Raw genomic sequence first — 72,089 nt, 5'->3', positions numbered from 1 at the left:
TGAAAATATTTGTAAAACAAATAAATATTTTATTTAAAAATCCACTTGTTTATTTTCCTTTTTTTTAATAAAAAATTAAAAATCGACTTGTTTATTTGCCTTTTTTTAATAAAAAATTAAAAATCCACTTGTTTGTTTTCCTTTTTTAAATAAAAAATAAAAAATTAATCATAATCCACTTGTTTCTTTTCTTTTTTTAAATAAAAAATTAAAAATTAATCATAATCCACTTGTTTTAAAATCTGATGGGAACAAAAAGAAATAAAAAGTAGAAGAAAATTAAAATAAAATAAAAAAAAAACCACAAACGATCATACATCTGGATATTAAGGGAAATTGTCTCCATATGCATGTTTAATTTAAAATTTCAACTTTATCCGGATGTGTGACATCCGGAATTCTTCTCCCCCAACATTCCACCCGGGTATCTCACATCCGGAATTCTTCTCCGTTGACATTCCACCCGGGCATCTCACATCCGGAATTCTTCTCCGCCGACATTCCACCCGGATATCTCACATTCAAATCATACTTAATAATAAATAACCTAAAATCATAATCATTGACATTAATTTTCATATGAAAATATAAAATTTTAAATTAATATAAACAATTTCTTTAGTTATTTTAAACTTTAAAAATAATATGAATAAATAATTTTCTTTAGTTCATATGTGAAAATATTTGTAAAACAAATAAATATTTTATTTAAAAATCCACTTGTTTATTTTCCTTATTTCTAATAAAAAATTAAAAATCCACTTGTTTGTTTTCCTTTTTTAAATAAAAAATAAAAAATTAATTAAAAATCCACTTGCTTATTTTCCTTTTTTAAATAAAAAATTAAAAATCCACTTGTTTGTTTTCCTTTTTTAAATAAAAAATAAAAAATTAATCATAATCCACTTGTTCATTTTCCTTTTTTAATAAAAAATAAAAAATTAATCATAATCCACTTGTTTTAAAATCTAGTGGGAACAAAAAGAAATAAAAAATAGAAGAAAATTAAAATAAATAAATAAAAACACAAAGGATTATACATCCGGATGTTAAGGGAAATTGTCTCCATATGCATGTTGAATTTGAAATTACAACCTTATCCGGATGTCTCACATCCGGAATTCTTCTCCGCCGACATTCCACCCGGATATCTCACATTCAAATCATACTTAATAATAAATAACCTAAAATCATAATCATTGGCATTAATTTTCATATGAAAATATAAAATTTTAAAATAATATAAACAATTTCTTTAGTTATTTTAAATTTTAAAAATAATATGAATAAATAATTTTCTTTAGTTCATATGTGAAAATATTTGTAAAACAAATAAATATTTTATTTAAAAATCCACTTGTTTATTTTCCTTTTTTTTAATAAAAAATTAAAAATCGACTTGTTTATTTGCCTTTTTTTAATAAAAAATTAAAAATCCACTTGTTTGTTTTCCTTTTTTAAATAAAAAATAAAAAATTAATTAAAAATCCACTTGTTTATTTTCCTTTTTTTAATAAAAAAATTAAAAATCCACTTGTTTGTTTTCCTTTTTTAAATAAAAAATAAAAAATTAATCATAATCCACTTGTTTATTTTCCTTTTTTTAATAAAAAATTAAAAATTAATCATAATCCACTTGTTTTAAAATCTAGTGGGAACAAAAAGAAGTAAAAAATAGAAGAAAATTAAAATAAATAAAAAAAACCACAAAGGATCATACATCCGGATGTTAAGGGAAATTGTCTCCATATGCATGTTGAATTTAAAATTTCAACCTTATCCGGATGTCTCATATCCGGAATTCTTATCCGTCGACATTCCATCCGGGTATTTGACATCCGGAATTCTTCTCCGCCGACCTTCCACCCGGGCATCTCACATCTGGAATGCTTCTTCGCCGACATTTCACCCGGATATCTCACATTCAAATCATACTTAATAATAAATAACCTAAAATCATAATCATTGGCATTAATTTTCATATGAAAATATAATATTTTAAATTAATATAAACAATTTCTTTAGTTATTTTAAAATTTAAAAATAATATGAATAAATAATTTTCTTTAGTTCATATGTGAAAATATTTGTAAAAATTTCGACAGAGTCTCCCCTATAAATAGGGTATTCTCCAAAATACAAACAACCCGATTCATCAAAATATTCATATTGCAATTTTGAAATTAACAGCAAAGTCTCTCTTATAACATAAATATTGTCCAAAATACAAATAACATAATATTAACACCCAAAGCCTAGCACCCATCATGAAGGTCCAGCACCCATGTTCATATTTGGACAAGAACGACGATTGTGACCACTTTGTTTGCACAAACCACATGTAATTGAGGTTTTACCTTCTCTAACATCCATTTCATTATGCGAACGAGTAGATTTAGGTCGTCCACCTGACACACGTTTCATTGAATCTGCAGGCACAATAACTGGACCAACATATGGTGGCCACTCGTACTCATTGTGTATGGGGTTAAACAGTGGTGCCCAAGTGCTAAAGTACGATTGTATAGTGTAATAATGTTGAACAAATGATCTAAAATCAATTGAACGAAAATGACATGCCGCTAGAATATGACTACATGAGAATCCATATATAAGTGTTTTGCCACATGTGCATCCATGCTCACGTACTTCCACTAGATGATGTCTTTTTACTACCCCTATTGGCCTTCACATGAAACAATCCTTGGAAGTGATCATACAAAACAACCTCATGAGAACCTGCCTTAACAACATTTGCATTAATCTTAGCATCAACATAAGGAGTGTATTGTTCACCTGAAGCAAGTCGACTAGCACCATGTTCTCTTCTTACAGCAAAGTAACTATTAACTCGATAGAATGTCAATTGAACAAATGCGGTGATAGGGAAACTTCGTGCCCCTTTAAGCATACTATTGAACACTTCTGACATGTTCGTAGTCATTATGCCATATCGTCGACCTCCATCATGTGATAGTGCCCATTTCTCAAAGGGAATAGCCTCCAACCAGCTAAGTGCGTCTTGATTGATTCTCCCAATTGTCTCCATATGCATGTTGAATTTTTCTACCTTAGTTTCTAAGGCAGCTCTACATAAAAGTTGTTTCAAGCATTTGTCCTTAAAGTGAGTCATAAAGTTGCTAGCAAGATGGCGCATACAAATTCGATGATATGCATTTGGCTCAGACCAACCAAGATAAACATCAGCAAACGCAGCCATAATGCCCGGATGACGATCAGAGATAACACAAAGACCCCTCCTTTGAGTTACTCGATTTCTAATACATGCCAAAAACCATCCCCAACTATCAACATTTTCACCCTCAGTTAATGCAAAAGCAAGAGGAAACAATTGATTATTTCCATCACAGCCCATGACAATCATTACAATGCCCTTATACTTCCCATACAAGTGTGTACCATCAATAGTTAACACAGGACGACAATGCTTGAAGCCCTCTATGGAAGGATGAAATGCCCAAAAGACTCGCTGAAATGCCTCTTCATTTTGCATATTTCCTGGGAATGTTTTAGAAATTACAACACATCCTGGATTGGCTTGCTCTAAGGCACCAAAAAAATGTGGCAGTTTAGCGTATGATTTATAGAAATCACCAAACAAATTAGTTAATGCTTTACGCTTGCCTTTCGAAGCCTTAGTGTATGAGATATGGTACCCGAATCTTTCTACAACACTTGCTTGAATGGCAGCCACTGAAAGTGTGAATTGTGTCTTAATCATTCCCTCTATATGGGCGGCTATCAGGTTTGAGTCTAACTGATGATGATCTTGGTTCATGCAAGGATTGACACATGTGTGTGGGCCACTATATTTGTTGATCTCAAATAAAGATGTCCCTTTAACAACTGTAGCATGTAATCTCCAAGGACATTGAGACTGTTCAGCTTTATTGCATCTTAGGACCAACAATTTCTTTGTGGATGACAAAACGATATACTCTTGGTGCGAATTAATAGAGTACATCTTTACAGCATGTTGCAAATCTCCTTTGGAATTAAATATTTGTCCAACTATGAACTCTCCAGTTGGATGTCCCATAAGAGTGTTTCCCCATAGGGTCCATTCACTTGACACAACATGACCAATGGTTTCAACATTTTCAAACTGTGGTGATGGTGCCAAATGATATTGCATTGGAGATAATTCAATTGGGTCATCTAAATCCTCTGTATCTGGATTGTTTGACAAGTTACATCCTTCCCCATCCACAGCCACATATCTCATTTGTTCTCTTTCAATTGTCTCACGAATAGCTAAAAAAGGCGAGCTACCTTCCCTATCTTGGTTATCATCATTATGAACATCCTCGGCTCCTACACTGTCATCATCACATTGTCTTCCTTCTTCGTCTTCCTCATCCTCTTCTGATCTATGCTCAAAAGTAAATGGATTTTGAACATTACTAGTACCATCATTTTCACCAAGTAACAAAGGCATGCAATTACCAATTGGTGAATTCATTTGTAAGTCAATAGGTACTTGTTAACAAATAACTCAACTTCATCCATCCCAAATCTGTTATGCATTTCTAACATTCGAGCTACACCACTATCATTCTTTACTGGGCAAGGTTGGAATTTATTCCCTTTTTTCATAGGATACTTACAACTAAGTATTAATCGAAAATGTTCTTTATTGATGTCAGTGATCGAGTATATCATTTCCAACAGTTGTTCATATGTTGTCCCAAGAGGCACATCAATAGGTTCAACCACAACTCTATCCCCAACATAATCAACATCGGTTTGTGTTCTCACCATTTTCCCATTACAAAAACAAACTATTGCCACGGATAAATTAGACATAGTTTACTTATTGAAGAATCCAAAAAAATCAAATCAATTTCATTTTTAACCACAAAATTATACAATATAAAACATTACTAATAACATCAATTTGTAATGAAATAACAAATAACAATAATAGGGTATGTTATTAACAACAATCAAGAAAAGGAAAAGGATCGCGTTGTATAAGGCTTATGGCATTGAGGGAAAGATGAAGGCCTCCTTGAGAGGTGGGTTTCGTTGGGTTAAGAACAGAGCTAGAAGATTTTATTTTATTTATTAAACTGGGCAAAATCAAAGATTTTGCATTTGGGTAAAAAAATTGTTATTTTTGCATGACCTACACTTCTTCTTCCTTTTCGAACCCTAACCCACCATTGCCCAAATTCGAAATCTACCTAAACCCCCCAATGTACAGAAAACAATTTCATTTAATTTTTCGTTTTCCTTTGTTTGGTTAGTAAGAAAGCTAAGGAAAATGAGGGAAAAAAAAACTTACCTAGTAGATGTTGCTGGTGGAAGCCGTTGATGGTGGGAACCGTAGATGGTGGGAGCTGCAGACAGTGAGGAGAGATGGTGGGAGCCGCAGAGAAGAGAAAATAATAGTTAGGGTTTTTGTTGAATGATTTCGAATGAAAAAATTGGGTCTTCAGAGTAGTGGATTGCTGCTGTGGATTCAAAAGACTACTTTGACAAATAGTTTGAAAATTGTATTAGTTTGATATTTATTTTTTCAGTAAACATTACTTTGGCTGCAAACTCCCAAAATGACTCTCATCCTATTTTGATTAAAAAAAATATTTAAAACCTCTATTTATATATATATAATGCTTTTACTCACATTCTAATTAAGGAATGAGAATTTATTCAAGAATCATTTTTTTGGGCAATTTTATTTAAAATTAACCTTTTGGACCATTTTTATTTAAAAATCAATTTTCTGGATAATTTTTATTAAACAAATAAATTTTTGAACATTTTTTTTAATGTTGTTAAAAACAATTTTGATGGATTTTCCTAAAAAAAAAATTTTTTAAAAATTTATTAAGAATTTTTTTTATTAAAAATAATATTTTCTGAGCTATTGTTTTTATTAAAACATGATTGTTCTACTGTTTATTTTATTAAAAAAAATTTCCAAGTTATTTTTGTATACACCTAATAAATTTATACAAAAAAAATATTTACAAGAACCAATAAGAATGAAATCAAATAGAAGTGAGAAAATAAAATATGTACCCAAACAAGTTTATAATAAGCTCAATGCCCCATTTACAATTTTCCTAAACCTCATTCTTTTTTTATGAAATTTGGTTCTCCACGTGTCTAGAATTTATACTCTGCCAATAGAATGTCAATAAAGTATTGAAATGAATCCATACAAAAACAAAAATAGTCCAAAGTAAATATCTAGAAATATGCAGAGTCCAATATAATTTAAGCCCAAATTCAATAAACCCAAAAATAATCTGAAGAATTAGTTTAATAAATTTCACTAATAAAAATGGGTCCAAATTAATAAATATAACTCAATAGAAATATCTCAAGTGCTATAACTCCTAATCCAAAATTCCAAACTTATGGTCTAAATTTAAAATAATCAAGCTCAAAATATGATAAAACAAAATAAATTTAATTATGCTTAAATTTAATTTCTCATAATCCAGCTTAATTTAATATAGAAACCCAAATCCACAATCCAAAATAAAACCCAATTTAATATGTAAAACCCAAAATAACATTTAAAATATACTTAATTATCCCATACCCAAATTAAATAATTCAAATGAGCAAAACTCATATCAAGACAAGCAAATTTTACCAACAACAAATGAATCTAAATTCCATATTAATTTACCAACCCAAATCTCATAAAAAATTACTATTAAAATAAAAGCAAGAAAAAATAAAATAAAATAAAGCAAAATAAACTTACACAATTTTTTTTTTGAAACCATGGAAGGAAGATTGGGTGGCAGTAGAGGTGCTTGGAGATGGAAGAAGGGAAGAAAGAAAATAAAATTTTAAAAAATGGGTTGTGAGAAAGAGAGAGTGAGGGGAATGGAAGAATGAGAGAGAGGAGGAGGGTTCATTGGAAATGGTGTCAGCATCATGTTGTCGATAGTGGTGACGATGATTGCCGACGTTGGGAGGTGGTGTGGTAAGGGGGAAAGGAAGGAAAGAAAAGGGGGGAGGGGGGTGGGGCCGACCGCGACAGTAGGGGTTGGGGGAGTGGGTGGAGTCAGTTGGAAGAAAAAAGAAAAAAAAAAGTAAAATAAATTAATAAAAATTAAATAAAATACAAAATAAAAGTAAAACAAAATGATAAAAATTAAGATTTAAAAGTTATAATTAGCCAAAAAAAAAATCAAAAGCTTAAAATAAAATTGAACTCAAAATTAATATAAAATAAATTTGGGATAAATTTTAGGATCTACACCTTCTTTCTCAAACTTGACTGTGTTTTCTATTCATATTCATTTTACCCATTACCTTTTTTAAAAAAAAAAAAGAAAAAAGAAAAAAAAAAGGAAATAACTTGAATACATCTTGTATACAAGATTTTCTCAAATCATCAAAGATTATTTGAAACTGATATTGATGGAAATTTACAAGTTGAATAATCTATTATTATTTCATTAAGTATTTAGGTTTAGTAGTATAATTAATATCTATTGTCTTCATCTATTATCTTTCCTTGAAATATCTCTTATTTTAATTCTTAATTTACATTTTTAAGAAATATTTGGATATTAATTTATTATATTTTAATCTTTTTATACAATTATATTTTTTCATGTATCACATTTTCAATTTTTTTATAATATAGTATTCTTTCCTCATAAATACTTAGTAGGGTTTGTTAAAACTTAATACTTATTACTTAAAAATTTAAGTTAACTTAAATTAAATTATTTTTAAGTTGTTATTTTAAAATTTATTACTTAATTTTTACTTTAAGTATTAAGGTTGTTTAGTAAAATTAACTTAAAATTTATTTTAAGTTATCAAATTGACATATTTATCCTCATTAGTTGTAATCAATATTATAATCATTAATTTCAATTGACATTTATTTTTATTAATCTTAAGTTAAAGTATTGTAAATATATAAGATAATCTTAAAATATATCTAGTATAAAAAAAAAAGAGTTAGTCATGGTAGTTAAATATACTTTTATTATATGTGGGTAAATAAGACAAAAAAATAAAATAAAAATAAGTTAACTATTTTGACTTAATACTTAAAATTGTTTCTAACTTTAAGTTATAATATTAAGTTATTAAGTCATTTTAAATTATTAAGTTAATTTGTCAAATACCCTCTTAATATCCAAAATGTTTATATCTTAATACTATATTTGGTTTCAAGAAATTAAAGTACTAAGGAAATAAGAAAAATAATTTTTTTATATTTGATTTTATTATAGAAAATACTAAAAAAAATCAAATATAATTTAAATTAATTAGAAACTTGATATTTTTAAATTATTTAATCTTTATATATACGAGTTAAAATATTAAATAAAATAAATTTAAAATAGTATATAAAATAATTCATGAAATTTAAAATTAATTTTTATTTTCCTTCACTTGCATTTTTGTTGAAAGTAATTCTTATCATATGAAATTGTTTGGAGAAAGATAAAAGATTAGGATCGATCTTTACTTTTTATTTTTAACTTTTCTTGGTTTTTGTTTTCTTGAAACGTGAAATTGTCCTTCCATTTGATACTCATTTAACTTACCCACCATCATCTAAGCCTGTTGGTATGATATGAAACATAGCTTGTCGGGCTCATTTTCTTATATCTACTCTTTGTGCTCTGTTTTGTTATCCTCCTCTGCTCTTGATATCCGTCCATGGTATGCATCCATTTTCTCATCCTTACTTGAAGGAGATCCTAGAAAATCTGGAGTAGTTGTCATTGCAGCAAAGCTCACCTCATCAGCATCCCCATACCCATTCTCGTTTATTATTCATCGTTTTATCCAACATGCCTACGTCCCCATCCATCACTCCACTCCTATTCCCGTTTATCTTCATCACTCGCAAACCCCCACGCATCTCATACCGAGAGGTGATGTCTCAAGATGATGTAGGAAGCTAGTATTTGAATTTGTGGAAAGAAGGGCAGATTTAGTGGTCTCATGGGAATACTATGGCATGAGGGTGGTGATTCTATGCTGAAGAGATGGTGGACAATGGTGGATGTTTCTGGTCTATCTATGTTACAAATCAAGACTTTGGTCTTGTGGGATCCTCCCTAAAAATTGACGTGTGGCTCCCTCTCCCTTGCGACCAAGAAGGAAAATGTCGCAATATTTCGGCGATATATCGTCGAAATATTGTGTGTCGAAGGGTATCGACACGATATTTCTTGAAGAAATATCGGCCCGACGATTTTTCGGGATAAATCTCGAGAAATCGGTGATTTATCACGATATATTGGCGATTTTGGCGAGAAATCGACGATTTTTCCTTGATATATCGCCTGGTCAACGCAGGTCAACGGAGTCAACGCGCTACAGTGAAAGTCAAATGTGCTACAGTGCACCTCCCCTTTTGTTTGAAATTGCTTCCGAGGGGATTTGAACCCCAAACCAAAAGGTTTGGGGTTCAGTCCTCTTACCATCTAGGCTAACTCACCCTTATGATATAAAGTGCATTAAACATATATATACTTAAAGTCATTATATAAAGAAAATGTTAAAAGAATATTTTAAAGAGCAAATTAATTATAATTATTTTATAATTAAATGCAAAATTTTCTTTTAATTAATTACCAAAAATATAAAAATTATATAATTTTCTTCATAATGTTTTTAATATCATTAATAATTAATTAAATATTAAAAAATTATATATATATATATATATATATATATATATATCATAATTTATTTTATATTGTTTAATACAATTGAATTAAATGGATCATATTTTAATATTAATATATATTTTAAAATTAGACATATTATAATCAAATATCATAATATTATATGTAATTTAATAATAAATGTACACTTATAAAATTCATATTTTTATCGATGCATACGATATTATTATCAAATATGATAAATCATGTTATACATATATCAAAATTTTCAATAAAATAACTTTAAAATGTCTATTATACTTCTAATTATATTATTATGAGGTTTTCTTTATATTTTCATAAGTTTTTAACGATTTTAAGCATTGATATTTTTTTCCAAAATATCCGCCAATATATCTATGATATATCCGATATATCCGTAAAATCGAAGTACCGATATATCCGTGATTACCGATATTTTCATCATTGCTTGCGACACGTGGAATCGCTCATTCCACCTGGACATCTCCCATCCGGAATTCTTCCCCGCCGACATTCCACCCGGGTATCTCCTATCCGGAAATTTTCCCCGCCGACATTCCACCCAGGTATCTCCCATTCGGAATTCTTCCCCGCCGACATTCCACCCGGGTATCTCCCATCCGGAATTCTTCTCCGTCGACATTCCACTCGGGTATCTCCCATCCGGAATTCTTCCCCACCGACATTCCACCCGGGTATCTCCCATCCGGAATTCTTCCCCGTCGACATTCCACCGGGGTATCTCCCATCCAGAATTCTTCTCCGTCGACATTCCACTCGGGTATCTCCCATCCGGAATTCTTCTCCGCCGACATTCCACCTGGATATCTCACATCCGGAATTCTATCCGGCCGACGTTCCACCTTCTTTGGATATTTCGCAGCCGGCGCCTGCCGCTGGGTAAGTTACGTCCCGTGTCTGAAGACCACCCTGAGGCCATTACTTTGCATCGTGTTTGACAGCTCCCACATGGGCAATACTCGAGCTTGGTCGGAGATTATTTCTCAGAGCATGATGGATGGGGAGTTGAGACGATGATTTACATTGGGCCATACCCCTCTTATCAGTGATGGATTTTCAAAGGCGACATTATCTACACTGGGGCATACCCCGCTCATCGATGATAGTTTCTTAGTGGGATGACGCTTTGCATTGAGACATAGTCAGGTTGTTTTTTCACTCGGTTTATGATGGATTAAGAGTTGTGGGATGACCCTACACTGGGGCATAGCCATTTCAAAGGGCGTTTTTATTGGAGATACAGTCACTCTACTTGATATTTTGCATTGGGACACACTCCTCTCATTGATGATGGATTTTTCGAGATGATGGCTTATTTTGAGACATGATTGCTTCAGAGATTGTGCATGCATTGAGGGATGACATTAACCTTGTTCTGATGACACATACTGAGGCATAGCTGTCTCATTGGTGATGGACTTTGATTGTTCATTGGAGCATAGTCACTTCAGTTGGTTTATACTAGGGCATAGCCACCACATTCACATTCATGGAGCCCGGGGATTCTGATTCATATGGATTACGTTGAGACGTTTTCATTTTGGCACCAGGGGTAGAGGTTGATTGATTTGTTGACTCGGATACACTATTTTAAACTAGGGCATAGCCGGGATGGAGAGCATTTTTCATTGGAGCATAACCACCCTATTTAGATCCTTTACACTGGGGCATGTCCATCTTTTGGAGGGAGATCAGATTGGTTCTTGACATTGGAGCATCTGGCGAGTGATATGGAGATCATTGGATTATTTCATGTTATCCTCATTGCATACTGGGGCATAGCCGCCTAGTTGAATGTTTTGACATCGAGATTTGATTTCCCGTTTGTGATTACTGCTTTCAATGGGTTTTGGAGCTATTGACACCTTGGGTCTAGTCTTCTTGGCATACTTGGATGATCTTAGATACTTACATACCTTTCATTTTACACTCAAACATTTCACCCTGGATGTTCTCATGCCTTCCATCACACCAGAGCCTGATCATCACCTTATTTTATCCTACACATCCCACCGTGACACATGACCTCATCCCTATCTCGATTAGTAGGAGACGTAGATCAGTCCTTGATCACCTTGGTTGTGTTGTCATACATCTTTTGGACTTTAGGTTCAACATCTTCCATGATGGCAGGGCCTGACAGATTGCCGATTTATTAGTGATGATGCTTTCATTTTAACAGTTGGCACGATGAGTGTTGATTTTTGTTTGCTCTTTGCATTTCGAGCATTGGTCATCATTGTTTTATTCATCAGTTAGTTTTGTAGTGTCAGCATGGTGTCACGATACATGGTCCTGTTTGGCTTTACCTATTTGAGGTTGGACATTTTCATTACATGATGGATGAACATATTTCAGAGTACAGTAGTTTTGAGACATTGTATATCTCAGTCTGTTTACTGTCACATACTGGGGCATACCCTCCTTCCCTGGATCACTAGACCTTCCATAGGTTTCATTTACTTTTCGATCTAGTTGTTGACCCCCGAGAGTTGTCATACTGGGGCATACTCTCCTTCCCTAGGATCATTGGACCTTTCACATGCTTCATTATCTTTCAACCTAGTTGTCGATCCTCATGAGTTTTCATACTAGGGCATATCCCCTCCGTCCGGGTTTTCTTGCATCATTATCTAGGTTATCCATTGGTTTTGGGCCACTTGATAAGGTCATTCATCATCTTGTCAATTCGAGTTCAGTTTGAGTCGGGACCGCACCTATATCGATCGGTCATCTTCTTGTCAGTTTGGGTTTTTATTTTCGAGACCGCACCTATATCGATCGGCCATGTTCCTATCACTTTCATGTTCAGTTTGAGTCGGGGCCGCACCTATATCGATCGACCATCTCCTTGTCATGTCAGTTCAGTTTCTGGAACTGCACCTATATCGATCGATCATCATCTTATCAATTTGAGTTTGAGTCGGGACCGCACCTATATCAATCGGTCATCTTCTTGTCAGTTTGGGTTTTTATTTTTGGGACCGCACCTATATCGATCGGTCATTTTCTGTGTCAGTGTGTGTTTTCGAGACCGCACCTATATCGATCGGTCATTTTCCATGTTAGTTTGTGTCTTCGGGACCGCACTTATATCGATCAGCCATGTTCCTATCACTTTCATGTTCAGTTCGAGTCGAGGCCGCACCTATATCGATCGACCATCTCCTTGTCATGTCAGTTCAGTTTCTGGGACCGCACCTATATCGATCGGTCATCATCTTATCAGTTTGAGTTTGAGTTGAGGCCGCACCTATATCGATCGGTCATCTTCCTATCAGTTCAGTTCGAGTCGGGGCTGCACCTATATCAATCGGTCATCATCACTTATCAGTTTGAGTTTGAGTAGGGGCTGCACCTATATCGATCGGCCATCTTCCTATCAGTTCAGTTCGAGTCGGGGCCGCACCTATATCAATCGGTCATCATCACTTATCAATTTGAGTTTGAGTCTGGGCCGCACCTATATCGATCGGCCATCTCCTTGTCATGTCAGTTCAGTTTCTAGGACCGCACCTATCTCGATCGGTCATCATCTTATCAGTTTGAGTTTGAGTTGGGGCCATACCTATATCGATCGGCCATCTCCTTGTCATGTCAGTTCAGTTTCTGGGACCGCACCTATATCGATTGGTCATCATCACTTATCAGTTTGAGTTTGAGTCGAGGCCGCACCTATATCGATCGGCCATCTTCCTATCAGTTCAGTTCGAGTCGGGGCCGCACCTATATCAATCGGTCATCATCACTTATCAGTTTGAGTTTGAGTCGGGGCTGCACCTATATTGATCGGCCATCTCCTTGTCATGTCAGTTCAGTTTCTGGGACCGCACCTATATCGATCGGTCCTCATCTTGTCAGTTTGGGTTTTTGTTCTCTTTTACTTTTTATTTGAGTCTTGTTTTATAGTTAGTGATTCGAGTTGTACCCTGTGTTTGAAGAGTATACCTTATTATCTTATTTTTTGCATGATGTACTCTCATTTCACTTAGTGATATTGTTGTTTTCTTGGGTATGTGTTTTTGTCTTCTTTTTATTATTATCATTGTTTCGTATCATGCATTTTATGTGTTGTTATTTTGAGTAGCATCGTGTGTTGCTTTGTTTTTGTCTCGTGCATGTGTTTGCCTTAGAGTCTTGGACAGTTTTAGTGTCGTGACTGGTCCCCGAGCAGATATTGATGGTATGATGGTTATGATACAGAGCACATTGAGATTAGACTTCTTCAGTTGAGGTTCACCATGTCGGATGAGATCGCACCCATTACTCTTACTACTCTTTATGAGATGATGGTGGATTTGACACAGAGGGTTGAGAGGATTGAGCTTATTTTGTCAGAGCATCCATCGTCATCGAGAGGAGCTCCAGGAGTAGTGATGCCTTTATCACCACATTTGACTTTACCGACATTTGTTACTTTGGGTGCCTCGCAGCCACGACCTCGCCCACATTCAGTGCTCCAGCAGCATTCCTCGTCCATTTCATTGGCTACGTCGACACGACCTTCGTCCTGGCTTCAGGGCCCTCTAGTTATTACAGTTCCTCAGAAGCGACTTCACCCTCGTCGATGATGTCGGAGACACTTTTCAGATTTGAGCACACCTCTGAGCAGAGTTTTTGAGACGTTCCAGGCCATGGGATTTTTGGCTCCTCTGGCTCCTAGGGCACTTCCAGATCCTGTGCCTTCACAGTTTCGGCTTGATTTATATTGTACATACCATCAGTCAGCAAGACATCACACTGATCATTGCACTGCTCTACGACATGCCATACAGGACATTGTTGATTCTAGGACGTTTGGGTATCCTCAGTCCGATATGTTTCCTATTCCTACCTCAGCTCAAGCCATGCATGCAGACTCCCCTTCACCAACAGTCCCTGATCTTATTGGTTTGGGCGATTGACTCATGATTGGCTTACCTTGGTACAATGGTGCTCGGATTTTGTTCCTTCTATGGTCAGAGATGTGATGACAGGACCAGTCACTGTTTTTGTTTTTGTTTGTTTAATCTTGTTTTGCTTTTGACTTTTAGAGACTATAACTCGATTCTTGAGTGTTGTCTTTGTTATTCTTCTTTTGCATGATGTACTCATCGGATTATCCCATTGGATGCATTTTCCTTTATGGACATGTGTTTGTGTTTTGTGATATGATGTGTTATACTTTTGACTCGAGGCGTCTTTTCACTTGCACATTGTGGTCTTGAGGCTTGACCTATCACGGAGGATGTTGAGCCTATTAGCCTAGGATCAGAGATTTGACTTAGGGAGTTCGAGACTGTGACACATTTTCTTATGATCAGAGCAGTACCTTGCTCACTTCCCGCACCTTGTCTTTGTATGACCTTTCCATCATCGATTTTTCTAGCTTTACACATCTCTTCTCTCATTCGACCAGGTAGAGTGTGAGGAGTTTGAGCCTAGGGTTGATCTGGCATGGCGAGAGTTGGCTTATAATCTTTGGGTGGCTTACGATGTGAGGATTGGTCGATTGCTTGATGAGACTGTCACTTATTTTGTCATGAGTATAGAGATTGATATTGTATGATGAGAGTTGGCTTGTGATGGGCAGTATTGCTTGATGAGATCACCGTTTACTTTGCCTGATGAGTACGGTTGATACATGATTCTAGAGGGTTGATGTGGTTATATCAGATGGACATCGATCTTTAGTATTGATCATTTGAGGGCTTGATAGCACGATGTCTGAGACCGTGGTCGCAGGATGGTGGCCTTCATTTCAGTTAGCTCACACCCTATTACCTTTATTGACATCTAGACCATCGCTAGCCCTTTGAACCTTGCATGAGCATCATAGCCATTTCTTTCTTATAGCCTTGCTCACCTTCTACACCGGGATAGGGGCCCTTCAGTGTATGTATGCATTGTTTAGGAGTTTCGTGAGCCTTGGACCGAGGGGCGCATCTTTCTCATTATCTTTTCCTATCGTTGCATCATTGCATTTCATCACACTTCATCGATTGTGTCATTTATCCTATCTGCTGCTCGCTTTGCATCACTTTCTCCCATCCCCGAGTGGTGATCATCCTCAGTTCATTACATGGAGGGTAGTCATGTCATTTCCACCATCTATCTCGCGAACGCTGGTTTAGAGATCCTTAGTTTGAGAAGGTCATCTTGTCAGAGAGAGTTTTTTTTTGTTACCTTTGTTTTGAGAGTGTGTCTATCCATCATTGATATCATCTTTGGGGTTTATTTTGTTCATGTTCAGGGTGTGTACATCTGTATATATGTAAAAAAAAAAAAAACACGTGTGTATTACTTTTTATCATTGAGTGTGTATATTGATGTTTAAGGGTCACTTGATTGAGTACGTTTGTTGATGGGAGTTCGCATGTGAGCTTTCCGAGGCCCTTCATGCTTTGTATTCATTTTTATTGTATATTTCGAGAGTGAGATGAGTGACCTTCTCCTAGGAGCTCTGGGTCATTGTCCCTTCCATCATTACGTTCATTGTTGATGTGACTTCACTTCATGTCTGATTTGAGTTGATCACTACTCCTATTTGTGTTATTTGTTCCATTATCATCCTCGTTTTCCCTTCTGATTCATCATTTTCACTTCACATCTTATTATTTTCTTACAACAACCCATCTCGGGTTTGATACCCTCTTCGCACCATCATTATGCTTCTCATCATCAATTTGGTTTTTCTTCATTGCATCATCCTTGTTACCATATTCACGTTAAGCATCCTTAGGTCCGTGGCTCATGATATTTTCTATATATGTTGCATTTTATACATGAGGGCATGGGTTTTGATCATTGGGTATTTGGGCCTAGTTTCCCTTCATTTCTATCACCCTATCACCTTAGCCTTCGTTATGTCCTGAGTCTTAAGACCACCCTGAGGCCATGACATCACACATTGTGTTTGATAGCTCTTATGTGAGCGATATTTGGGATTGATTCGGGAGCATTCTGTTTGTGATGGACTAGGAGTTATGGTATGACCCTACACTGGGGCATAGCCATCTCAGAGAGTTTTATTATCGGATGACCATTATGTCGAGACATACTCTTCTCAGTCAATGACGGATTTTTGAGCCATGTCCTTTTTTTTCACATTGGAGCATGAGACATGATTGGTGCATTTCATTTGGTGTACTTTACACAGGGGCATACCCCTTTTCGGTCGATGATGGTTTTTAGGCATAGTTGTTCTTTCGAGACGATTAGATTCATTTCACATTGGAGTACGGGATATGATTGGGTGATTTCTTTGATGTGATCATATGAGCATAGCCTTCTCATCATTGTTGACATATTTTTGAGATGATTGGATCAGGACACGGACACTTATGAGAGCATACAGCGGAGTTTAGTCATTTCAGGGTTTGCCCTATACTGGGGCATAACCCTTTCATTGGTGGTTGATCTTAGAGATACCAGTTCACATTGGGACATGCTCTTTTTTTAGAGGAGATAAGATACTCTCTTCATATTATTACGATGACTTTGAGGAGCAGAGGTTCATTTTGATCAAATGATGTATGATTGGTTGTACTCCTCTCATTGATGTTTGATTTGGAGATACTTACACTGGGGCATAGCCTACTCATCGATGATGGTTTTGTGAGATGACAGTTTATGCCAGACACATACTTTCCAAAGTTTATCTTGCACTGAGGGCTTACCCATTTTGAGATGATGCATTCATACTGGGGCATAGCCACCTTGCTGATTTTGACATTGAGACTCCACCTCCTGTTTATGATTGTTGTTTTCGATGGATCATAGAGTCATTGACACCCTGGGCTTAGTCTTCTCAGCGTACCTAGTTTGATTTGGACATTCACTTACCTTTGTTACACACCCATACATCCTACATTTGGCACCTTTATACCTGCACCAACCTTGTCAGAGCCTCGCATCTTTTGAGCCCACGTATTTCATCGTCTTACATGACCTTATCCCTTTCTCTTGAGAAAAGGAGGATGCAGACCAGTCTTGGGTTTTCTAGTCGAGTTTTCACATGCCTTTGGACATTAGGTTCAACATCTTCCGTGAAAGTAGGGCCTGTTAGATTGTTGATGTATTTGTGATGATATTCTCATATTGATAGTTGACACGTCGTGTCTTGGTTTGCTTACATTTCAGACCTAGAGTTTTGGTCAGCATTTGATTGATCCATTATTTTTGTTTTGCTTCGTCAGCATAGTTTCGGTGATGCTTGGACTTGTTTTAGCATTTGTTCATTGAGGCTCTGTATGTGTTTTTTCATTGCATCATCATTGAGCATATCCCAGAGTGTCTTGTTTGGTGACATTCTGTGTCTTATGTTGGTTACTATTTCACACTGGGGCATACCCCCATCCTTGAGTCCACCAGATCTTTTGATGTTTTTTTCTCACTGCTCGATCTATTTCTTGATCTTTGCGAGTCGTCATATTGGGGCATTCCTCCTTAGTGCTTTTCTTCTGGGGCATTCCCCCATCTTTGGGTTTAGCACATCTTGTGCTGGTTTCATGGTTGTCAGACCCATTTGTCGATCTTTACGAGTTATCACCTAGGGCATCCCCCTATTGTCATCTTGTTTAGGGCATCCCCCTATTGTCATCTTGTTTAGGGCATCCCCCTACCGTCAATTTGTTTAGGGCATTTCCCTTTTTTCAGTTTTCACCACCATAGATCAGCTATCTATGGGCATTTCAGATTTCACCACCATGGATTTTCATCCTTGGGCTTTCGAGATTTTCACCACCATGGATTAGACATCTATGGGCATTTCATTTTTCACCACCATGGATTTTCATCCTTGGGCTTTCGAGATTTTCACCACCATGGATTAGACATCTATGGGCATTTCAGTTTTCACCACCATGGATTTTCATCCTTGGGCTTTCGAGATTTTCACCACCATGGATTAGACATCTATGGGCATTTCATTTTTCACCACCATGGATTTTCATCCTTGGGCTTTCGAGATTTTCACCACCATGGATTAGACATCTATGGGCATTTCAGTTTTCACCACCATGGATTTTCATCCTTGGGCTTTCGAGATTTTCACTACCATGGATTTTCATCCTTGGGCTTTTGAGATTTTTCACCACCATGGATTTTCATCCTTGGCATTTCGAGATTTTCACCATGGATTAGACATCTATGGGCATTTCATTTTTCACCACCATGGATTAGACATCTATGGGCATTTCAGTTTTCACCACCATGGATTTTCATCCTTGGGCTTTCGAGATTTTCACCACCATGGATTTTCATCCTTGGGCTTTTGGGATTATCACCACCATGGATTTTTATCTGTGGGCATTTGAGAGTTTCACCACCATAGATCAGACATCTATGGGCATTTTTATTGTATCACCACCGTAGGTCTCCGCCTATGGGCCTTCTAGTTTAGTGTTTAGGCTTAGTTTTTGGTTTGGCTTCCAGAGCCATTATTTTTCTTAGTTTAGTGTTTAGAGTCAGTCTTGTCATTCAGAGTCACAGCTCCTGGCATTCATATTCACTGGCATTGCACATCTTACCCTCATGGTTTTGCATTTGTCCTCGGTTTTCCTCACTTCGTTACCCTGTACTTATCGTATATTCATCTCGCAGTCCACATAGGGTAGTTTCCTTTGGACGCATTCTTGTCCATACTTCAGGGTGGTTCGACCGTTACTCACCTTCAGCATATGGTTTTTCGAGTCACTTTTGGAGGCATCTTAGAGGGAGTCTGGATCCTTGGTGTGGCTTTGGAGGCGCTTTGAGATATTGTTTTCTTCTCTTAGGATTAGAGCCCTTTTGTTCACCTATTGGCCTGAGTGAGTTTGTGTTTCACTCGTGTCCTTTTGGGGGTCTCCTTTGTTCTTCGATAGAGTTCACTTCATTCCACTCACTATTCACACTTTCTTTTCACTTCAGTATTCATATCCCTTACACTCGTGAACTCTACCGAAGAGGGGCATATTTGTAGACCCCCTTTGGTGGTGAGGACCCGGGGGGGGGGGGGGGGGGAGCGGATTTTTCTTGGTTTGGGATTACATTTTTTAGAGAGGGTAGGGGACCCCCAATTGAGAGCTTGATGTCGTCTGCATGAAGCGTGCAGCAACAGTGAGGGTAGTTGGGCAGGCCATACTGGCTGATGCATGAACAGGAGGAGGAAGGTGGTGACTTGCTAAGGAAGGTGATTCCAAAAAAAAAAAAAAAAGAAAAAAGGAAGGAAAGAGAGGAGAGTTTGGCTTGAGAGGACTAGTGGGAAAGAGACATTCCTGGGCTGGTTGCTTGAGAGGAAGGATAGCTGTCCGATTTCTTGCCCACCTAGCTGGAGAGAGTTACTTTGAGGTACGTTTATTGTGTATTCTTTGTCAACTTCTATTGGTGTGCTTTTCTACTTTGTTTTTACTGATTCTCAGATGATGATTGTTGATTGGGAGTGAATACGTTCATATTTTTGCTAATGGTTTTATAGTATTCATATTTTTGCTAATGGTTTTATAGTGGTTTAGTTTGCTCTGATTTTGATTTCTCCATGAGATATTTTTGTAACCACATTTTACCTTCCATTTGATACTTATTTAATCTTACCCACCATCATCTAAGCCTGTTGGTATGATATGAAACATAGCTTGTCGGGCTCATTTTCTTGTATCTACTCTTTGTGCTCTGTTTTGTTATCCTCCTTTGCTCATGATATCCGTCCATGGTACGCATCCATTTTCTCATCCCTGCTTGAAGGAGATCCTCGAAAATCTGGAGTAGTTGTCATGGCAGTAAAGCTCACCTCATCAGCATCCCCATACCCATTCTCATTTATTATTCATCGTTTTATCCAACATGCCTACGTCCTCATCCATCACTCCACTCCTATTCCCGTTTATCTTCATCACGCACAAACCTCCACGCATCTCATATCGGGAGGTGATGTCTCAAGATGATGTAGGAAGCTAGTATTTGAATTTGTGGAAAGAATGGCAGATTTAGTGGTCTCATGGGAATACTATGGCATGAGGGTGGTTGTTATATGCTAAAGAGATGGTGGATAATGGTGGATGTTTCTGGTCTATCTATGTTACAAATCAAGACTTTGGTCTTGTGGGATCCTCCCTAAAAATTGCCGTGTGGCTCCCTCTCCCTTGCGACACGTGGCATCGCTCATTCCACTCGGACATCTCCCATCCGGAATTCTTCCCCGTCGACATTCCACCCGGGTATCTCCCATCCGGAATTCTTTCCCGTCGACATTCCACCCAGGTATCTCCCATCCGGAATTCTTCTCCACCGACATTCCACCCAGGTATCTCCCATCCGGAATTCTTCCCCGTTGACATTCCACCCGGGTATCTCCTATCCGGAATTCTTCTCCGCTGACATTCCACCCGGGTATCTCCCATCCGGAATTCTTCTCCGCCGACATTCCACCCGGATATCTCACATCCGGAATTCTATCCGGCCGACGTTCCACCTTTTCCGGATATTTCGCAGTCGGCGCCTGCTGCCGGTTGAGAGAGGAGGACGATTCAACTTCCCCGGACAGACATGTCCAGATCCTCTGGTGACGCTTACCCGGACAGCTTGGCTCGTCAAACACTCGAGATTCGCCGGATCCATTTCCGCCCACAATCAAAAGGCAAACTCCGATAATACCGACGACCAAGTCTCCTGAACTGTCACTCATCTTTAATGCAAGATAGATTGGGCTTTGGTGGGGGCCCCACGCGCGTGATTTCATGATCGACTAGTGGATTGATTGATTTGATTGCTATATGTGATTGATTTACACTATTCTATGATACACACACGATTATCCTGTGTTTAATTGCTAACATTTGTTTTCATTGAAGTAAATCGGTTCATCACTCAGGTACATTCTTTGTCTCTCCTATTCATTCAGTTATTTTTGTTTTGAGTGATATTCATTTGGTATCCATGCTCGAAATTATTTCTTAATTGTGCATTAACCTCACTTTTTGATAAGCTTATTGTGGCTCGTTGCCCAGGCACATATCTATTCCCATTCTGGTATTTCTATATGCATGCTTTGATTCTCATATGTGCATGATAGTTCCAGGTATTCATTGATTTCCTCATCAATTGTCATGTCAGCTTCATTTTATTAGTAGAGACCCGACTTTAGGGACTTAGAGGGGTGCTACGGTCTTTACCGTACCTTCTCGATAAATAACCTGACCCTCGAACCCGATCCGGTTTTTCGCAGACCACCTTTTCCAAACTAAGGAGTCACACTTAAGGTTTTTTTCTTTCTTATTTTGTTTACCCTTTAAAAATAAAACAAAAATAAGTGACGACTCCAAGTCTTTTTTTTTAACCGATTAAATCATTTTTCAAAATAAAAATCGAGCTCGCCATCGAGTGGGGAACGCATGAGCCGAAATGCGGGGTCCACACTAATATTTATCTTAATTGATTTTAACTAATATTTATTTTCATCAATTTTAAGCGTTAAATTTATTTATAAAACATTCATATTTAAAGTATTATAAATAAATAAAATAACTATAAAATATTTATTATAAAAAATGAGTCATGGACGTGGATTCATAATTTTAAATATACTCTCATTAATATGGATAAATGAGACAAAAAGGATTTACGATTAAAAATAAACTAACTATTTTAACTTAATACTTAAAATTAAAAATAACTTTGAGTTATACTATTAAGAAATTTTAGTAAATATGTTTAATTTAATTAATAACTTACTACCTTCACTTTCTTACTTTTTAACCTTTTTTTTTTTTTTTTCTGCTTTCTCTTTTGCGTTCAAAGCAAACCTTGTCTTTCTATGTACAATTATCCAAACCACAACCATATTTGATTTTTCATCTAAAGTAAAGTTAGTCTTTATACAACAAATTGTGGTGAAATATTTTCGTTACACTTAATTTTATTGTCTTTTAAAGCATATAACCATCTTCAATGTGCCTTATTTAATATAAAGATAAGGTATTTAAAAGTATATAAAATTTTAAAATACAAGAGGAATTTTTATAATTTATAATTTACCTAATCTTACCTAATTTTTAATTTGGATATGAAATAAATTATCATCTCTTTGTATTTTATATGTGGTAGACATTACACGAGAACTATCTCAGTTAAATGGCTAAAATTTAGAAGATGCAACTAGGATAGTTATGGCATGCGTAATGTCCCTACAAAATGTAACATATACAGAGATGGTAATTTGCTAAGAAAAAATTTTAAAGCAAAAATCTGGTACCACACCGAATTTTCAATTTTTGTGTCACGTAGGGGAAGTTGCGATGTGGGACTATACGTGATAAACAAACACACACAAACATTAGCGAATAAGTCTTCTTCTCAAGTTCATCCTTTGACCATGGAGAGATTTTATTTTCTTCTTCTTGGTAGAAGAGTAGCAAAAATGGCAGAGAGCAGTGTCTCTTATCTAGTACAGAAGCTGTATGACTTGGTTTCACAAGAAGCCTCTCTATTCGGGGCAGTAGAAGGGGAGGTGAGGCAGCTTCGTGACGAGCTGGAGTGGATCCGACTCTCCCTGGAATATGCAGATGAAAAGCGCAGATACGATAAAAGGTTCAAGCTGTGGGTGAATCAGGTCAGAGATGCGGCTTTTGATGCTGAGGATGTCATTGATGAATTCATGTTCAAGGTGGAACGCAAACGGCAGCAGACACTCAATAATCTCAAGTTCCTCAAATTCTTACCCGCATGCCTGGGCCTAGTTGACAAGTTACTGCTGGCACATGAGCTCAGCGATCGTATAACAGAAATCAATACCAAACTTGAGAAGATTTTGGTTAATAGGAAGAGGTACAGCATCGAATATCCCACAGCTTCTGAAGCTGGGAGTTCTTCTGAACCTTGGAGCTACTCCAATCAAATGGTGGCCGCCAGGAAAGAGAAGAGGCTCCCCACTGTTGAAGAAACCGGCGTAGTGGGGATGAAAAATGATGTGGAAGCTGTAAAGGAAAAGCTGTTAGAGGGAGCGATGGAGAGAGTAGTGGTGGCCATCTGGGGGATGGGTGGCCTTGGCAAAACAACTCTTGCTAAGAAAGTTTACAACCACAGTGATGTTCAGAACCACTTTAGCTGTCGTGCTTTGGTGTATGTATCTCAAGAGTATACAATCCGGGAGCTTCTTATGGGGATACCCGCATGCATTCTCCGCCAGAGAGACGAAACTGAAATTAGTAATATGGTTGAGAATGAGTTGGGAAAGAAGGTTTCCGATTACCTCAAGGATAAAAGGAATTTGATAGTGTTGGATGATGTATGGAACACCGATGTTTGGCACAGGTTGAGCCCATATTTTCCTGCGGAATTAAATAAGAGCAGAGTGTTTATCACTACTCGCAGAGAAGATATTGCTGTGGATGCTCATTCAGATTGCTATAAACTTCAACTTTTGGGTGAGGATGAAAGCTGGGAGCTGTTTCTCAACAAAGTAGGGAGTGCAGCAGAACTGACATGGCCAGGGTTAGAATTCAAAAAGGAGATTGTAGCAAAATGCAAAGGTTTACCTCTTGCAGTCGTGGTGCTCGGAGGACTTCTATCACTGAAAGATTCGACACAACACTCATGTCAGAAGTGCTTAAAAGCATGGATTGGCATCTAAGTCAAGGTCCCGACTCCTGTTTGGGAATTCTTGCACTGAGCTATAACGACTTACCCTCTTACTTGAAGCCCTGCTTTCTTTACTGTGGGGTTTTTCCGGAGGACTCAGAAATCAAAGCAAGTAAGTTGATTCGCTTGTGGGTTGCCGAAGGATTTGTACAAAAAAGGGGAAAAGAAACACTGGAAGACGTTGCAGAAGACTGTTGAAAAAATTTGGATACAATGGAGAAAGGAAACACTCTCACACACTCACTTTGATACAATAAAACTCTCTTAGATACAAAATAAGAACAAGAAGAAGAATAACACAAGAAAGGCTCAAACAAGTTCTTGGAACTTTGTCCAAAGACTCTATTTCCTCCCACCTCTAGAAATCTTTTGGGAACTAAATGGAAATAGTCTTGGGATTGATCAAGCCTTTTCACTTTTCTGCATGAGATTTCAAAAAGAAGAAAAGTCATATATATAGCACTCTTAGGGTTGAAAAAAGGTTACAAGGATGAGAAAAAACTCATTGTCTTCCTCAATCTCTTCATCTTTGTAACATTCAAAATTAAATCATATGTTTAATTCACACATTAAACATGATTTAATCTCAAATGTGTAACTCTCTTACACTTAACCTCTTAAGTTTATAAAGTTACAAAGATGAGAAGACTCATTGTCTTCCTCAACCTCTTCATCTTTGTAACATTCAAAATTAAATCATATGTTTAATTCACACATTAAACATGATTTAATCTCAAATGTGTAACTCTCTTACACTTAACCTCTTAAGTTTATAAAGTTACAAAGATGAGAAGACTCATTGTCTTCCTCAACCTTTCAAGTTTTGTAACATTTCAAAACTTAATCATGTGTTTAATTCACACATTAAAAGTGTAACCCTTCTTACACTTTATTTTCCAAAAGTTATTTTCAAAAGTGTAACTCTTCTTACACTTTATTTTTTAACCAACAATATATATATATTTATATAAATATAACAAAGACTACTTAAACGACCTGATCCAGAGAGGCATGATTCAGGTGGCCGATACGAATGCATGGGAGAGGTTGAGCTTGGCAGGAATGTTCGTGAGTATCTGAAAGAGAAGAAGTACTTGGTTACTATGGATGATGTATGAAGCAGGGAAGTTTGGAGTAGCTTGCGCTCATATCTTCCTGAGGCTAAGGATGGGAGCAAAGTATTGATCACCACCCGCAATGAAGAAATTGCTCTGCATGCCACTTCACAGGAGGAAATTGTTGGGACATCTCTCAATTCGGAAGAAGAAATTGCTCAACATGCCAATTCACAAGCACTTATATATAGACTTCGTAGTATGAACGATGATGAGAGTTGGCAGCTCCTTCTCAAGAAAACTTTTGGAAACAGAAGTACATCAGGTATTCTAACTCGAGAGTTAGAAGTATTGGGAAAAAACATTGTGCCAAAATGCAAAGGTTTGCCCCTTGCCATTGTGGTGGTAGGAGGCCTGCTATCCACAAAAGAGAAGACAACATCATCGTGGGAGAAAGTGCTTGCAAGTATAGATTGGCATCTAAGTCAAGATCCTGAATCTTGTATGGGAATTCTTGCTTTAAGTTACAATGACTTGCCCTATTACTTGAAGTCTTGTTTTCTTTATTGTGGAATCTTCCCAGAAGACTCAGAAATCAAAACAAGCAAGTTGATTCAGTTATGATTGGCTGAAGGCTTTATACAAAGGAGGGGAAAAGAACCATTAGAAGACATTGTAGAAGACTATTTATATGAATTGATCCATAGAAGCATGATTCAAGTGGCCGCCAGAAAGATAGATGGAAGGGTGACCTCTTGCCGCATACATGATCTTCTTCGAGACCTTGCCATTTCAGAAGCAAGAGATGCAAGACTTTTTGAGGTACATGAAAACATTGATGTTGCAATTCCTACCAGCGTTCATCGACTCAGCATTCATCAACATCTCATCAACAACAACATTTCTCAACATTTGCATAATTCACGTCTCAGATCTTTAATTTTCTTTACTGAGCCATTTGAAGGAAAAAGTTGGAAATCTTTACAAGAGCTTATTAAATTACTTACTGTTTTGGACTTAGGAAGTATGAATGATAATTATATAGTCCCGGAGGAAATAGGAGAACTTGTCCATTTGAAATTCCTACACATTGGGGGATTCGGGAGAGTAACACTTCCTTCTTCCATTGATAGACTTGTTAATCTCCAAAGTTTTGACTTAGGCTACAATGATTCCTACATACCTCATACAATTTGGAAGTTGCAACAATTGAGACATCTAAATTGTTCTGGTGGTGAGATTTCAAGTCAATTCAAATCAAGTAAGTGTGTGAATGGTTATTTGGGTGTGGAGAAACTCATTAACCTTCAAACATTACGTTTGCTTCCAGGAAGTTGGTTAGAAGGAGATGGATTAGGAAAATTGACCCAACTTAAAAAATAAAAATTATGGGGATGGTTGAATCCACACCTAAAGGAGGGGTTTTTTTTTAGTGTATTGCTAACTTAACTGCTCTTCGGACCTTGAATTTGTCGCATATAGAAAATTTTGAAAAGAAAACATTGTTGAACCATCTCAGATTAAAGCGGTGGAAGAAAGTTATTGAAGAGAAAAGATTGATTCCAGGACTCATGCATTTATCACATCACACCTATCTCTACAAGGTGATCTTAGAGGGAAAGTTGGAGTTGCCAGCGAAAATTGGATTATATCCTCCAAATCTCCTCGAACTCTCTTTAGACCGCTGCGAGCTAAAGAATGATCCAATGTTTATTTTGAAGAAGCTTCCAAAGTTGAAGGTTCTTAGTTATCTCTGGACGCATATGTTGGAAAGAAATTGGTCTGCTCTTCTGGAGGATTCCTTCAACTCCAAAGCTTAGAACTTCGTGGTTTATTCTCATTAGAGGAATTAATATTGGAGGAAGGAGCATTGGCTCATTTGAAGACTTTAGAAATTGAGGATTGTGATCGAATGGAAAAGCTTCCTTTTGGATTGTTACAATTGAAAATTCTCGAAAAAGTGGAGCCAAAATTCATGTTTGATAAATTAATTGAAGAATTTGAAAAGACCAAGGGAGAAGATTAGGACAGAATCCACTGTATCACCTCCAAAAAGAAGAGAGATTATGTTAGTTTGTTTATTTTTATTTTTGTTTTTGTAATTTATGTCCTTTCATAAGCTTAATTTTTCTTTTTTCCATGAAGTTTGTTTCTTTTTATTTTCTTTTGTAATTTATGTGCTCTCATAAGCTTGTCAAGGAATGCCTTTTTTTTTTCTCCTTCTCCTATCAATTATTTATCCCTTTATGAAATTCTAATCAATAAAACGGGATGTTCTACACATGTCTCATTTTTTTTTAATCCTAAACTCATATCTTTTTACTTTTATTTAATGGTCACATATCAAAAGTTTACACAATAACAATAACACTTTCTGTCCCATTGGTTTTTTCTCTTTTCATCTTTTCCACTTTCCATTAAAAAAAAAACTTTTTTTTTAATTTTTTTTTTCTGTGGGTTCATAGAGCTAGACGCTAGGCGAGGGTCAGCTCTGAAAGTTATGGATTGGACCTCATTTTTGCAGTGTTTTAAATAGATATAATTTGTATCGAAATATAAATTTAGCTACCAACACGACCACAATGAAGAATTAATTTAAAGCTTTGATGTTTAGGAGTTAGAAGAAAGCAAATGATATGAACTTTGCTTTGTTTCATTTTGAGGAAAAGGAAGCAACTTCCGATGTTTTGCATCAAAAAAATAATGGAGAAAGGAACAAGGGAATCCATTCTCCCTAATTGTGGAGACAAATCATCTTCCGTTTTTTGGAAGACAAAGGCTTTCTTTGCCTTGTGTTCGAGATGCAGAGGTCCCGATTCATGCATAGGAATTCTAGTTATAAGTTATAATGATTTACCCTATTATTTGAAATCTTGTTTCCTCTACTTGTAGTCTTTTCCTAGAAGACTCCAAAATCAGTGCCAGGAAGTTGATCCACTTATGGATTGCAAAGGGTTTTATATAGACGAGAGGAGAAGAAACTTTGGAAGACATTACCAAAGATGACTCGAATGGATTGATTCATAGAAGTATGATTCATGTGACTAGAAGGAGGTTAGATGTAGTGAGGTCTTGTCACATTCATGATCTTCTTCGAGGTCTTGTCATTTCAAAGTAAAAAATTCAAAGTTATCTAAGGTAGACAAAAACATTAATCCCACTCATCCTATTTTAATTAACGCAATCACGGAGGAAATAAGACGAAGATGAGAGATGTTTACGTTGATCAACGTGATTGTACTAACACTTAAGAATCTATTAAGAATCTACTAATTCAATGAAGCTAATGATGAAACCTCTCAATTTTGATCATATTATAACAAAACCATAAATCGTAAAAGACAAATTAAAATAAAAAGGGATAACTTTATCCTTCAACAAATAAAAAACACCCCATTTCAACTTTCATAAGTCTCAATGATGAGCTTCACTCCTGACATCCTTTGTATGGTACAATAAAATTGATTCATGCTTCATAATCCAAAATTTGTACTTAACGTCTTTTGATTCATGATGAACTTTCCAAAACAATACTTCTCAATCTCTACATAGTTCACAGGTTTGATCTTTGATTAATGTTACATGTGGTTTCGTAGAAACAATTTTATCATTTTTATTAAAAAAAACTTCAAATTACTCACTGTTTTGGACCTAGATGAAGTAAAAAATATTCATACTCTCCCACATGAAATTGGAGAGCTTACCCACTGAAATACTTGTTAATCTGCAAACTTTGGACTTGAATCGTTGTAATATTCGATGCCTCCCCTCTACAATATGGAAATTGCACCAATTGAGACATGTACATGGGAGTTGGAGTCGCTTAAGATTAAGCCAATCTATGATGGATTTGTGTGGGTGGCTGACCAACCTCCAAATATTAGCATTTTGGGTTGATGATAGTGGTAGGTTGGAGGACATTGATTAGAAAGATTGGCCCAGCTTACAACACTGAGCATAAGAGGAAGATTCACCTTTTATCTTTTGCTTTTCATTGTAAAAATAAAAAAATAAAAAAATAAAAAAAATATTCGGCATCTTATTTTCTCTGGAAAGTATTCCAATCTTTTGAGAAAAATTCTCAAATCAGAGACTCCTTTATTTTATTAAATACCTAATGATCCTAATCATATAGTTACTTCATTGTTTCTTTAATGATATATCTAATTCTAATTCTCAAATCAAATACTCCTTTATTTGATTAAATACCTAATGATCCTAATCATATAATCACTTCATTGTTTCTTTAATGATATGCCTAATTCTAATTCTCAACCTACTGTCTTAAACAAAATTTTAACCCATTTACAAGGTTCTTAATTTCCCATGAAATAATATTAGCTTATTCATCATATTCTTGATTTTTCATGTAACAAAATCCTCCCCTGTAAATGTAATAATCAACTTTCAGTTGCCTTTAGTACTAATTAACATTTCTATTTTCTCTAACCTTTTTTTTTTTTCCATCCCCAGTCTTCCCTCTGTCTTGAACTTTGATTTTAACATAATGCAATAATTCTCATGGAATAAACTATTAAAGAGACTATTTTTTTACAATACCCACTATAGTGTTTCGTTTTCAAAATTTTTAATTCTCTAAAAAAAAAAAATCATAATTGAATAATGGGGTCTACTTTCACTTTTATTAACTTTCCTTGTTTTTGCACTTCTTCATCTAAAGTCATCCTTGACCCCATATTGTAAATAGTTTTTGTTTTTCAAAACATAAAACAATTTTCAAGTGTTTAATAGATTAGTAATAAAAATATTGTTTTTTTCAAGATTTATTTAAAAATAGATTAATTTTTAAAATAAGTTTTAGATATTTTTCATTATTAATTTTTCATAAAATGTTTAAAATAACAATTGAAAAAATGAAAGTTATTTTTAGAAACATTTATATCATATATATAAATATACAGTAACATCATAATAAATTAAGAAAATTGATTTGCATATTTTAGTCCTCGAATAAAATCTGTTTCTAAAAATAATTGAATATTATATGTACAAATGAGAATCGTTTTTAAAATTATTACTACACAAATCCTATTTTTTCTCTATAATATTTCCACATGAAATTGTCCAAAAAGACCAAAGGTAAAGACTTACTTTCAAGAAAATTTTAAGATATTGAAGCTATATTTACAAAAGATGTGATTTAAATAATTAAAAGTATATAATAAATTTATATGAGATGAAAATATAGATAAATAAATAAGACTATGATATAAAAAAAAATGAAATCAAAGTACAAATTAATAAAATTGAAAGTGTAAATTATATACCGATTAATTTCAAACATATATGTGTATTGTTATTTAATTTTTATTTTATTTTATATAGTTATACATGAAATTGTTGGGAAAAAGACAATCATCAATTTATACAACATCAAAATACAACTAAGTTTAGCATACATTAAGTTGTTGGGAATTAAAAAGACAACTATGGGCCTGATTGGTATCACGTGGGTTCTACGTGTGCAGGCCATGCATAGCATTCATGGCACTGGCAATGAGTCTATTTCATGTCACGTGGACGAAAACAGTGTTTCGTTTTCAAAATTTTTAATTCTCTAAAAAAAAAAAAATATCATAATTGAATAATGGGGTATACTTTCACTTTTATTAACTTTCCTTGTTTTTGCACTTCTTCATCTAAAGTCATCCTTGACCCCATATTGTAAATAGTTTTTGTTTTTCAAAACATAAAACAATTTTTAAGTGTTTAATAGATTAGCAATAAAAATATATTCTTTTGAAGATTTATTTAAAAATATATTAATTTATAAAATAAGTGTAGACCCTGTTAACAGGGCATGGTTCATTTTTTCTTCGTTTCTACAGGCTATCTTATCAGGTGTCACTACCCAGAGAGCCACATGTCACTTCACGGGTGGCCATTAGGGAATCAGCATTGCTTTTTGGGAGACGAATACGAGGATGACACGTGGAAGGAACATTCTGGAAGGAGGTTTTTTTTGGCATTGCAGACCGTTATGAGGAGCGGATGAGAGAGAGGACATTCTGGTAGAGGGAGGGGTGTTTTTGGGAGGTTGGCTGAGAGATTTTCAGGGGGGATTCTTTCTTGAGGAGCAAGTCTGGTAGTGAAAGGGGGCGGACGGGAGTAAGAAAAAAAACAGAGAGTGACTTGAGAGGGATAGAGGGAGAGCTGGAAGGACGTGTTTGTTTGAAGATATTTGTGAGTGGGGTTCTCTAGCTGGAGAGGGAGGCAAGCTACCGGAGGGAGAGTTCTTGGGAGTTGCTGAGTTTGGAGAAGATCTTTTCTTGGGATAATAGCTGAAGAAGGAGGAGTGGAAGAAAATCACACCGTGGATTACCAGGTAAAGCCATCTCGAGCTTGATATGTTTTCGTTTCTTGATGTTCTGCTTCATTCTTTGTTGATTTCCGTGTATTCGTTTGTTGTTTGTTGTGGACATCAAGGGCCACAGGTTGCTTTGGTTGAACATGGTTATTGCGCACGAAATGCTCTGTTTTGTCTCTCATTGATACTTTATATTCTCCTCTGTAAATAGACGTATTCCTCTTCGGGTTTGACTTTTGATAGTTGTATTGTGAACTTTCAGCTTGTCCCACATTTGCCTCACACCCGTTTATCATTCATGTAATGAGGTTTTGACTAATAATTCCTGGAGTCTCTCATTTTCACTCTGTTTTCTTTTTCCTTTTTAACTTTTTCATTTTCTATACTCCTCTGCTCATGTGGACTTCCATTTGTGAAAATACCTTGATCTGTGTATCATCTTTTGGTGGAATATTGCCTGCTTCTGACCCGTGGATGACCGTTACATGAAATCATTGGACTGATGAGGGCATGGAAAACAACCAGCCATTGTTTTCAGTCTCTAAGTTTGTTTCACAGGTGGAGATGCCCTTGACAGTGCCAAAGCGGTTAACAATCCCTATAGTTGAGGGGGAAAATGGTCCCCGGGCATATGCTGTAGCCAGTGCTTCATTGGCTCTTGTTCTTCTTGCATTTTTGTGGAATTCCTAAGACGATGTGGGTTCTCAAGGCATGAACGCCGCATATCTTGTTGGTGTTACAGTTGGTTGTAATCTTGGCATTCTTGCATATCGTTATACTGTATCTGATCAGCCACCTCAGAGGTTCTTAATTCTGTGGGTTTTGGGAGGATTTATAATGAGTATCATCTGGTTCTACATAATTAAAAGTGAGCTTGTAGCTCTGTTTGTGGAATTTGGTGTTATTTTTGGGGTTAATCCATCTCTCCTTGGATTAACTATATTGGCACGGGGTAACTCAATGGGTGATTTGATGTCAAATGTTGCACTGGCGATGAATGGTGGGGGTGGTGTGCAGATTGCCTTGTCTAGGTGCTATGCGGGTCCTATGTTCAACACTCTCATTGGTTTGAGGGTCTTGATGCTGCTAGGAGTATGTTCAAAGAGACCTGGTCCATACATAGTTCCACAAGACAGTAGCCTGTTTTATACTTTGGGCTTTTCTCATGTCAGGACTAATTTGGGCATTTGTGGTATTACCTTGGAACGACACGCGTCCTAGCAAGACATTAGGCATAGGCCTTATAACTCTCTATCTGATATTTCTCACTGTTAGAGTGAGCACCGCTATGGAGTTAATATAAATTGCTGGTCTAAGTTGATCATAATTAAAAGGAGCGAACCTCGTTGATTTATTAACACTTGAAGATAGAGTTGCTGGTCAGCCTGGATTTGGATTTGGATTCAGATTTCTCCAAGTGGCAGTAACCTTCTTAACCTAGGGAGATTATTATATGGATGGGTTCACTGGTCAGTTTGACATTGTTTCTCAGGAGGGCATACCCACTTCGACTTCAGTGGTGCAGCCTTCGGTCGCATGGCTGTGGCCGGCAACAACAACCAGCTCAGGGATTGAGGCGAGGTCTCCGTCATTTTCCGCCAGATTCCATGCAAATACCCAGGGAAGAACATAGCCTTTCATGTGAACAAGAGATTAACTGATTACTGGTTGTCACTTCTAGTGGAGTTTGAAGATGGAGACTGTGATGTTAGGTCCATGCATATAAGAAAAGCAAGTTCAACTGACCGGCTAACAGATCCCGTGTTGGATCATGAAGACAGCTTGCAGGTCCAACTAGGGGCATCCTATAATTCAGTTTTTTTTAATGGAGATAAGATGTCAGTCAGGTCACTTTTAGAAGAGGAACTTAATGAGAAATTAAGCTTTCTTGGAGGATTGGCTGCTGCTTTCAGAGACCAAGTTCACACTGATATTGAAGTCAAGCCAGGCCACAATGGACCTTCTCTATTTGCACATAGAGCATTATTGGCAGCAAGGTCAGAGATCTTCAAGAACATGCTCGACACAGATGGATGCAAAGTTGCACCACGTAATGCCATAACACTCCCGGAATTAAACCATGAAGAGCTTGACTCTCTCCTTGAGTTCCTCTACAGTGGAGCCATGACCGCAGGGCAAGCTTATGAAGCAATGAACAATGCTGGGTACCCGGATTCTGACATGATTGTTATCCAACGACAACAGTGTACCCTCCCTACTCTGCACCAGCCCAACCAACAAATGTCTCTCCTCCAGAGACGCTCCCAAGCAGCATGCCAATGCAAATACCCTTTTCTGGAATTTCTCAACCAAGAGCCAGCCGTGTTGATACCTTGCCCTATGGGTACGGTGCCGCTGGTAGACTAGTTCCACAGCAGCCTCCACCCCAGCATATCAAGGGAACTTTTGGCACACAGCCTGGTGATGCATATGCAACTGTTGGACCTCACCCTACACTCCACCCTGGAAATGCATATATCATTATGACCGGAAGCAAGATTCAAGGGATATTAACTTCAAAGGATATTCTTATGCGAGCGTTTAGGTTGTGGACATTGGGTATTAGATGCAATGCTGAACAGAGATGTTGTTTCTTGGACCCTTTGACTGTTGCATATGTGAAGGTTGGAAACAAGGAGGCTACTATTGGAACATTGGGAATGCAACAAACTCTACATTTGCCGTTCTTGGACTATCCGGTGCAATAGGCTACATGCAAGTGTCAAAATGGTGAGGAAGACAAAATCTGACCGTGGGACCCACTATCTTTCTCTCATGAGATGCATGGCCACCTTTGGTGAGCCCTTCTTGAAACAAGTGGATATTTCATTTCTTAACTTCTCCATTTCTACTTCCAAAAATTGATTTTAAAAAATCTGATTTTCAAGTAGTTTTCTTTTACTCCTTAACCTTTTCATTATTTTATTTTATTATTTCATTTATCATTTTATTTTAATTCATTTTACTTATTTTTTTTTTTTTTTGTAATCTTAATGTCAATAAAATCTCTTTTTAATAAAATTTGCTTCCACTTTCTATTCGGCAAACAATTTTCAAGTCTTTCATGATCTTTTAAAATGTTTTAAAAATAAGCAAGAATTGAATTTTGTAATTCCAAATAATTGAATTTATGAAATTAATTCATACAAAATAAAACGGGCTTTGGTGAGAGCCCCACATACATGATTTTGATGATTGATTAATTGATTTGATTATCATACATGATTGATTTATTTTGCTTTATGACATGCATGAGATTATTCTTTAATTGTGTACTAACCCTCTTTCTTGATAGCGCATTGATCGTTTGATGCCAAGGTATGCCCCGTTCTCACTTCGGTCGTTTTTTATTGAGTGTTTTGATTCTCATATGTGCATGATCACCTTGAGTATTCATTGATTTCCATATCAATTGTCACATCAACTTCATTTTATTAGTAGAGACTCGACTTTAGGGACTTAAAGGGGTGCTACGGTCTTTACCGTACCTTTCCGATGAGTAACCTAACCTCCGAACCCGATCCGGTTTTTCACAAACCACCTTTTCAAAATAAGGAGTCACACTTAGGGTTTTCTTTTTTATTTTGTTTACCCTTTAAAAATAAAACAAAAATAAGTGACGACTCCAAGTCATTTTCTAAAGATAAAATCATTTTTTTTAAAATAAAAATTGAGCTCGTCATCGAGTGGAAACGCATGAGCCGAAATGCGGGGTCCACAATAAGTTTTAGATATTTTTAGTTATTAAATTTTCATAAAATGTTTAAAATAACAAATGAAAAAATGAAAATTATTTTTAAAAACTTTTATATTATATATATAAATATATAGTAACATCATAATAAATTAAGAAAATTGATTTGCATATTTTAGTCATCGAATAAAATCTGTTTCTAAAAATTATTGAATATTATTTGTACAAAGGAGAATCGTTTTTAAAATTATTACCAAATAAATCCTATTTTTTCTCTATAATCTTTCTACATTAAATTGTCCAAAAAGACCAAAGGTAAAGACTTTCTTTCAAGTTTTACTTTTAGGAAAATTTTAAGATATTGAAGCTATATTTACAAAAGATGTGATTTAAATAATTAAAAGTGTATAATAAAATTTATACGAGATGAAAATATAGATAAATAAATAAGACCATGACATAAAAAAATGAAATCAAAGTACAAATTAATAAAATTGAAAGTGTAAATTATATAATGTTATTTAATTTTTATTTTAATTATTTTATTTAGTTATACATGAAGTTGTTGGGAAAAGACAATCATCAATTTATACATCAAAACACAACTACGTTTAGTATACATGAAGTTGTTGGGGATTAAAAAGACAACTATGGGCCTGATTGGTATCACGTGGGTTCTACGTGTGCGGGCCATGCACAGCCTTTATGGCACTGCCCATGAGTCTCGAGCTCCGAGCCTCCTATGCTGGAGTTTTGGGTCAAAATGACCCATTAAAAAAAAAAAAAATTGTAACATCTAATCACGTTTTGAGTTGAAATTGACCTCTTTGATGCCACACACATCATATCATTAAAAAATATTTTTTTTATTCATTTTAGTTAAAGCCGCAGTTGGCAACTATGACTTTATTTTTGAACTAAAACTGTAGTTGCCAATTGAGGCTTTACTTAATTTTTTTTTTAAATTTTAAAATTTAATTAAAAATTATTAAATTACAATTTATGATTGAAATTTAAAAAATATACTTAAATAATAAATTATTTCTATTTAAATTTAAAAATCTAGTATTACTTCAATAAACATAAATTGATAAATAAAAGATATTATAAATGAATATTTTATTTATTAATAAATTAATAATCTTAAAATAATAAACTTATATAATATATAAATAATATATAAAATTGTATAATTTATTAATTTAAGATATTTAATTTATTGTTTTTTAAGATATTAATTTATTTGTATTATAATAAATTTATCTTTATCGAAATAATAGTATACTTTTAAGTCGTAGTTGATAACTGAGATTTCAATTATAATTTATTTTTTTTATTTTTAAATTTAATTAAAAACTATTAAATTACAATTTATGATTGAAATTTAAAAAATATACTTAAATAATAAATTATTTATATTTAAAATTAAAAATCTAGTTGTAGACCCCTTTGAAGAGCCAGGGGTGTTTAGTTTTTTTATATAGCATTAGAGGAGTTGGCAGCACCCGAGAACTGAAGGGGGAGGAGAGAAAAAGGGTGTAGGCTGGAGCTTGAAAGCAAGCTAGGGAGGAGGAGGATAGGATTTTCTGGTTCATTTCTACTAGAGAGGAGCTTTACCAAGCGCAGGTATGGCCGATTTTTTAGTTCATTTTTTTCCTATCGTATTGTCTTTTCATGTGTTTTTTTGTTTGTTTAACTTTCATCCGCTGTTTGGAAGTGTTTGCCCTGCTAATATCTCATTCTTTTGGGCTCCATTTGAGGTTATCATGTACATGGTTTCACATGGATTGATTTAATCTTCTCTCTCACTACCTGTGACTGTGCTCCAAATCCATTCCCCTCACTTTTGCATGGCTTTTGCATGGCCACTTTCATACCCATCTCTCATGCTAATACTCATCATCCACCTCCCATTCATGCGCATGGCCGTCCTTATCACCTTTCCGTCTCTTTAATGCCCAGCTCATCTATCCTTTTCCTCACCACCCTACCTTCATAAGTTCATGCCCATTGATCATCCCTTCATATTAATGTTATACCCACAGTTACCACCCTAACATATTCAGTGCCATGTAGCGTCCATCCCACTTCATGCACACCATACCCGTTTCCTTCACACCCATTTTCTTCTTCTTGTCACCTTTCCCTCTCACCACTCGGCATCTATTCACTCACATGCATGAAAAACTTGCTTGACTACCCCCCCTGCAACATCCACGTGAATACCCATTTTTCCATATCTATCTCCGTGAAAATCCCGCTCCTCACCACCTCTCGATGCCAAGGTTCCGGTCGCTCCATGTGCACCCAGCGTCAGCCTCGTCGTCCACCGGCGCCGGGTTCGATTCCTCCACACGGCTCGCCTGCTATGGGAGCTCTGCGGCGGCGACGTCGAGGATGCTATCAGCAAATGAGCTCTTCCTCAACGGCCAGATTCCGGCCGACAAAGCTCTCCACGCTCCCACGAAGGCTGTAGCAGCAAGCTCTCCACCGACACCAGGCCGCTGTAGTTGGGCATGTCCGAGGTGGCGCGGGAGGTTGGCAGCTTGGACCAACTCCGAGGACCTCCGGCGACGCCTCTCTCACCTCCGCTTTCTCCGTCCTAGTCTTCCTGAGGTGAAGAAGAAGAGCACGTGGCTGAAAGGCCCAAAGAGAATATGAGTATGGATTTGGATTTTAGTGGGTTGGATCCAAAAGAGAAGCCCAAGTTTGTGAAGGCTTTAATTGCCTTGGGCTTGCCCATTGATATCTTTGGACTTGGGCTTGAATAGGGGCACTAGGCCCAAGTTGGTGATGGATTATTGTATTAGACTTGCCCAATGAAGACATTGGACTTGGGCTTGAGTTGGAGCCCAGGCCCAGTTCGTGTGGATGATAGGCTCTATGCCAATCCCTCAAAAATCCTAGGTTTAATTTAATACTTCAAAATACTTGTTTAAATCATATTTTCATAAATCAAATCATTATCCTGTATTTATTATTTATTCAAAGTCCAAGCTATCAAAAAAAAATCATCACATGTCTTAATTTAATTCTTCAAATACTCTTTTAAACCTTATGTTCATCAACTAGAATTATTATCCTATATTCACCTATCTATCCATGCCAATCCCTCAAAAATCCTAAGTTTTAATTTAATACTTCAAAATACTTGTTTAAATCATATTTTTATAAATCAAATCATTATCCCTTATTTATTATTTATTCAAAGTCCAAGCTATCAAAAAAAATCATCATATGTCTTAATTTAATTCTTCAAATACTCTTTTAAATCTCATATTTATCAACTAGTATTATTATCTTATATTCTCCTATCTATCTATGCCAATCCTTAAAAAAATCCTAAGTTTTGATTTAATTCTTCAAATACTTGCTTAAATCATATTTTCATAATTCGAATTATTATTCCCGTATTTATTATTTATTCAAAGTCCAATCTATAAAAGAAAATCAAGATCACATGTTCTAATTTAATTCTTCAAAAACTCTTTTAAATCTCATATTTATCAACTAGAATTATTATCTTATATTCTCCTATCTATCTATGTCAATCCTTCAAAAATCCTAAGTTTTAATTTAATTCTTCAAATACTTGTTTAAATCTTATTTTCATAAATCGAATCATCATCCCGTATTATTAGTTGTTCGAATTCTAATCCCTTAAGAAGATCCCATGCCGTAATTCAATTCTTCAAATACTCGTTTAAACCTTATGTTCATCAATGAGAATTATTATCCTATACATTCACCTATTTTATTTATACCAATCCTTCAAAAATTTCATGCTTTAATTTAATTCTTCAAATACTTGCCTAAATCACATTTTCATAAATCGAATTATTATCCCATGTTTATTTAGTTATTTAAAATCTAATCCTTCAAAAATCCCATGTCTTAATTTAGTTTCTCAGTAATTCGTTTAAATCTTATTTTTATCAATTAGGATTATTATCTCATATTCGTCTATTTATTTAAAACCTAGTTCTTCATAAATCTCTTGTCTTAACTCAAATTTTCAAATCCTAAAAATTCTACAGTTCGTCTAAATTTTATCCTCATCAATTAGAATCATTATTGCATGTCTATTCAAAGTCCAATCTTCCGAAAACCCCATGCCTTAATTAAAACTTCAATCCCAAAAATTCTACTATCCATCTTTATTCGCCTAAATATTATTCTCGTTAATTAGTATTATAATCTCATACCTACCTATTTATTCAAAGTCATATTCTTTAAAAACCCAACGCCCTAATTCAAATTCTTAATTAGAAAAATTCCACTATTCTTTTTTTTTACTCGTTTAAACATTATTTTTGCTAATTAGTATCATTATTCCATACTTATTTATTTATTTATTTCAATCATTAAAATTCAATTCTTCAAAACCGGACTTCCAAATTTAACCTTGAGACTAAAAAATTCCACCATTCACTTTTATTTATTCAAATATCATCTTTGTTATCATTGTTATAAATTCCACGTTTACTTATTTCTTTCTTCTAAAAATTCCAATAATTAGAGTCCATTTGTTCAAAGATCCGACTTCCAAACTTAATTTTCAAAATCTCACTATCCACTTTCATCCGTTCAAATATCACTTTCGTCAAAATTCGATTTTCCAATTTAATTTTTAATCTCACAAACCCCACTATTCACTATTCATCCGTCCAAATATCGTTTTGATTAATTAATAACATTATTCCATATTTACCCATTTATTTCTCTTAAAAATCTCAATCCTTAAAGTCTAATTTTTCAAATTTCCGATTTCTAAATTTAGCTATCTAAAATTCCAAGTGTCCTATCTCCGAACCTAATTTTCAGTTCCTAATGTTCCAATTACCGTATTTACCCAGTTACTCATTTGTCACCATCATTACTTTTTATTACCATTTTATTTGTTCATTCCTAAAAAGTCCGCCTTCAAATGATTTTCGAGATTTCCAATTTTCATAAATCAACTTTCATAATTTCTACTTCTCAAATAACTTACGATTCTGATATATTTCAAAATTCAACTCTCATATTCCCAATTTTCGTAACTTAATCTTTTTTTAAGATCCCGAACCCTCAAATCATTTTCAAAATTCCAACCTCTTTCCATTTCTAAAATTCACATTCTCACATTCAACCTCTAAGAGTTTGGTCTTCAAATAAACTCTAAAACTCCAATTTTCTAGTGATCTTCGAGATTCCAATTTTTCAATTAAATGTCAAAAGTCTAATTTTCTCTCAAATAGTTTTAATTCCGCTCTGGTTTTCAAATGATTTTCCGCTCCTCTTGATTTTTATAAGTGTGAACGAATTTTTCATAATTCCAGAATAATGGAATTTGTGACATTAAGTCATGCTAAATAAACGGGCTTTGGTGGGGGCCCAACATGGGTGACTTTATGATTAATTGATTGATTGATCGCTTGCTTTGATTATTATACGTGATTGATTTACCCTACTCTCTAACATACATGCGATTATTCCTAAATTGTGCACTAACCCTCTCTATTGATAGCGCATGGCGGCTCGTTGCCTAGGTATGTACCCATTTTCCCTATAATCATTGTCTATGCATGTCTCGACTCTTATGTGTGCATGACCATTCAGGATATTCATTAATTTACTCATCAATTGCCACGTTAACTTCATTTTATTAGTAGAGACCCAACTTTAGGGACTTAGAGGGGTGCTATGGTCTTTTACCGTACCTTCCCGATAAGTAATCTGACCCCGAGCCCGATCCAGTTTTTCGTAGATCACCTTTTCCAAAATGAGGAGTCGCACTTAGGGTTTTCTTTTTTATTTTGTTTACCCTTTTAAAAATAAAACAAAAATAAGTGGCGATTCCAAGTCATTTTCTTAATCAACAAAAAATCATTTTTCAAACTAAAATCGAGACCTCGCATGAGCCGAAATGCAGGGTCCACACTAGTATTACTTCAACAAACATAAATTGATAAATAGAAGATATTATAAATGAATATTTTATTTATTAATAAATTAGTAATCTTAAAATAATAAACTTATATAACATATAAATAATATATAAAATTGTATAATTTATTAATTTAAGATATTTACTTTATTGTTTTTTAAGATATTAATTTATTTGTATTATGATAAATTTATCTTTATCGAAATAATAGTATACTTTTAAGCCGTAGTTGATAACTGAGATTTCAATTATAATTTTTTTTTTTTTACTTTCAAATTTAATTAAAAACTATTAAATTACAATTTATGATTGAAATTTAAAAAATATACTTAAATAATAAATTATTTATATTTAAACTTAAAAATCTAGTATTACTTCAACAAACATAAATTGATAAATAGAAGATATTATAAATGAATATTTTATTTATTAATAAATTAATAATCTTAAAATAATAAATTTATATAATATATAAATAATATATAAAATTGTATAATTTATTAATTTAAGATATTTAATTTGTTGTTTTTTAAGATATTAATTTATTTGTATTATGATAAATTTATCTTTATAGAAATAATAGTATACTTTTAAGTCGTAGTTGGTAACTGAGATTTCAATTATAATTTTTTTTTTTACTTTCAAGTTTAATTAAAAACTATTAAATTATAATTTATTATTGAAATTAAAAATATATACTTTAATAATAAATTATTTATATTTAAACTTAAGAATCTAGTATTAGTTCAATAAACATAAATTAATAAATAGAAGATATTATAAATGAATGTTTTATTTATTAATAAATGAATAATCTTAAAATAATAAACTTATATAACATATAAATAATATATAAAATTGTATAATTTACTAATTTAAAATATTTAATTTATTTATTTTTAAATATTAATTTATTTGTATTATGACAAATTTATCTTTATCGAAATAATAGTATACTCTTAAGTCGTAGTTGTCATATATAGATTTTTTTACAAAATTAGTTAATGAAATTAATTACAAAAAGTCTACTATAAAATTTAATTTTTAATAGTTTAATTAAAGTCATAAAAAATATCCACTAAACATTAATATAGTGGAAAATAAAAAACATATATAATCTCACATGGAAACTATGTGTAACTAGATTTTTAAATTTAAATATAAATAATTTATTATTTAAGTATATTTTTTATATTTCAATCATAAAAATGAAACCGTAGTTGCCAACTACGACTTTAGTTCAAAAATGAAATCACGGTTCCATCTGCGGCTTTAGTTCAAAAATGAAGCCGCACTTGCCAACTGCGACTTTAGTTCAAATATGAAGTCGTAGTTGGCAACTGCGGCTTTAACTAAAATGATAAAAAAAAAAAAAATTTTAATGACATGATGTCTACATGGCATCAAAGAGGCTAATTTGAATATAAGTTTTAAAAAGTAGTTAAATGTTATATATATATTTTTTTTAAAAGGGCCATTTTGACCCAAAACTCCCTGTGCCGAGTGGCCTATTTCATATCACGTGGGTTGTCTTCTATTTCATATCATGGCCTATTTAATAATACCCAAAAATTTTAAGTCTTTGCAGGATCAATAATTGAATAATGGGGTCTACCTTATCTTTCCTCCATTATCTTTCTATGTGAAATTGTTCCAAAAAGACAAAAGTTGAGGCCCACCTTTACTTTTTAGTTTTTTTTACTTTCATAAAAACACAACTAAATAAGACCCACGTTTGAAATTTTCTCTTCCAAATAGTTTTTTTTAAACATAAAATAATTTTTAATAATTTTAAAAATAATTTTTCAGTCAAAACGATATGTTTAACAAAATCTTAACAAAAAAAATAAATTTTAAAATAAATTTATTCTCTTTTACCATCACAGCAGCCCACTGCCACTGTGAACCACACCATACATACTTTACCCTTTTCCTTTCTTCATTCTCTTTCAGAATCCGGGACCCAACTGTGTTGAAACGTTATAGCTTTTCTTTCTCATTGGAAGAAGAGGAGTAGCCCAAAATGGCAGAAAGCAGTGTCACGTTTTTCCTGGAGAAGTTGAGCAACTTGGTTATACAAGAAGCTTCTCTATTTGGAGTAGAAGGCCAGGTGAAGCTGCTGCGCAATGAACTCAAATGGATGCGCCTCTTCCTCAAAGACGCGGATTCAAAATGCATATACATACGATGAAAGAATCAAGCTGTGGGTGGAGCAGATCAGAGAGGTAGCCCATGATGCTGAAGATGTCATCGATGAGTTCATCTTCAACATGGATCACCAGAGGCAGAAAAGGCTCAAAAATCTCAAGTTCCTTGAGCGCTTACCTACTTGCGTAGGATTCGCGGACAAGTTACCTTTCATCCACGAGCTCGACAGTCCGGTGAAGGAGATCAATGTCATGATAGAGAAGATCATGGTCAATAGATCCAAGTATGGTCTTGAAGCCCTAGTGACTCCCAGCTCGACCAGTACTGATCATGGAGTTTCTCAGCAGGAGCGGCGGACCCCAACTGTCGAAGAGACTGACGTGGTGGAGATCAAAGATGGTATGGAGGTGGTGAAGCAGATGCTGATTAAGGAAGATCAGATGCGGCCGAGAGCAGTGGTGTCCATTGTGGGAATGGGCGGCCTAGGCAAGACAACTCTTGCTAAGAAAGTCTACAATCATAGTGATGTTAAGCAGCACTTTGATTGTCAAGCTTGGGTTTATGTGTCTCAAGAATTCAAGCCAAGGGAGCCTCTACTCAGCATCATCAGTTCTGTCATGTCCCTCAGCAATGAAGAAAAGAAAGAAATGAGAGAGATGGGAGAGGACGAGCTAGGTGGGAAGCTTCGTGAATGCCTCAACGACAAGAAGTACCTGGTAGCCATGGATGATGTATGGAGTATTGAAGCTTGGAGTAGCTTGCGCTCCTATCTTCCTGAGTCTAGGAATGGCAGCAAAGTGCTGATGACCACCCGAAATAAAGAAATTGCTGCACAAGCCAATCCGCATGAAGTTGTTGGGCACACCGATTCACAGGCTCTTGTCTATGAACTCCGCATTATGGATGGTAATTAGAGTTGGGAGCTCTTTCTCAAGAAGACTTTTGGAGCGAGAGATAGTACACCTGTTTCTTTATCTAAAGCGTTGGAGGAATTGGGAAGGAAAATTGTGGCAAAATGTAAAGGTTTGCCCCTTGCGATTGTGGTGTTAGGAGGCTTATTGTCGACGAAAGAGAGTGCTTGCAAGTATAGATTGGCATCTAAATCGAGGCCCGGAGTCATGTTTTGGAATTCTGGCCTTAAGTGCCTTATTACTTGAAGTCCTGTTTTCTTTACTGTGGTATTCTCCCAGAAGACTCTGAAATCAAGGCTAGTAAGTTGATTCACTTATGGATTGCTGAAGGTTTTGTTTAAAGAAGAGGCAAAGAAAAGTTGGAAGACATTGCTGAAGATTATTTGTATGAACTGATCCACAGAAGCATGGTTCAGGTGGCTCGAAAGAAGGCAAATGGAAGAGTGATGTCTTGTCGCATACATGATCTCCTTCGGGACCTTGCTATTTCAGAGGCCAGAGATGCAAAACTTTTTGAGGTACATGAAAACATTGATTTCACATTTCCTACTAGTGTTCGTCGGTTAAGCATTCATCAACATCTCATCAAGAACAACATTTCTCAGCATTTGCATAATTCTCTTCTTAGATCTTTAATTTTCTTTACTGACCCTGTTGAGAGAAAGGATTGGAGATCTATACAAAAGCACGTTAAATTGCTTAGCGTATTGGATCTAGGGAGGATAGAGGAGAATTATATCATCCCAAAGGAGATAGGAGAACTCATCAACTTGAAATTCTTATGCATAAAGGGAATTGATAGAGTAACGCTTCCATCATCCATTAAGAGACTTGTTAATCTGCAAAATCTCAATTTAGGATACAATGATTCCTACATACCTTATACAATTTGGAAATTGCAGCAATTGAGACATCTAAATTGTCGTTATGACGAGATCTCAAGTCAATTCAAATTAAATAAGTGCATGAATGGTTAAATTTAATGTTAGATAAACTTTATAAAAAAAAAAATCAAACAAATTAAAAAGGAAAGCCAATATCAAAATACTGGGATGAGATATTTATTTGGAGGGGATCATATTTACTTCACATGTTTACCTCAATTTAATGTTACATTGTCAATTGCACTTATGAGAATAACATGTAAAACCCCTGCAGATCGGCATTTTCATAAAAATTTCAGGGGAAAAAAAAATCAGATACATACAAATATTATCATGAACTTGTACACGAGGAGAGAATCAGTGAAAGCCAGTGTCATCAAGGAGGATGAAGCTGGTGTTATCCGAAATTGGATGTGTCTGGGAGGTGATAAGACGGATCCTATTCCAATCTTCTCCTTGTGTCTGGAAAACCTCTTTCAACAATTCATTGGAGCAATGGAGGAGGTTCAGTTCCTGCAGATTTCTTAGCCCTAACAGCCCATCAGGAAACTTCTTCATTTTCCAGAACCACTCCATCTGTAAAGTCCTCAGCTTAGGCATTGCCCCTTCCTCTACAGTGAAGTCCTCCAGATTGGACAGATGCTCCATATGCAGGAACTCAAGTTGGTGGAACCTTCCCTCCGAGCAATTCATTTTCTTTCCTACATACGAGTTCCAGAGTAATTTGAGAATCCTCAAGTTTGGGAGCTCCCCTAGAATCGACATTGGATCTTGTTCCAACTCAGTCTCCCACAGCTTGAGTTGCAGGAGGTTTGGAGGGTAGAACCCAGTATCTACTGGTAATTTCTCGAGCCTTCCTCCTAAAACCAATTTTTGGAGACGGGTGTGGTGTGAGAAGGACATGAAACCAGAGACTATTGTTTTCCTTTTAGAAGAAAAGTTTATGAGCTTCAGGTTTTCTAGTGCTGTCAATTGGGCTATAGATTTGAAAAACCCCTCCTTCAAATAAGGAGTCAAGCCTCCCATTATCTTGAGCTGCCTGAGCTGGGTCAGTTGCCCTAAGCCATCACCCTCCAACCATTCGCCCCCTTGTAAAGCTAATGTTTGAAGGTTAGTCAATTGATGGACACCCAAATCACCATTAATGAAGAACCTCTCTGTAAATGGCTTCCTTGAAACTATCCCACCAGGACAGTTTAAATGTCTCAATTGCTGTAGTTTCCAGATTTTGCAAGGAAGACATAGAAGATTGCCGTCTAAGTCGAGAGTCTGCAAATTAACGAGCCTAACAATGGGTGTTGGAAGCCTTATTCTATTCCCAGCCCCCCTTAAACACAAATATTTCAAGTTTATGAGTTCTCCTACTTTTCTTGGGAGCGTGTAAATATTCTGATACTGGTACACTCCTAAATCCAACACCTGAAGTAATTTGACGTGTTCTTGCAAATATGTCCAACTGTTTTCTTGCAAGGGTTCAGACAAAAAAATCAATGACCGGAGGCGTGAGTTATGCAAATGCTGAGATATATTTTTCTTAATAAGACTCTGTTGAATGCTAAGCCGACGAGAGCTAATAGGATATCTAACATCAATGTTTTCATGTACCTCAAAGAGTTTGGCGTCTTTGGCCTCTGAAATGGCGAGGTCTCGAAGGAAATCATGCATGCGGCAAGACTTCACTCTTCCATCTAGCCTGTCCCTTTTATCCACTTGAATCATGTTTCTTTGGATGAGCTCGTATAAGTAGTCCTCGGCCAGGTCTTCCAGTGTTTCTGCTCCCCTAGTTTGTACAAATCCTTCAGCAATCCACAGCCGGATCAATTCACTTGATTTGACTTTTGAGTTTTCTGGGAAAATACCGCAATACAGAAAGCACGACTTCAAGTAATTGGGCAAGTCATTATAACTTAAAGCGAGAATTCCCAAACATGAGTTGGGACCTTGACTCAAATGCCAATCTTTGCTGTCAAGTACCTTTTGCCATGAGAATTGGGTCTTCTCTTTCATTGATAGAAGGCCTCCCAACATCACAGTAGCAAGGGGCAGGCCTTTGCATTTTGCTACAATCTCCTTCCCTAATTTCTCCAACCCTTGAGGCCAAGCCAAGGTGCTGCTTCCCATCTTCCTGAGAAAGAGCTCCTCACTCTCCATTTCATTCAAAGGATGGAGTTCATGGAGATGTGAATTGGCATGCAAAGCAACTTCTTTGTTTCGTGATGTAATTAGCACTCTACTTCCATATCCCTCGATTGGGAGATAAGCATTTAAACCCTTCCAAACTTGTGTGCACCAAATATCATCCATGACTATCAAATACTTTTTGGTGCTCAGGAAATTACGAAGTTCGATCCCCACCGCGGCTTCACTATCTAATTCTCTCATGATTCTTTTTTCATTCGTCACACAATTCAGAATTTCGAATAAAAGATCTCGGGTTCTATACTCTTGAGAAACATAAACCCAAGCATCACAGTCAAAATGTTGTTTCACATCATTGTAGACTTTCTTAGCTAGAGTAGAGTCGTCTTGCCAAGGCCACCCATGCCCACTATGGACACCACTACTCTCCGCGTTTCTGTTGTCTCTCCAGCCTCAACAAGCAATTCCTTTACAGATTTCACATCTGTTTCGAACCCCACCACATCAATTTCTTCAACAACGGGGAGCGTTTTCTCCTTACATGGCACTTCATTGGAGGAGCTCCAAGCTTCAGAAGTGCTGGGATTTTCAATGCCGTACCTTTTTTTATTGGCCAATATCTTCTCGATGGTGATATTGATCTCGGTTATACGATCGTTGAGCTCTTGGATAAATGGTAGCTTGTCAGCGACGCTAACACATGAAGGTAAGAATCTGAGGAACTTGAGTCTATGGAGTCTCTGCTGGCGCTTGTGTTCCACCTTGAACATGAATTCATCGAGGACATCTTCGGCATCATGAGCTGCATCTCTGATCTGATTCACCCAGAGCTTGAGCCGTTTATCGTATCTGCGTCTTGCATCAGCATATTCCAGGAAGAGGCGCATCCACTCCAGCTCGTAACGCAGCAGCCTCACCTGCCCTTCTACCTCTCCAAACAGAGAAGCTTCTTGTGAAGCCAAGTTGCCCAACTTCTCTAGAAAAGATGCCACACTGCTTTCTGCCATTTTCTTTTGGTTCAACACAATGAGGCTGGGTTTGTTTCAACTTTCAACACATCTCATCATAAGTTTTTTTTTTTTTTTTTTGTTTTTTAATTAAGTAATTAAAAAGTTTCTTAGTTTTCAATCTTTTTAAAGCTTTGGATCCCAAAGTGGAAGATAAAAGGGAAAAACCAGAAAAGAATCTCTTTTCTAGGGTTTATGCCTCAATGGCAAAGAAGTATGTGGCCCAAAGTCAAGTCACAGAGGTTCATGCACATGGAGAGCAAAAGAAGGATGATCGCTTTTCAAGGGTTTATAACTTAGCGACAAAGATAAATAAATTTACAAAAGAATAAAAAAAAAAAATCTAAGTTCATAATTTAGCTTAATACAAGTTGGTGAAGTCTAATATGGTACGAAATTGAAAAAATTTATGTGATCTCTTTTGATTTAAAGTGTCGGTGCAGCTACCCATGTGACAATACCAGCTCATATAAAAGAGGATGGAAAACATATTATATTAATCCCTCCTAAATTAAATTGTCTGCAAATTTCACCGTGTGTGAGTGTGAGATACTGGATGTGAACCAGGGCCTTTTTATTTTTTAACCAGAAAGGCAAACACATTGTATTAGAACTTAAAAACAAATAACCGGCACAAATATTTATATTTTTAAAATTTAGGTGTGAACAATTATTTTTACTAGTATTGAAGTGCGTTTGACAGTGATTTTAAGGAGTGTTTTTAATAATTTTAATACTTGAAAAATAAAAAATTTTAAGTGTTAGAAAGATTAGAAACATTTTCTAAAATTACTCTCAAACACGCTCTTAATCCCAAATGAGATATAGAGTTAAGAAAAATTTATAAAATAACAATGCATCAGTATTGAAATTCAGAATGTCTGATACTACTTTAAAAGTTTATTATTTTGTAATGCTGCTTATTTAATTCAAAAGTTGGTTGGGATGGGTGTTTGGTGTCAGCTAATACAAAAACTGAGTACATTTTTGTATTTCTCTATTTTTATTTTTGTTTACAAAGGAAAACAATTATTTAACTGATCACCAAGTTTTTGATTTGGATATACTTTTTATATTTTATTTTTAAAATAAAAAATAATAAATTTTACATGAAAGGTAGAACCTCTTATCCAAAAAGTAGAGATTTGATTATTTTTTGTTTTTAGAGAACTAATTTTTTTATATATATCTCAATTCTTTTACAATTATTATATTAATCTTTAATATAAATTTTCAAGAATTCTTCTATTTTAAATAAACTAGAAAACAAAAGAGAAAGTGTGAAAAAACATGATATGCATATTAAACCCAAGTCATATAAACTTAACATTTTAGGAAAATTGATAATGTAATTTGCATTTCCTTTATTATGCTTTATTGGATATGAATGTAACTTTCTATCTCATCATGTGGGAGTATGAGGTTGCGAGAGAGTCTGAGCCATAAGGGGGTATTGAGAGTATAATATGTATATTGAGTTCAAATCTTACAAGTTTAAACTTCTAAAATAATTGGTACTTAAATAAAAAGTCCGTGAGAGGAAAAAAAACACAACAGACTTCCCACTTCTCTCTCATTCTTTCTCTTTTTATTCATCTTACTTTTTTTTTTTCATATTAATTGGTGGGACCATATAAATTAATTCATAGCTAGGGAGGTGTCATTATTTCCACCAATTATTTTTTTCCTAAAAACCATGCCTAATAAATTGAATATTGGAAACCAATGGTTAAAAATAATTATTACTACATTTTTTAAATAAGTATTTTTTAAACACCTTAAAAAATATTATTATTCTTTTTTTTATCTAATATATATATATATATATATATAAGCTATTTTTTATATAAATATCTTTAAAGTTATAGGCAATTATTTGAATATTTTCTTATTATTATTCTTTTTTTTATCTAATATATATATATATATATATAAGCTATTTTTTATATAAATATCTTTAAAGTTATAGGCAATTATTTGAATATTTTCTCTATTTTATGGACAATACATAGACATTGTCTTAATATATTATTTTGTAACATGACCATCTTTTAACTAATGGTGATAATTAATTTTTAATTGAATAATGTATTATAATTTAATAATTTAAAAAATATTAAAATACTATTTTAAATTTGAAATAGATGTGAACTTGCCATGGTTTAAATTATTAAAACACGATATCATCAAGTCAAGCAAATGTATTATATTAAGAGATATGCATGTAATTATATCATAATTTTCTCTTCTTTTTTTTCCTCCTCATACATGATATCTTTTGTATCCACTTACCACCAGTCCACTCAAGCCCAGCCCAAAGTTCAAAAACCCAATAACTAATTCTCATGTTTTCCTTTCTTTTTACAAAGCCCATTTCATTTTCTTGCTTTAATCCACTTACCACCAGTCCACTCAAGCCCAACCCAAAGTTCAAAAACCCAATAACTAATTCCCATTTTTCTTTTAAAACCCCATTTCATCCAAGCTCAAATTAATTCCTTTTCATTTTTGTTTCTTTTATAACACAAAAATTAATATTTTCTCAATTTTATTAATAAGGAATTTAATTTAATTAATTAATATTTTTTTATTAATTCTAATTAATTTTAATTAATTAACTTTTCATTTTCGTTTTCGTTTTCGTTTTTCTTTTTCGGAAATTCTCAATTACTAAAATCCTAAGAAATTTCTACCCTAAGGCTAACATGGTATAAAATTTTCAACTCACCTAATTGATCAACATAATAAAATGAATTTCACCAATCCAAAACTAACACGTGTTCTTCAGATACTTTTCTTTTTGACTTTTCAATCATCACTCAAAATAAGACTTTTCAAAATATAAATGTTAACGTGGCATAAAATACCCAGTCATTACAAAAGCAACATAGTGGAGATGAAAAATGATGTGGAGGCTGTAAAGAGAAAACTATTAAGAGGGAGAGAGGGAGGGAGGAGTGGTTGCCATCGTGGGGATGGGTGGCCTTGGCAAAACTACTCTTGCCAAGAAAGTTTACAACGACGGTGCTATTCAGAACCACTTTGGTCGTTACTATGCTTGGGTTTATGTATCTCAAGAGTACAGTATCCGGGAACTTTTGCTTGGGATCGCCAGCTGTATCATGACTCTCACCGACGAACAAAAACATAAGATTCAAAATCATGAGTTGGGGAAAGAGATTGAAAAATGTCTCCAAGAAAAGAGTTACTTGATAGTGCTTGATGATGTATGGAACACCGATGTTTGGCGCGGGTAGAGCTCATTTTTTCCTGCGGAATCAAATAAGAGCAGAGTGTTGATCACTACTCGCAATGAACAAATTGCTGTGGATGCTCATTCAGATTGCTATAAACTTCAACTTCTGGGTGACAATGAAAGCTGGGAGCTGTTTCTCAGCAGAGTAGGGAGTGCAGCAGTACTGACATGGTCAGGGTTGGAGGAATTCAAAAAGGAGATTGTAGCAAAATGAAAAGGTTTACCTCTTGCAATCGTGGTGCTCGGAGGACTTCTATCACTGAAAGATCTGACACAACACTCATGGTAGAAAGTGCTTAAAAGCATGGATTGGCATCTAAGTTAATGTCCCGACTCCTGTTTAGGAATTCTTGCACTGAGCTATAACGACTTACCCTCTTACTTGAAGCCCTGCTTTCTTTACTGTGGGGTTTAACTGGAGGACTCAGAAATCAAAGCAACTAAGTTGATTCGCTTGTGGGTTGCTGAAGGATTTGTACAAAAAATGGGAAAAGAAACGCCGGAAGACATTGCAGAAGACTACTTATACGAGTTGATCCAGAGAAGCATGATTTAGGTGGCTGATACGAGAGACGATGGAAGGGTGAAGTCTTGCCGTATACACGACCTGCTTCGAGATCTAGCCATTTCAGAAGATAAAGAAGAAAAACTTTTTGAGGTAGATGAAAACATTGATGTGGACGTGCTTCCTACTAGTGTTCGTCGACTGATCAGTAATATTAATCAGACCAACTCTCCGCATTTGCAAAATTCTAATCTCCGATCTTTGATCCTCACTAGATCCATTGATGAAGGAGATGAGGTATGTTTACATAAATACCCTAAATTGCTTCGGGTCTTGCACGTGGACTTAGGATGAGTAGAGTAATTTATGGGCGTCTCAAACTACCAGGAAAAATAGGAGAACTCATCCACTTGAAATATTTATGCTTAAGAGGAATTAAGTGGGGAATAAGGCTTCCACCATCAATCGGTGGACTTGTTAATTTGCAAACCCTTGATTCAGGATACAATTATATTCGCATACCCCATACAATTTGGAAATTGCAGCAAATGAGACATCTAACTTGTTATGAAGGTAAAATCCCATCGAGGTCGTCAATGAGAGAGAGGTGGGCGTGTGGCCATTTGGGTGTCCATCAAATGACCAACCTTGAGACGTTATCATTACGGGGTGGCGATTGGCTGAAGGATGACAACTTGGGAAAACTGACTCACCACCTAAAGCAATTGAAGTTAAACCTTTATTTTCACCCAAATTTGGAGGGGTTCCGATTTATAGCCCAATTAGCTGGGCTTCAAAATCTCAAGTTGTTTACTAATTTCAGAGAAATTGAGAGAATGTCAACATCAAATGATGAAGTTGAATCTAGAACAATGTTATTCTCGGGTCTAGAGTTTTTATCACACCACAAGTGCCTCTGCAAATTGTTTCTAGGAGGAACCACCCGGAAACTACCTGTGGACATAACACTCTATCCTCCAAACCTCATGCAACTCAAACTTTCGGAAACTCACTTGGAGGAAGATCCAATGGGGATACTAGGGAGGTTGCCAAACTTAAGGATTCTCAAATTATTTGAACGTACTTATGTGGGGACGAAAACGAATTGTCATCGTGGAGAGTTCCTTCGACTTGAATTCCCACAAATGCAGCAGTTGTGGAGTCTAGAAGACTTGTCAGTGGAGGAAGGAGCAATGCCTAATCTGAAGACATTGAAAATTGAGTGTTGTCACAATATGAGGAAGTTCCCACATGGATTATTGCAGTTTAAAAAGCTCCAACGACTAAACCTCTATGATGTATCTCAAGAATTGATGAGTGAGGTTTTAAAGACACAAGGAGAAGATTGGAATAGGATCCGTCTTATCATCTCCCAAACACCTCCCCCATGATTCGGTGTAAGGCTAATATTCAATAGGTGAAAGCCTTTTTGTTTTGAATATTTCATCCCATAATTTATGTATTTTAATAAGATTAGAATGAAATTCATTCTCGCTCCGTGTGAAAATGACCTACTCTTTTTTTTTTTTTTTTTTTCATTTCACCTTTAATATTTGCATTTTTTTTTTCTATTTTCATGTTATTATTATTAATAATAAAATAATATTATTAATATTTTCATTAACTATGGACCCTCATTTTGTATTAGAAAGTGTCTCAAATTCTTAATTAGTGTAGATTCATTTTTTTATAAAGAATATTATATATAATATTTCTAGATTGATATATTATTGTAATATTAGACTTCTTTATAGAATAAGAAAGGTTGTTGGAAATATCTATAAATATTCTAGGTCATGAGGGAAAAAAATTATGAGATGAAGATGAACATGTAGAGACTATATGAAGTGGATAGAGATGTGAGGAAGAATGGGGGTACCCGATGGAGCGAGAGGGCTCGTGATAGGGTATGAATATAAAGAGTGAGAAAATATGAGATGTTTTGGGAACCAATAGTTGTATCTGGTTCTATCCTCTATAATATTCTCAATTGTATATTGGAATGATTCTCTCTCATTTGTGGATGTAGGCATGGTTGGTTGAACCACATTAAAACCTCGTGTACCATATATGTGATTGTTTTATCCTTGTATTGTTGATCTAATGTTGTTGGTATTAAAACTTTCACTGGCACAATATTTTGGGTTCTTAAGCAAACATTTTTTTTTTTTGGGCCCTTAGGAAGCATTTTTCTAACCTTTCAAGGGAAGCTTCTTGACTTCCATTTCTTGGCCACCTTTGGAAAGGACACATAGCAATGGTAGAGCATTTTCTGGTGGTGGTTAAAGGAGAGAGAGAGCAAGTTTTTAGGGCTCTCTTGGGCCATTAGTATGAGAGACATTTTGGGGGAGGAAGCAAGAAACCAATTAAAGAAGAGAACTATTGAATATGTGAAAACTCTTATAACAATTTGTTGTGTTAGTGAAAACTTTAATGCAAACAATATTAATTTAAAAATATAAAGATAAAATAATCAACACAAAGGTGCACGAGGTTTTAATGTGTTTTGGCTAACTATGCCTACATCCATGGATAAGAGAGAATCGTTTCACTATACAATTGAGAATATTATAAAGGATAGAACCAGATACAACTATTGGTTCCCAAAACATCTCATATTTTCCCACTTTTTATATTCATACCCTATCACAAGCCCTCTCGCTCCATCGGGTACCCCCATTCTTCCTCATATCTCTATCCACTTCATATAGTCTCTACATGTCCATCTCCATCTCATAATTTTTTCCCCTCATGACCTAGAATATTTATAGATATTTCCAACAACCTTTCTTATTCTATAAGGAAGTCTATTATTATAATAATATATCAATCTAGAAATATTATATATAATATTCTTTATAAAAAAAATTAAATCTACACTAATTAAGAATTTGAGACACTTTCTAACACAAAATGGGGGTCTATAGTTAATGAAAATATTAATAATATTATTTTATTAATAATAATAATAACATGAAAATAGAAAAAAAATGCAAATATTAAAGATGAAATGAAAAAAATAAAATAAAAGAGTAGGTCCAGAAATTCCTTCCCTCAAAGAATTTCGAGGCCTAGATTCATGGTACAAATTGAAGTAGTCAATCATGGGAATGCACTATGGGGGTCTTCTTCAAGTTAACCAAGTAACAAAATTAATGCAAATGTGAAATTGAATTAGGTCAACAGATCTTTTTCCTTTTGAAGGCAGGATGCATGATTCCACTGTATGAATCAAATTTGTCAGCCGTCGACATGCATTCATTCAATCTTTTCAAGAGGAGGATAGATATTGTTGAGACGCTACTCGATATCTTTAGTATTTTTTTATAATATAATTAAATATGAAAAAATTATTTTAGAAATTTACTTTCTTAAATATATTTTTTTCTTAATATTTTTAAGAACCAAAAATAACCACTCGCCATCACCACCACATCAATGACTATCCCCATTTCCTTTACTTCTCCAGGCTCCACAAATGCACCCACCAGAAACTGCTTCTGCTTGGACCCAAGCCTGCAAATTTAACCATAATTCTTTGTTTTTTGTTTTTCTTTTCCTTTATTTCTGACGATAATTTTTAGAAATTTTAATTTCCTTGGCTTGTGTCTCTCTAAATTGGTATCACTGTTTTTTTGTTATAATTTTCAATTTTATAAAGATTATAGGGGTGTTATTATTTTCATTAGTTTCTAAACAATCTTAATCAAATAGTAATATATGGTAAAAACCAAAAAAAATCGAATCTTTTAACTTTCCTCAAAGAATTTTATATAAATTCCACTTTACCTATTCATTTAATTAAATATGATTCATATAGTGAATTTAAGATAATAATGAACCAAATACATTGTTGGTTTTATTCTTTCTTTTTCAATTAACTATTCAACACATGCATCCATCCCTTGTTGATTTTCTTCTTTCTTTTTCCTATAATATTCTTACTAATAGCTTTGTATCTTTGCTTTATCATATTTTGATTGAGAATGATTTTAGTCTTTATTTTATTAATTTAAGAAGGACTATGACTCTAGATGGAGTAATTTAATAATTAGTTCGCGATACTTTTATGAATAGCATTTTTATGGTAATTCTAGCATTAGTAATTAGTTTCAAACTCATTATGTATTGAAAATAATTTTACAAATATTATATATATCTATATGTAAAGTTAATGTTATCCTTAATTTAAATATTGATATTTATTTATTTATTATATATTAGTTTGAATTATGATATACTATATAATTTGAATTAGACTAAAAGTTTGTTATTAATTTAAATCAAATTGGGAGATAGAGTTTGAATTATAATCGAACTCAAATGTATTTGTATATAAATATTCATCATTATCAATGAAAACGGTATGTCGTATATATTATCAACAACATATAAATAAGAATTTATTATAAATTTATTTGTTATGAACAATAAACAAATATGAATTTTTTTTTAATATAAAGAGCTACTCATTTAATGTAAACTCCTTTTTATTATATTTTATAATTTTTTTTTTTAAAGAGTTATACTTTAATAGCATGCACATCATTTTTAACTAGTACTAAATAAAAGAGGAGAGAAATTGCTAAAGGATTCTCCACTCATAAGTATGGTGAAAAAAGTTTTAAAATGATTGATACATGTAGACCCCCATTTAGGCATGGGTCACTTTTTCCTTATTTGTTTTTGCAGATAACATTTTTAGCCAGGTGTCACTATCCCAGCAGGCCACGTGTCACATCCTTAGTGGCCATAAGGAATCCACCTCACTTTTTGAAGCTGCAGTAGGACTTTGACACGTGGAGGAACTTTCTGGAAGGGGGTCCCGCAGGCCGTCAAGGGGCGCGGATGAGAGAGAAGGAAAGGTGGCTACAGAAGGAGGGGTGCAGAAAAGGTGGCTGTGGCAGAGATCGTTGAAAAGGCAAATTCGAAAAATAGAGGAGGTTTTCTGAAAGTGTGAGGGGACCCCCCCCCCCTCTCTTACCATGAATCCCGGCCAGATGGGACGGGCAGCCAGGAAGCTGAAGGCTTGATGCAGCAGCAGGGAGAGTGGTTGGGCAAGCCATGCTTGCTGACCAGTGAACAGTAGGGCAGAAGAGTGGCATAAACGGAAAAGAAGAAAAAAAGGAGAAAAAAAAGAAAAAAAGGAGAACAGAGAGAGGAGGAACGGAAAGGGGGAGTACTCGTTTACCAGGGACAGCAAACTGTGAGAGGTGGGAAGACTTTTGGGTGTTGGTAGGGAGATATTTTGGGGAAGAAGGAGATCTTTTCATCAAGGCTTTTGGCTGGTTTTTTAGGAGAACGATTTGAAGAGAAGGGATTTTTGGAGGTTGCTTGAGAGAGGGAGTTGCTATAGGTGAAATATTTTTCTGGGCAAGGTGCCAAGAAGAGCGTAAGAAATCAGCTGGTTCTTCTTTGTGGGAGGAGCCTGGTAGTTGCTGTAGTTGAAGAAGAGGCTTTCAGGTATGGTTGTTGTGGCTCTCCCGTGCATTTTCATTTTTCACATCTCTTATGTCTCATTCTCTGTGATTGCTATTCTGTTTGTTGGGATGCTGTGCTTTGATGTTTGTTAGTTTGATATTTGAAGAACTTGCTGCGTTTTTAATGTTTTACTCCATCAAACATCTTCCATCTTAACCCATTGATTGTTAAACTCATGGATAAAATAATGAAATGGGTTTAGCATATTCGTTAAAATGCTCCCTACTCTGTTCCTATTTCTCTTCCCTTGCTCCTCTGTTTTCCTCTGAAAGAGACTATTAAGCTTTAAGACTCTGAATCTGGGGAGGTCGGTTGGTGGAGAATGATGATGGTATGGAGAGGGGATTGACAGTGTGGGATCCTCCCTAAAAATTGCCGCGTGGCTCCCTCTCCCTTGGGCACGCAGACGGGTCCTTGCGACGCGCGGCATAGCTCATTCCACCCGGACGGAAATTCTCACTCATTCCACCCGGATGTCTCACATCCGGAATTCTGTCCGGCCAACGTCCTACCTTATTCGGATGTCTCACATCCGGAATTCTTCCCCGCCGACATTCCACCCAGACATCTCACATCCGGAATTCTTCCCCCGCCGACATTCCACCCGGACGGAAATTCTCACTCATTCCACCCGGATATTCACAGCCGCCATTCTGTCCAGCCAACATTCCACCTTCTCCGGATGTCTCACATCCGGAATTCTGCCCGGCCAACATTCTACCTTATCCGGGTATCTCACATCCGGAAATTCTTCTCCGCCGACATTCCACCCGGACATTCACAGCCGCCATTCTGTCCGGCCAACATTCCACCTTCTCCGGATGTCTCACAACCGCCATTCTGTCCGGCCAACATTCTACCTTATCCGGATGTCTCACATCCTGAAGGTCAATTTCTTTCCACCTCGTGACCTTAAGCATGTCCACCTGCACATGGCCGCCTTCCCCAAGTCCAGCTGTGTAAATGTTTTCTCTAATTCAGGTTATTTCAAAATAATTTCAAATCATCAAAATTTTCTATCCTTCATCCTTAGCATTTTTCTTTAGGTTTCAAAAGTCCACTTTTCAGTATAACTTTGCTGCCATTTTTTCTTTCTGGCAGGCGATCTTCACAATCCCATGATTTTAAAATGTTTTAAAGTAAGCAGGAATTTTAATTTTGTAATTCCAGATAATGGAATTTATGGAATTAGTTCATGCAAAATAAAATAGGGCTTTGGTGGGGGCCCTACATAAGTGACTGTATAATTGATTGACTGATTGATTTGATTTGATTATGATACATGATTGATTTATCCTGCTCTCTGACATGCATGCTATTGTTCTTTAATTGTGCACTAACCCTCTCTCTTGATAGTGTATGGTGGCTTGTTGCCCAGGTACGTACCTACTTTCCATTTGGTTGTTGTCTATGCATGTCCTGATTCTTATATGTGTATGATCATTCAAGATATTCATTGATTTACTCATCAATTGCCATTGATTTACTCATCAATTACCATGTCAGCTTCATTTTATTAGTAGAGACCCGACTTTAGGGGCTTAGAGGGGTGCTACGATCTTTACCGTACCTTCCCGATAAGTAACCTGACCCCCGAACCCGATCTGGTTTTTCGCAGACCACCTTTTCCAAAATAAGGAGTCACACTTAGGGTTTTTCTTTCTTATTTTGTTTATCCTTTAAAAATAAAACAAAAATAAGTGGCGACTCCAAGTCATTTTTTTTTTAACCAATTAAATCATTTTTCAAAATAAAAATCGAGTTCGTCATTCGAGTAGGGAACGCATTGAGTCGAAATGTGGGGTCCACAATACATTTTTCAATAATTTAATTTTTTCCCTCAATTTGTCCATCAACAACTAAACAAGAGAAACATTTTATAAATTTTCATATATTTTCATATATATTACTTACATATATATATATATATATATATATAAATTCAAATCACCCATCTTCTAATTAACCTAACCTCATTGACCCATATATGAAAAAAATATGAAAATTTAAATATGTTCAATTGCATATCAAGACAAGTAGAAAATAAATAAATAAAACATTATAATTTGTTAGTAGTGTTGTAGCTAAGTGTTACAAAGGGCACATGATTCATTTAAATAAAAGATGTCAAATAGGCTCTATTTATACAAACTTTAGTAAGAAAATCATGTAGTTACATATAGATTGAATAAAAGAAAGAAATTCTTATATAAGTGAAGACTGTATGTCGTAATAAAAGAAATGATAAAATATCACTTAAATCATAGGAAATCTTTCTACTAGTCCGTTCATACCTTATTATCAAGTTTAAATAAAGCCATTCGAGTCACCTAAATACAAGGCATTGAATAAATAGCAACAAACGATGGCCGAGTGGTAAAATATCACTTCCAGTCTTCCACATTGTATGGGTAATTGAGGAGCTGAACTGGGATGGCCGAGTGGCTGGTGATTGGACGACTTACAGCAATTTAGCATCAATTTATGTTGATGCTGGAAGATTCTAAAATATTTTCTATGATATTTTCCTTTTAAAAAAAAAAAGTTTGGGAGATTATATTCACTAATAATAATTTTATTCCTCTTCAATTTTTCATCAATAACCAATTAAAAAAGTTTAATTCACTATTTTATTTCTTTCTTTTTTCTCTAATTTCTTTTCTTCAAACCATCCCATAATTAAATATAGTGGTTTTAAATTAATATATAATAAGAAATTCAATTAAAATGAATTATAGAGTACAAGATTGTTACAGAAAAGACAAAATCTTATATGACATAAATAGTTGATTATCATTTTTATTATTTTTATCAAAATCATTGAACAAATATAATCATAATTTTTTAAGGTTTTCATTAACTCTTTAATGAAACATTAGTACTTAAATTAAGTAAAGTTCATTGGAATTCTAATTTTGTTATATTAAATAACTAAAAAATATTTTATTTTAAAAAGAATTCAATTCAATTTAGCGTTAAATGTTGTATCTTAAATTTAAAAAAAAAAAGTAAATTCAAATGAACACTCATAAATCACTTCAAATTATTGTCTAAATTTTTGTAAGTGATTTTTAAAAGTTTACTAAACACTTCACAGCCACAGCCATTAATAGTATAACTACTCAAATATGAATAGAAGTGTAAATTAAATGAGTACAAGAATGCTACTATGGACTAAATGACTAAAAGCAAGTTGTAGCCCAAGTAGGATGATTTCTAAATAAAGTCAGGTAATATACTATCTAGTTACATCTAATTTCTAGTATAATCTTATTATCTAACCTATAAATTAATTTCACCCAATTACACTTCATTTTCTAGATTAGCATTGTTTATATACGTTAGTTATAACCCCATTGATTTCATTTATTCATTTAAATTAAAATTTTGAGAGCTCCATTTATCATATTGTTAGGAGAAATAATCCTACTATTAAATTTGGATTTGACAATTTCTATAAATATTAATCAAATACAAAAAATATCAATAAAATAATATTTAAAAGAATCAGCTGGATCAATCCTTTTAATATGTATAATTTTATTTTTATATATTTTTATATATTATTTTATTTGATTTTAGTACAATGAGGAGAAAAACAAGTTTCAATAACAAAGTGCTTGCAAGGTTAAAATATAGTAAAATGTGAGAAAATCAAAACAATAATTATTATTTGTGATTGTGTAATTCTTAAGTAAACAATTTTCCTAAAAATTTAAGCAGTCAAAATACAGATTGATAACATGTAACAAACTATCCAAATGTTATTGGGACATGGGAGTAACCAAGCAATAGTGAGGGACCAATGCATAGCCGACTTGGGATTGAGGAAGAGCAATATGAGGTAGGGATGAATTTGTTATTAGAAGGTATCCTCATTAAGCATTTCAAAGAATCGTAAATAGATGGGTGGTTAATTGTTTAAAAGATCATGTCATTCAATAAATCTATTTATTCACTTGTATTCTAAATATTTCGAGTATATGAATTAAATAACTAGATCTAGAGCACTGAATGATAGATCGAATTTAGATTATAAGTGAGAAGCCTTCATTTCTTCATCAACCAAACCTATTCTAATGTTATAATGTGCATGTATATAGTTTAGGCCAAGAATTTTAATCACCAAACAAGTAAAAGAAGAAAGAATATATGTGGACCTCGCATTTCTGCACATGCGTTTCCATTTGATGGCATGACTCTTTTTTTTTTTTTTTTTTTTGAAAAAATGATTTTTGAAAACTTTTTGGAGTTGCCACTTATTTTTGTTTTATTTTTAAAGGGAAAAACAAAATAAGAAAGAAAAACCATAAATGTGACTCCTAAAGAAAAAGTAAGTCTGCGAAAAATCAAGTTTAAGTCTGGGGGTCAGGTTACCTATTGGAAAAGTACGGTGATAAGGCGTAGCACCTCTCTAAGCCCCTAAAAATTGGTCTCTGCTAATCAATTAGGGCAAGCATGACAATTGATCGAGAAATCATGGATACCAAATAATGATCATATAATAAAACAAGTTATGCATGATAATGGATAAATAAATAAATATGATTGAGTACAAGGCGTACCTTAGTTGCAAGCTGAGTGCTATCATGGGAGATAAGGTTAGTGCACAAATATAGAATAATCGCGTGCATGTCAGAGTAGGGCAAAGTCAATCAAGCAATCAATCACATATGTCGGGCCCCACCAATGCTCGGTTTATTTTAACATGAATTAACTCCATAAATTTCATTACTTGAAATTATAGAATTATTCATGCTTATTAAAAATGTGAAAATCATAAAATTATTAAAAATCAAGGAGAAATTGTGAAAGGTGCTTGTCGGAAATAAATGGGGCAGCAAATTTTATTTAAAATGGAAAATATTTAAAATCAAGGAAAAAAAAGAAAAAATGCATGCCTAGTGGAAAATGGTAGCAATTAATTTATTAAAATTGGATTTTTAGTGACTTAAGACTCTAAGGATGAAAGAAAAAGTTGTGGAATCAAAACAAAATATTTGAAAATCAATTTTTGAAGGCATGTGTGAAGGTGAGGAAAGAAAGGAAGTATGTGGGCTTTGACAATGAGTATGGGAGAGTGGCCACGCAAGGAATTGTTTGCACTGGTGGTCAGATATGAGGTGCCAACAACAGAGAGAGCCAAGGTGACTATTGTGGGTTCAGATGGTGCATCAAATAGAGTGTGAAGCATTGAAGCAAATGAGTAGGCAAAGCATCTATTCAGCAGGATATTGGCGTGGTTCTGATAAGCCATAGTGCATGGTACCCATGGCACATAAGTTAAAAAAATCCATGCTCTTTATTAGATTCTCCTTCTTTAAGACATATGTTTCCATCCCAAGCCTTATAATGTTTTGCTTTGAAAACCTTTTCAAACTCAGCAAATTTTCTGAATCTCTTAGCAAATACAAGCCCATTCCCACTATAATGCATCATGCTCAGCCTGAATCCGGAGTGGAGCACCATGGTTATGATAGACATTGCTTTGAGCCAAGCCCTCATCTATTTCACTGTCATAAACACAAACACTGTCGGATTCAAAAAGGTCATGTGCACGTGGGGCCATTCTCAGTCTCACAGCTTGTTGAAATTGTGTCACCTTGGATCATCCTCTAGGCTTTCTAGATGCTGGGAAAAAGAAGAACTAGACGGCATTACAACCTCAGTTGAAGGTGGCATTTAACTTTGTGCTTCATCTTCAAGTGGTGGACTACAAGTTCTTGGATAGGTGTTTGTAGGGGCTTCCCCCACATGGCAGGCTACTCCTGGCCCAAGAGGCATCCTTCTGTATCTGCCCGGACGATCATCATCAAACCCAAAGAACTCTATCCGGTCTATGTATACTAGCAACCGGCAACATTGCGCTCCTCTAAACTACATGATGCATTCCGGATAGATAATCTGACCCACTCCTACAAACAATCATTCCCCTTTGTCAGGAGTATGAATGATGGAATGTTACCCTGTCTTCACAGGCGAACTGCCACATCCTGCACCATACCTTCTACAAATTGAGGTGACAAGAGAACCATCATGACATCCCCACTGGCAACCTCTGTCAACCGCCTAAATGGCGATGATTACCCTGCCACATATTGTGCTGCCATCATGATTACGAAAGTCAAGATGCCAACTCAACGCAGATGTGACTTCGCTCTAGACACTATAAAAACCCTCCAAAAACCAGAGCCCATGTAAGCAATATAAAGACTCTCCTAGCTGTGGTTAAAAATGCAGCTCTTCTTGAGGAGATAGGATTCTCCCTACGGCCGACTATTCCGATGAGCCATGATACATACATTTTTCTCTTCGTTAAATCATTCTTGTTTCGTCGTGCTTTGTCCGACTAACTTTTATAAAGAACAATTTTTCATCAATGAATGCAAGTGGAACATTTCACTATCCTTTGTGCGTACTTTACTCCTTTTATTTTATTGGTAGTATTGCTTTAAATTAGATAAATTCCATGGGCAGAGCAAGAGTGTTCCGTCCAGCGTTTGTAGATGGTAAGCCCTAAACTCTCCGACCTTTGAGACAATATAGGGTCCTTCCCAGTTCGCTTGGAGTTTCCCGACTCCCTCATTGGTTGTGTTTTCAAAGACCTTTTTGAGGACTAGAGTCCCAATCTTAAAGGCACGGGGTCGAGCTTTCCGATTGTAGTAGTAGTAGCTTTTTGCTGATATGAGGCCATCCAGATGGTCGTGCTTCCTCTCACCTCAATTGCCCAATCTAGGTGTCTTTCAAGTTCTTAACTCTCGTCCCCCTGGCCCTGTACGGCGGTTCGGGCTGTGGGCATGCCTATTTCTATTGGGATAACTGCATCCATTCCATAGGCGAGAACGAAGGGAGTGTTTCCTGTCAGTCGCCCGAGTGTTGTTCGGTAGGCCCATAGGACTCCGGGTAGTTCCTCCACCCACTTCCCTTTGGCTTTCTCTAACTTTTTCTTTAGTACTGAGTTTCCGCTTGCTCATTGCTTTGAGGGTATCGTGGTATGAAGCATAGATTCTTGATTTTTAGTTCCGAACAAAAGGTCCTGAACATGACGCTGTCAAACTATGGTCCATTATCAGCTATAATTGCTTATGGAATTTCGAACTGACAAATGATATTTTTTCAAAAAAACTTGGAGACGTCTCTGTCTTTGATGTTGGCATAAGTTTCTGTTTCTACCCATTTGCGGAAGTAGTTAGTGGCTACAAGCAAGAATTTCTTCTGAGCGGCCGCGACGGGCAAGGGCCCAACTATGTCCATCCCTCATTACGCAAATAGCCAAGGGCTTGTAACCAAGGATAAAAATATCGATAATTACGGATATATCGGTATTTCGATTTTACGGATATATCGGATATATCGGAGATATATTGGATATATCGAAGATATATTGGTGGATATTTTGATATAAAATATTGGTAGACCTAAAATTGACCAAAACTTATAAAAATATAAAATAAAACTTTTAGAAATGAAATTAAAGTATAATAGATATTTTAAAGTTATTTTATTAAATAAATTAATGTATATATAATATTGTACGTGTCAATAAAAAAATATAAATTTGATAAGTGTATATTGATTATTAAATTATATTAAATATTATTTGATCATTATATTGTGATATTTGATTATAATATATTTCGATGGATATTTTAACACAAAATATCTGTAAACCTAAAATTGATCAAAACTTATAAAAATATAAAAAAAAAAACTTTTAGAAATGAAATTAAAAACATAATAGACATTTTAAAGTTATTTTTTTTGAATAAATTGATATATATATATATATAATATTGTACATGTTAATAAAAAATATAAATTTGATAAGTGTATATTGATTATTGAATTATATAAAATATTATTTGATGATAATATTGTGATTATAATATGTTTAATTTTAAAATCTATTTAATATTAAAACTATGATATATTATAAAATAAATGATGATAAATATATAAAATATTAATAATATTAAAAACACTATGAATAAAATTATGATATTTTTTACTAATCAATTAAATGAAAATTTTTCATTTAATTATAAAATAGTTATAATTAATTTGTTATTTAAAGTGTTTTTTTAATATTTTATTTATATCCTAAGTTTTGATATATATATCTTTAGTGTGTAATATTTATCAAAGGGCATGTTTGCCCTAGTGGAACTGGGCCTGAAGTGGAAATCTTTTGTTGGGGGTTCGAATCCCCCCAACAGCAGGAAGAAAAAAGCTTCATTTTGACCGTTGACCGCCTGTGTTGACCGAGCGTTGACCGACGATATATCTCTGCTGTATGTCGTGTCGGCACCCACCGACACACAGATATTTCGCCGAAATATCGCCTAATTTCAGCGATATTTTCTTCCTTGCTTGTAACTAGGTTGAGAACTTCAGACAGCATGCGAGGAATGGGTGCGTGTCTTTGGCATCGGTCACATTGCTTGACATACTCTTGTGAGTCCTGTTTCGTGGTGGGCCAATAGTATCCTTGTGAGTGAGCACAATGCGCCAGGGTTCGTCCCTCTGTGTGATTGCCACATACACCTCGTGTAGTTCTGCTAATACATATTGAGCCTCCGCGTTGTTTTAACATCTGAGGTATGGACCTTCAAAGGAACGCCTGTAAAGGCAGTCCCCGATCAGGGTGAAGCGGACGGCTTGCACCCGAATCTTATGTGTGTGCTTGCTTTTTTCAGACAGATTACCTGCTCGGAGGTAGCTTTAGATCTCATGCGCCCTCCCAGCACCTGCCTCGTTGGCGTTGCACATGGGTGTGATTGCAATTGATGAAATAGTTTGGAGGTGGATGGGCAATGATATTGCTTCCTTTATAGGGAGTGTAGCAACTACTCTAGCCAAGGTGTCGGCTTGTACATTCTCTATGCGGGGAATCCTCTTGATAGACCACTTGCTCAATCTATTCAGGGTATTGTGCACCTTAGACAAGTATTGAGTTATGCGCTCGTCTTTGGCTTCGTACTCTCCTTGAATATGCCCAACAATTAGTTGAGAGTTACTGCATATTTCGGGCTTGGATGCTGAGAAAGCAATAGCAAGGTTCAGTCTGGATAGGATGGCCTCATACTCGGCTTCATTGTTGGACGCTGGGAACCCGAGTCGGATAACCTGTTCCAGTTGTTCCCCAATTGGTGATTGTAAGAGAAGGCTTACTTCGGATCCCAAGATCCGGGAGGCTCCGTCAACATGGAGAATCCACTATCCCTCTTTACTAGGTTCCGCGAGTCGAGAGGGTTGCTGGGGGATCTCAGTTATGAAGTCAGCTATGACTTATCCTTTTATGGATAACCTGTGCTGATATTTGATTCCGTACTCACTCAATTCTATGACCCATTTTAGCATTCTTCCAGACAGGTCGGGTTTATGCAAAATACTTTTGAGCGGTTGGTTTGTGAGCACAATTACTTGATAAGCCTGAAAGTAGGGGTAGAGTTTCTGCGCAGCATTCTCAAGGCCAAGGTTGTTTGCTCCATTTTTTAGTATTGGGTTTCCACATTGACCATTGCTTTGTTGATGTAGTAGACAAGCCTTTGCTCCTTGTCTGTTATGCAACGAAATAAAACAGCGCTAATAGCACAGTCGGATACTGCTAAGTACATGTACAACTGTTCGCCAGGTTGAGGGCTGCTCAGAATTGGCGGTTATGTGAGGTAGCGCTTGATTTCTTCAAACGCAAGCTGGCAGTCCTTCGTCCATCCTGTCGTGTAGACCCCCTTCAATGCAAGGAAGAAGGGTCTCAATTTGTCCGTAAATCAGGCTATGAAGCGCCCTAATGCAGCGAGTCTACTAGTGAGGCGTTGCAACTCCTTATTGCTGCTTGAGGCGGATGTCTCCATGACAGCTTTGAATTGATTCAAATTGACCTTTATACCCCTTTGAGTGACCATGAACCCCAAGAATTTGTCTGCGCTTACCCCAAATGTGCACTTGGACGGATTGAGTTTCATGTTGTATTCCCTCATTAAGTGAGAGACTTCTTCTAAGTGTTGGTCATGTTCACCCCTGGTTTTGCTCTTTACTACGATGTCATCAATGTATACCTCTATCGTGCGTCTGATTAAAGTTTTGAAGATCTTAGTCATCAGTCTTTGGTAAGTTGCTCTAGCATTTTTGAGTCCAAACGACATGACTTTGTAGTAATAGAGCCCATGTGGTGTTATGAAAGCGATATTTTCTTCATCGGGTTGGTACATGGGAATCTGATAGTATCCGAAAAAGGCGTCCAGGAAGGAGAGCATTCCGTGTCCAACGGTGAAGTCCACCATTTGGTTTATTCGGGGTAAGAAAAAATTGTCTTTTGGGCAGACACCATTTAAGTTAGTGTAGTCGACACAGACTCGTCATTTCCCTCTCTTTTTTGGGATTACGACCATGTTTGCCAACCAATCGGGATACTCAACTTCTCTGATGAATCCAACTGCTAGCAACTTGTCTATTTCAGTTTGAATGATCTTTTGCCTATTCGGATGGAAGCATTGGACCTTCTGGCAGACAAGTCTTGAGGATGACAAAACGTTAAGCCAATGGGAGGCTATCGACAGGTGAATCCTGGGCATGTTAGAGTGTGCCCACTTGAAGACATATTTGTTTCGCTGAAGTACTCTTTCAAGGCCCCACACCTCGTTCGATTCTAAGAAGGAGCTAGCATAGGTAAAGTGATCATTTTCCCCTGAGATTTGTATGGTTTGTAGGGGGTCAGCCACCGGTGGATCCTTCTCCGTCGGATACTGTAATTGCTATTGATCAGCCGCGTCTACTGGTTTTGTGGAAGACTCATTATCGCTGCTGGATCCGGCATCCCATGCCACCTGGTAACATAGGCGGATTGCCAGCTTGCTCCCATAAAGGTTAATCTACCCGTCTTCAATGAGATAACTCACCATTTGGTGATATGTAGAAGGAATAGCTTTCATGTCATGCATCCATGTGCACCCCATTATGCATTGAATGAGGATAATTCTTTGTCTCTTCCGCTTAAAGTTGTATTCCTCATCAACGGGTCCACCATGAATGCAGTTGATTACGGCTCTAGGAGTTGCTGAAGTTGTGGGGGTCGTTGTGGCTAGACTTTGGGATGTCTCCTCACTTTTCTCTTCAGAGTGGATGTATTGTCTCATATGCCCAACTCTTACTAACTTTTCCACCAAGTAATGGAGACTTCTAAATTGTTTCGTAGTGGACCGTGCTCTTTGTGCTAGACACATTTTCTATTACTGTCTCTCTTAGCCGGATCCGTCTTTATGGGCTCTGGTCATCTAAATTCAGACAGCTTGCAAATCATGGGGAGGAGTTTCTCGTATGAAATGTTGAGGGGGGTGAAGTTGGGCTAGTCTGGCTGGCGCTGTCCACCATGCCCCTTGCTTGATTGCCTTCGTTGACTTGCGGTTTTGGAATTCCTAGTCGTGTCGTTTTTGGCAGGTTGATTGATGACCAAGTCCTAAAACTTTTATATTATATATATAAATATATAGTAACATCATAATAAATTAAGAAAATTGATTTGCATATTTTAGTCATCGAATAAAATCTGTTTCTAAAAATAATTGAATATTATCTGTACAAATGAGAATCGTTTTTAAAATTATTACCAAATAAATCCTATTTTTTCTCTATAATCTTTCTACATTAAATTGTCCAAAACCATACTCACTATTTTGCAATAGATGAAGTAAGGACAAAACCATACTCACTATTTTGCAATGATGACTATACCATAGCACACCAATGTTGGAAATTATGGCAAAAATGAAAAAAAATAATAATAAACTAAAATAAAATAAAATGAAACTCTTTCAATGTGATGGGTAAAACTTCAAATCCTTTAAAGATAATTGCTACAATTGTAGAAAACTTGGACACCACAAACTTAATTGCGTAAAAAATAAAAATGATAATAATAAGAATAATAATAATAATAATAATAATAATAATAATAATGAAAAAAATCTCATGATCTGATTTGTATGGTATATGAGTCTTTACTTGTTGATCGTGACCCTAATGCTTAATGGATTGAGTGTGGATCTTCAAGACATGTGTCAAAGGGCAAAGAGCACTTTCTTAATATTGAATTTAGAAGAGAAATCAAATAATACTTATTAAAAAAAAATGGTTTACATCCAAATCTTAAATAAACGAAGCAATCCCTGAATTTAGCAACTAACCAACCTACATAAGATCATTTGATATTCTATCTAATTCAAACCAGAAAATAAAATCAAATTTAAAAAAACTAAGACTTATTTAAACTAAACAACCCGTAATAATAGGATCAAGCCTTATCATCTAGTTTTATTTTAAATTCAAACTCTTAAAAATCTAGGACTTATCCAAACTAAACAACCTAAAATAATAGGACTCGGTCAAGCCTTATCTTCTAGTTTTAATTTTAAATTCAAACTCTTAAAAAATCTTATGCTTTCAACACTCCCCTCAAACTAAGGAATAGATATTGATCATTTTTAGTTTGCTCAGAAGAGAATTGAAATGTTTTCTTGGTAGAGCTTTTGTAAGAATGTCTATAGTATGAAGCTTGGTAGGTGTGTATTGTAGTAAAAACTCCTTATTCTAATAATTCTCCTTAATAATATCGATCTATTTCCACATACTTGGTTATGTCATGATGAACTGAATTATGAGAGATACTAATGGTGGTTTGATTATCACAAAACATTTTCATCGAAAACTCAGTTGAAATCTTCAACTCCTCTATCACACATTTTAGTCATAGTCCTTCGCATACACCAAATTCAATAGCCCGAAACTCGACTTCCTTGCTACTCCGAACCACTATGGATTGCTTCTTACTTCTTCAAGTAACTAAATTACGCTATACATAGGTATAGTAACCTGAGGTAGACCTTGTATCCTTTAAGAAACCTGCCCAATCTGCATCAGAATATACTTTGATTCCTTGTCTGGTACTTTTGCCAAAAAAAAACCGCTGAAGTGTCATTTTCAAGTTTCGGAGAATTCTGTGAATTACACTAAGATGTTTTTCAGTGGGAGCATGCATGAACTGACTAACCACACTAACAGGAAAGGTTATGTCTGGCCTAATATGGGATAAATGGTTCAACTTCCCAACAAGTCTCTGGTATTGACCTTTGTCAACCGGAGGGCTTTCTTCTTTGTCACTAAGCTTGCCATTCTGCTCCATAGGTATGTCCATTGGTTTACATATGAGCATACTAGTTTCTTCCAAAAGATCAATGACATATTTTTGTTGAGAAACTGATATTCCACTTGAAGTTCAAGCCATCTCAATGCCAAGGAAGTACCTAAGAGCTCCCAAGTCCTTGATTTCAAATTCTTGAGAAAGCGTGTTTTTCAAATTTATCATTTCTACTTCATCATCACTAGTAAGAATTATGTCGTCCACGTAGACGATAAGAATAGCTACATTCCCATTTGATGAATGTTTGAAAAACATCGTATGATCCGATTGTCCCTTACTATACCCAACTTTCTTAACAGTTGAAGTGAAACAGTCAATCAAGGCCTAGGTGATTGCTTTAGGCCATACAAAGATTTCTTTAATCTACACACTTGATTCTTTTTTTCAATGTCTTTGAACCTTGAGGGAATATCCATGTAGACTTCTTTATTGAGATCACCATTTAGAAATGCATTTTTTTACGTCTAACTGATAAAGAGGCTAATCATTGTTTACTGCAATGAAGAGTAGAACTTGGACAATGTTGATTTCGCAACTAGAGCAAACATTTCCTAATAATCTACTCATATGTTTGTGTAAATCCATTAGCCACCAATTGTGCCTTGTATTTGTCAATGTTCCCATCAGATTTATATTTCACATTGAAAATCCACTTGCATCCGATAGTAGATTTTTCCAAAGGCAATTCGGTTAATTCCCAGGTTCAATTTTTCTCAAGAGCTTTAATCTCCTCATGCACAACTATATTCCAATTTGGATGTTGTAATGCCTCATGAATGTCCCTAGGGATATCAACTTTAGAAAAAATAGCAGTAAATGCTCGAAACTGTGGAGATAATATTTCATAGGAAACAAAATCAACAATAGGATGTGTAGTACATGATCTAACCCCTTTTTGAAATGTAATAGGAACATCCAAATCATTTAATACAGTCATATTAGTATAAGTTATTGTGTTACTTGAATTTTGGTTATTAGGATCCGAATTAGGTTCAGTTAATTGGCCATGAGTTGAAGGCGTAGGAGTTTGTATATCCCTGGCAACCTTTTTTCTGGAATAAACCTGAAGCTCTAGGGTAAAATTTGTTGGAAGATTGGGTGCAGAACCTGGTTTTGGGGTCAAATTTGCTAGAAAATTAGGTGTAGAATCTGGTTTTAAGGTCAAATTTGCTAGAAAATTGAGTGTAGAATCTGGCTTTAGGGTTGAATCTACTGGAAGATTGGGAGCATAAGCTATTAAAAGATTGGGTGCAGAATATGCTAGAAGATTGAG

At 35.3% G+C, this 72,089-nt stretch overlaps 4 protein-coding genes across 5 annotated transcripts; 2 read left to right on the top strand and 2 right to left on the bottom strand.

Annotated features, from left to right (window-relative positions):
* Positions 1-2,641: 2,641 nt before the first annotated feature.
* Positions 2,642-4,483, bottom strand: LOC100854617 (uncharacterized). Its single transcript, XM_010663171.1, has one exon. It carries the CDS (start codon positions 4,481-4,483, stop codon positions 2,642-2,644), a length of 1,842 nt encoding a protein of 613 aa, XP_010661473.1.
* Positions 4,484-23,064: 18,581 nt separating this feature from the next.
* LOC100241736 (putative disease resistance protein At1g50180) lies at positions 23,065-32,357 on the top strand. The gene is made up of 4 exons (XM_019225543.1): positions 23,065-24,137; positions 24,191-24,396; positions 25,290-25,396; positions 32,226-32,357. The coding sequence occupies exons 1-4, from the start codon at positions 23,065-23,067 to the stop codon at positions 32,355-32,357; spliced, it is 1,518 nt and encodes a 505-aa protein (XP_019081088.1).
* Positions 31,369-34,866, top strand: LOC104881844 (uncharacterized). 2 transcript variants are annotated; one of them, XM_019225462.2, is made up of 2 exons: positions 31,369-31,685; positions 31,795-34,866. In XM_019225462.2, the coding sequence occupies exon 2, from the start codon at positions 33,384-33,386 to the stop codon at positions 34,032-34,034; it is 651 nt and encodes a 216-aa protein (XP_019081007.1). In that variant the 5' UTR covers positions 31,369-31,685; positions 31,795-33,383; the 3' UTR covers positions 34,035-34,866. The 2 variants fall into 2 exon arrangements, with proteins under 2 accessions (XP_019081007.1, XP_019081006.1); XM_019225461.2 differs by having other exon boundaries at positions 31,375-31,685; positions 31,787-34,866.
* Positions 34,867-45,388: 10,522 nt separating this feature from the next.
* On the bottom strand, positions 45,389-47,289 carry LOC104881819 (disease resistance protein RPH8A). The gene is made up of 2 exons (XM_059743200.1): positions 47,208-47,289; positions 45,389-47,080 (listed from the first exon to the last, which is right to left on the bottom strand). The coding sequence occupies exons 1-2, from the start codon at positions 47,287-47,289 to the stop codon at positions 45,591-45,593; spliced, it is 1,572 nt and encodes a 523-aa protein (XP_059599183.1). The 3' UTR covers positions 45,389-45,590.
* Positions 47,290-72,089: the final 24,800 nt, after the last annotated feature.

The sequence above is a fragment of the Vitis vinifera genome, chromosome 15, assembly GCF_030704535.1.
Source record: "Vitis vinifera cultivar Pinot Noir 40024 chromosome 15, ASM3070453v1".
In the NCBI taxonomy this organism is placed as follows: domain Eukaryota; kingdom Viridiplantae; phylum Streptophyta; class Magnoliopsida; order Vitales; family Vitaceae; genus Vitis; species Vitis vinifera.
This window is presented reverse-complemented; position numbering and strand designations above follow the sequence as displayed.

Coding starts and splice junctions, on each gene's coding strand:
- LOC104881844 (XM_019225462.2), top strand. CDS start 33,384: ATGCATATAAGAAAAGCAAGTTCAACTGACCGGCTAACAGATCCCGTG.
- LOC100241736 (XM_019225543.1), top strand. CDS start 23,065: ATGGCAGAGAGCAGTGTCTCTTATCTAGTACAGAAGCTGTATGACTTG. Junction 24,138..24,190: donor GCAGAACTGACATGGCCAGG/GTTAGAATTCAA, acceptor TACCTCTTGCAG/TCGTGGTGCTCGGAGGACTT. Junction 25,397..32,225: donor ACTTGGTTACTATGGATGAT/GTATGAAGCAGG, acceptor TTTGTTTCACAG/GTGGAGATGCCCTTGACAGT.
- LOC104881819 (XM_059743200.1), bottom strand. CDS start 47,289: ATGCAAAGGCCTGCCCCTTGCTACTGTGATGTTGGGAGGCCTTCTATC. Junction 47,081..47,207: donor CCCAATTCTCATGGCAAAAG/GTACTTGACAGC, acceptor GTATTTTCCCAG/AAAACTCAAAAGTCAAATCA.
- LOC100854617 (XM_010663171.1), bottom strand. CDS start 4,483: ATGAATTCACCAATTGGTAATTGCATGCCTTTGTTACTTGGTGAAAAT.